The following is a 72,089-nucleotide window of genomic DNA, read 5'->3' as shown; positions in this document are numbered from 1 at the left end:
TTTATTACAAGTAATGGTGGTAGTAGTATGATGTTTAGGAGTGTGAGTAAACTTTGATAGTGTTAACGGTTTGTGTGAGGATGTGTATGTGTGTGAAGTAAACTTCGAGGACGAAGTTCGTTTTAAGGATGGTAGAATGTAACATTCCGTTTTGATGGTTGATCTTGTTTGGTGGGTTGTCTTGGTAATTGAGGATGTTAGTGAGCGTTATGAACTAAGATAGAGTTGGCAACATTTAGGTTGTGGGTATCTGATAGTATTAGGGAGTTAGTATTGGGAGGCTATGCTATAGTTAAGACGATATCGTGAGCCATGTTGTGGAAGGAAGAGTGGTTGGTGGAGTTAGTGTTAGGTGTCCATGTTTTATAGGTTGGGTTGGAACTTCGGGGACGAAGTTCTTTTTAAGGGGGGAATGCTGTAATACTACGGATACCGAGTAGAGCCTACTCGGCCGAGTAGTGTCAAGAGTGTAGTCTGTTTGGGTTCTGCCGAGGAATACTCGGCCGAGTATAGCGAATACTCGACCGAGTAGAGGATACTCGGCCGAGTTTACACTTTACTCGACCGAGTATCCGGTCTGGAGAAGTAATATTTCAGCGGTTTGATGCGGGAGTGTTTAGGGTTATTTAATATTGAAAGTCAGTTTCTAAACGTCATTTACAACCCTAATCATTCTACGATTACCCTAATCACTCCCTAATCACTCTCTAATCCTCCATTGTGTGTGCAATCGTCGTAGTCCTTGCGTTCAATCTTTCTTTCTTTCGTCGGTAAGTCTTTGTCCCTATGTTGTTAATGATTAATTATAGGGTTTGTCTTTATTCATTGAATTGGGGGAAATGGGGTTTTGCAGTTAGTGATTAGAATTATATGATTGTTGTTGTAGGTGACGATGTGGTAATTGTTATGCATTTGTATGGTTGATTGCAGCGTAAGCAGATTGCGAAAAAGGTAGGGTTTCTCCTACTCAGTACTGTTAATTGATTGGGATTGCATATGTTTATAATTGTTGTTATCTGCTGATCATCGGAGGTTGGGTGTTGTGGTGACGGTGTTGGTGTGGTTGTGTTGTGACGGTTGTAGTGCTGTGATAGCTGTGATGCTGTGTGTGTGATTGTGGTGGAGACACTTGCGGGAGTGGCTTCACACCCTAGTTCGCCCTCCGTGGAACCCGTCATGGGAGGGGATGTGCACATTAAGGGACAGGGATTGTTAGTCGCTCGTTGATGAGCTGGACTAGGTGGGGATGGGCTGCGGTCACCCATTGGCGGCGAGGATTACCTGTTGCGATGGGTAATCTGGCAGGGCTACACACTTCGGTGCGTAGTCGGTTACTGTGTGAGATCGGGAGACCGGGGATGGAGGATGATCAGCCGGTTGCATTGTTTGTTTGTCTTATATTGATTGAACGGTACTGACCCCGTTGTTGTTTTGTAAAACCTGCGGTGATCCATTCGGGGATGGTGAGCAGACTTGACAGGTATTGCTTTTGGTGAGCTTGGGCGGTCATGGGGAAGTCGTCACCACCAGTTGTAGTATCACAGTTACGAGTCTTAGTTATTATTTTGTAGTTGTTACCAGTTGAATTCATTTTATCGGTTTTGGTTTTGGTTTTGGTTTTGGTTTTGGTTTTGGTTTTGGTTGTTGTAAACATTAATACTTTACGGTACTTCTAATAAATGTGTTTAGGACGGACGCTTTTGATATATACTAACCTCGGGCAACCGAGATGGTAACAGTCTCTCATGCTAAGGTAGTCCTTGGTAAGGTACCTTGGTATGAGGGGGTGTTACAATACTACTATATGTAATTATACATACTACATAGAATAAAAGGAGTACCTGCCAAAAAAATAAAAAGTCAATCAAACTATAATAATAAAATGTAAAGTGAAACAAGTAATTTAATTCTGTAGAATGATCTACAATTAAATAAGAATATAAAATATATTGTAGCTACGTAAAGTTGTTATAAAGTCAAGTTGAAATGATTAATTCAGTTAGGATTTTATGTGAACCAAATATTTTTGAATTGAGTGTGGAAGCTTAAAGATGAAAATCTTCAAAGTAAAATCTCAAAAGTGTTTAAGGTAGAGAAGTCGAAACATTGTGGTAATAATGCAAGTGATGATAATTGTAGACAAAAATGACAATGTGTATAGGTAGTATAAATGAGGAGGGGGAAGCCAAAAAATCAACTAAGAAAGGATTTAGATGTTAAATTAGTAGAGTAAATTAATTATTTTTGGTAGAATGTGAATATATATATTAATATGAAAAACGTGCCACCATTACATACAAATATTGAGTAACATTCTATATATGGAACCTACACAACTTCATATCAAAAAGTATCAGAATGCCTTAAAATAGCCAGGTAGTCTGATATTTGGACGGCAACTTCCTGCTTTGGAACCGTGCTTGAACAGAAACTTTCACCTCCTTCATCACCTGAGTAGGAGAATGAACAACCATATCAACTCTGCTGAGGTTTCTGGCCCGCCAAATATGGTACAAGACAACCACCACTGCAGCAAAAACCAAGTGCTTCTTGAGCAATGATCTGCATCTCCACTTAACACACCAGTGAAGGATATCCTGGGGAGGAAGTGAGACTCTCAGCCATTGCCTTAATATAGCCCAACACCTAATACTAAAGGCACACTGGTAGAACAAGTGATTGTGATCCTCTGTATGCATTGCACAAAGGTCACAGACCCCATCAATAGGTAAAGCAAATGCCCTCAGCCTATCTTTAGTCAGCAGCCTCTCCTTAGCAAACAGCCAAGCAATGAAGGAATGATTGGGAACATTAAGCCTATTCCATACCACAGGAGCCCAATGTGCTTTAGTCTGAGAACCCTGCAACCATCTATATCCAGCAGCCACAGTAAACTTACCATCACACCACTGGCAAGATTATGCTCCTTCATTGCATTCTAGTTGGACTTGGAGGAAGATTTGTGTTGTTAAGGATGAGAGGAAACTAAAAAATTTATTGACATTTAAATTCTTTTGTACAACATAAATTTTATTTTTATTTTCACTAGTTATATGTAGACCTGGCAAAATGGGTCAGACCCGAATGACCCGACCCGAAAAGGCTGACCCGAGACCCGAAAATGACCCGAACTTGATTGACCTGAATATGACCCGAAACCCGAATTGACCCGACCCGATCCAGACCCAACCCGAACATTGTCTGACCCAATGTTGACCCGACCCGAGGTGACCCAATCCGAAAAGACCCGACTCATAACTGACCTGATCCCAAATGACTTGAAGTGACCCAAAATGACCCGAAACGACTAGTACTAACTCATATTAATACTATATATATCAAAATAAAGTTTCATTGGTTACAATAATCCCTAATAAATGGTTAAATTTGCAAAATAACATTTCTTAATCAAAATAGTATTAGCTTAAGTGCTTAGCCATTAACTCAAAAGCAAACCGACCCAAAATGACCTATACCCGAAAATGACCCGACCCGAAATGACCCGACAACAGGTCACCCGAAATTGACCCGAAACCCGAAAGTGACCCGATCCGACCCAACCCGACCCGAAATATGTGGCAGACCCGAAATGACCCGACCCAAACTAACCCGACCCGTACCCGACCCGAGTGACCCGTTTTGCCAGGTCTAGTTATATGCATGTGACACATCACAATTCAAGATGACTTTTGATAGGAGACATTACTTAGTGAAATGCTTAGTTTTATCTTTTTAAAATATTGTATAGATTTTCCGTGAAAATCACGTGACTTTTCTAGCTCGTCATTAATAATTATTTGCTCACTTAATATTTTTTTTACTTTCTTATAGTGGCTTGATACTTACATCATTCTTTATTGTTTATTTGTTATTGCATCATGTTTATATTATTCTTATTTGTTATCTATAGCCAAATGATATTGTATTTACTCGATATTTAAATGATATTTTTTCTGGTTTATAATTTTATTAAAATGATGATATCATAAAAATAGTAAGTAACATCAACCATATTTATATTTTATGTTTGAAAATAATAATTATATTGAAAAATTAAACTATTTTTCACTCATTTTCATTAACCGTTGTAACATTTAATCAAATAAAAAAAATTAAATGAGATGGATATAATAGATCGAGATAGAAAAACATCGATATTACTGCAATATTCTCACTTCAAAAATTCAAAAATAAAAAAATTTGTTACTATTTGATAGTCAAAGTACGAGCAAAATATAAATTTTATTCAATACATATGTAATATGTTGTTAATCCAAACAAATTAACTACACATTATTAATTAATTAATACATTAAAAAAAATTCCAAAACATTACATTGTTCTTAAGAATGTGTGAGACAAAAAAGTTAAGGGTACAATTTGGTCAAGCTAGAGTTTCATTCACCAAAGTTGGACATTTTTTCACCACAATGGATGATATTCGACCATCGATGATCAATAATCTCAAGTGTCATCATCAACATTCGACAACACCAAAAACGAACAATACGATACAAATGCTTGTTAATTATATATTCTCTTTTCTTCTATTTTTCTCTTATCTCTTCATTTCTCGTCCATTTCATTCCAATTCACCACAAAAGAAAGATAGTTTTTTTTTTCTAAAGTTCAATCAAATGAAAACAAATAGGTAAGCTAGATTTTCATCTACTAATCTTATTTTATAGGTAAAATTTGTTGATGATTTCATAATTATGGAATACGAAAAGTTTGGTATTAAAGAGGAATAAATTGTAATTATGAAATAGAGTAATGTTTGGAAGATGAAAGTTTACATAGGATAAATGATTATAATATATTGATTACTACTTTGTCTTTTTGTATTTTATTTTTAATTTATTTTTTCATTAATTTTTGATCTAGCATATAATTGTAACTACTCAATCTAGCATTTTTATGTTATTGTATAACTTGTATTGCGTCACGTGTCTTTCTATTAGCTACTCAATCTAGGCTTCTTATATTATTGTATAGGTTTCGAAAAAACAATTAATTTAGAATAAATTTTAAAGGATAATTAAACAATAAAAGTGGAATGGAGAAGGTCTCATTTAAATTCACCATGAACACAAAATTACAAATATACTGTAATTACTTTAGTTTACTTACTAAATATATTGCTAAACAATGCAATTTGTGTTTTTTTATAAAACTTTATCATTTACGTGAAATAATTTCATGAACTAAATACATGGTATTACTACCCTTTTAAAATTCTATTATTAGTCTACAATTTTAGTTAAGTATTTACAAAATTTGTATGTAAATTACTTAAATTAAATAATATTTATTTTCCAAATATTTTATATTTTCCTAAGAAAATATTTTATATGATCTTTAAAACTCATTTGTTGATTAATTAGTTCTGTAAAACATCTTCTATATACAACAAATTTATTGTATATTATTGTTTTTTTTTTTATAGTAATAACAATAGTGAATTAATGCCTTTCAAAAAAAAAAAACAATAGTGAATTAGTTACAATACAAAATTTTTTTGTTTTTAACTTCATTTATTCTTTTTTCGTTCTTAATTTCTTATATATTCAGTTTTTCTATTTCGAATACATATAATACTACTCCATATGAAATATCTTGAAATTATTAACTTATAGTTAATGCGTATTTTTTTATTGTAGTTTTTTTTAGTTAATTAAGTTTAAAGCTAATGAAATATGGACGAATTTTTAAAGAAAATAAGTGAATTAAATTAATGCAATATAATAATAAATTGATAATGCATGTCATATTAGTTTGCCAAGTCATATTGTTATTGTGTACGTGGCTTTTTTTTCATCTTATGTGGCATTGTCTATGTGGCATTTTTAGGCTAGCCTTTTAATAATATTTTATAGATTAGCCTTTCTAATTTCATCCCTCAAAGTTAGTATAAGGCTTTGGTAAGTGGAATATTATTATTATTACTACATAGTATGTATTTTCTTATATTATTCTTGTTTAAGTACTACTCGTGCGTATTGTATAGATGGGACATCATTGCAGCATTTGTGGTGAAATCATATCGGAACAAAAATGGGATAACCATAATAAACATTGCGGCAAAACACAAAGCCTTGTTGGTGATGGCGATAGCGTTAGCGATGGTGGCTCTTCAGCTTTTTCCCCTCAAATTTCAGCATTGGCACCAGTTATACAAGCTGCAAGCTCCTCCTCAGCATGATGATCAAGTACAAAAATGAAGTAATTATTACCATCTAATAACTTTAAATAATAACTGCATATATGGCACGGTAATAATATACAAGAAATAATAATAATAATAATAATAATAATAATAATAATAATAATAATAATAATAATAATAATATTATTATTATTATTATTATTATTATTATTATTATTATTATTATTATTATTATTATTATACAAGTATGATTGATGATTTAGTATAAGGTTTTAATTAATACTCCTAGTAGATTATTATTACAGTAATTATTTACGGAGTATTATTGACGATCGACAGGTTAATGTGTTTATATTTGAATAAGGCAGCTGGTTTAAGTTTATAAGCTTGTAGATTTAAGTGATTTAAGTTAACATACACTATTAACATTTCCACACATATATTGTAAATATCCAACTTATGGATTTTATTAATATGTAAATATTAGTTTATATTATCTCATGTGTTGTCATTATTTTTATTCATTCTAATCTTCTTTTTTATACATCTTGTTCATTGCTTCTAGTTAATCATCTTTTTTGGGTACAACTGTAAAACATTACTGGCCTGACTCGTAAAACTCCACCGTAAAACTGATTATAATCAAGATTACCTGTATTTATTTCGAAAACATGAATGTAACAGTAACATCCATCTATTTGAACGGATAGGATGATGGACAAAATACAACGACAAAAAAAAAAAGAGTATGAACACGCTTTGAGCTAATAGGGAAGTTGTTGGTTGAGATTCCTTTACAAGTTGTGGAAAATTGACTAATCCTCTTGAGCAATACACATTCTATAAAAGGGTAGACGATGCTTCCGACTTCACCATAATAATAATATCACCAGCTTTTATACTCGTACTAAAAAAGACATACTATAACTAGAACTGTATAATCATAATCATGTGATCGATAACCTTGGTGCTCAAGAAAACCAATTCAAGTTTCCCTTGACAAACTGTCCTTGAGCAATAATTAATGATTAAAATGAGTTAACATTATATATATCCGCAATTTCGTCACGTCATGGTGCTAGCTCTTTAGTCTGTCGTAAGTCGTAACTGTTATCCTTCTCGTTGTAGTCGAGGCCTTTGCTATCGTTCGAATTGCCCACCATTTGAGCCGGAGAATATAAAGGCTAGAGAATTTTATAAATACATGCCGAAATATTATTTTTAACATATATTTTCTCCCACGGCCTTTGCCATATATAGGTCTTGAATTAATTAACTCGATAAATATCATGATATAGCCTTGATGCTCAAGGTCTTAAGGACATTCTATTAACTACAATATTTTGGGTTGAGAAACTGTGGTTGAGCAAATGAAGAAAATGAGTAACAACATTGGAGCAGAAGGGATGACAACTTTTGCAAAATTCTTTCCATTTTAACAATTGCTGACATACGCTTATTGACTTTGATTGATAGCTGCTGTTAAGCATAAGATAAACGTCCGGAATACTTTTGGGAAACACAATTTGTCATTTGTGACGGACAAATTTGTATCCGTCCCTTTGAAGAGACCTCTCACAAAGGGTCAAGGAGTGAGGGGTTGTGAGAGGTCTCTTTGAAGAGACCGTCACAAGTCACAACTCACCCTTAAACTTGTTGATTTTAATGTTATCGACTCCAAGATCAATTTCTAGTCATTGGAATCGGCAAATACCACATTGTTATATTTCTCTAAATCCGAATGAATATCTTGACGAAAAATCAAACTAAAATAAAAAGAAATCTGAAATCAATAATTTAACTATAATAACGAATCAAAATGATTGTTCTGATTAGAATTGAGATCCTAAATTCAACAAAATTAATACACAATTATACCTTTAACATTATTGCTTCCTTAAGCTTTAGGAACTTGTTCATCCAGAGGCCACATTTCAAGTATTGTCACACAATTCTAAAGTACTATTGTAATAGCTACCGAGTAAATGCCTAAATCCAACAACACCTAAATGGCTGCTTCATAAAAAAGGAAATCATTTTTCTCATCTTCACTACCATCAACATGATTTTTTTCAGTTTCTAACGAGTAGTACGTGAAGGGACCGCGGTACATCACATGTAGCAGCGGAAGACAGAAACGTGATCCTCCTGAGAGCTATTGCATTTAAGAACTTGTAAAATTGAGTAAAAAGACACATACTTTATGTGTAGACAATAAATTGGTCTAACCCCGAAAATACGGAGTCTCTAGTGTATCCACACCGGTAGATAGACTAACGTTCTCAACCCTTGAGACGACCTCAGACTATATGGAGAAACACCTTTCTCATGTTTATAGATATGAGAGACCATTTTTAGAAACTTGGTTCGTTGTTTGTTGCTTAGAAAAACGGTAGATAACCTTGCTATTTATAGGAGGAAAATGCTTGTCCAACAAGCAAAAAATTTAAGGCTATCTTACGTATTATTTCCTTAACCAATAAGGAATACCAAAGCAATAGGCACGTAATCACGTATCATGCAAGATAAGCATGCATCAATAAGACAACGTGGAGGCCTTGAAGACCAATCCAATTTCCGTCTCGATCTCTCATACAACCGTCTTTCCGATATTAACTATATTTCCGTGTTAGCGGACAATATAAAAATATGTCGTTAAGATTATTTAATTAATTATCTCTTAATAAATTAAATAACCGTAAACGTTAAATATCACACCGTAAGTGTGTGACCACATAGGTTCATCGCTAAACCGGTAATAATTAATCTCATTAACTATTAATCGAGGTTGGCGTCTAACAACACTGCCCGACGGCCAGATAGCGTGAATACCAATATTCACTGTACTTCACTGTACTCGAACCTGGTAAAGGATACTGTATTTATTTCCCTCCATCGTTCCAACTCCGGATCGTCCTAAGTTATGGTTTGACTGTCAAACCCCACGAGACGACCACTATGTTACATGTCGATCATTATCGGTCAAGAATGACTTTAAGAAACTTCTTTCTTAAATTATTCGTCTACCCTGGCCAAGGTTTTGATATGACCAATAAGATTAATGACAACATAGAGTTCAAAGTTTCAAACTCATTACCTTGAGCTGACAAATTCCATCTTGATTCACCATTAATTACATAGGTACTTAATTATACCCAATGACCATTCAACTAGCATTTTTACATACTAGGTGTCCAGTATCTAAGTATAGTAAGTAGTCTATTAACTACAATGACGATCTAAGGTCAAAGGATAAAATATACAACTACTCCTTAAGAGAATTTTCACATTGACGGCATAGGTAATAATAACCATTTGGAAAATCTCATTGTTGATCACGTTCAAAAATCATATCTCCATATGCATTATCTATATTATAACTTAATGAATGAGATCCATTAATACTCATCTTATGAGTACCGTTATCAATATATTGGTCTATCTGGATTATCATAGTCCCATTCTGATAATCACACGACCAAGAACACTTTTAGACTAAACTCTGTAATACTCGACTCTCATTATCATAATCTCCATTATGATGTCAAGTATACCAGTTTAATCAAGGACTTATCATCGTATTAATACCTTAATAAGATAATAAGGAAAAAAAGCCATCTAATTATTAATCTCCATTAATAATTACGATGTATGAAATTCGTTCAAAAACGTTTCATAACAATTTCTCTGGGGCATAGTTCCAACAGTACGTACACGATATTATTTCCTTTAGAATTGCGTGACAATACTTGCATGTAAAAAATTTCGAATATTTCAGTGAATTGTCTAAGTGTTTTTAGGATGTTGCATTCGTGTCTGAATTCATCGGATTGGTATTTATAATTCCAGGCCAGATCGGCCGTAAAAATCAGAATTTATGTTTGCTTATTGTCATTGTAAAACTTTAATACAAATAGTATATGATGAATCGCGATTTAGTGATAGACCATGTTCCTCCACAAAAAAATGTTATTGTATGCAAGCATACAAAATGATCTATTATTATTATTATTATTATTTATCATTTATTATTATTAAAGAGGTGATTAATAATGGTAAGAGGTGCCTCGAACAAGCATATATACTTACAATAGATGAAGATAATAACACATACCCTCTTATATGCTATTCTAGACATATTTTTTGTTTTGATGTATTTCTTGGAGGAAGAAATGTTCCTTGGGCAATAAGCTAATGTGCTTATTGGGAAATATATATCCCTTAAACAACATGCCAATCTTCTTATATCAAGTTGGGAATAATTAGAATTCATCGCATTTGGTCCGCCAACACGTGATGATCTTACTATTGTTTTAATTTTTGTATCCCTTATAAACATCTTACTAAACACAATAGTATAGCATTCAAATGGATGTAGTATGACATCCGATTGATGATTGCATTCAATAGGCCTATTTCAAGTATGGCACACAGATACAACAGTAGATGAATGACAAATTGTGTTTAGACATAGTCAACACAATTTGGACCTCCAATCCAAAAAAGTTGCTCAACTTTTTAATATTATTCAAAGAACGCTATGAGAATTGTTATGAAACTTTCATTTTACCCCGATTTTTCTGTTGAGGAACATGGTCTATCACTAAGTCATGACTCGTCATATATAAATGTTTTACTTTTAAAATGAAGGATTATTATATATACTATTTGTATTTAAGTTTTACAATGACAAAATAAGCAAACATGAATTCCGGTTTTCCGGCCAAACTCGCCTGGAATAATGATAAATATCAATCCGAGTTCGGACATGAATGTAACATCCTAGAAACACTTAAGGACAATTGACTGACATATCCGAAATTGTATAAATTGTCAAATTGCCCATCATTTGAGGCAGAGAATATATAAAGCTAGTGAATTTTATAAATACATGCCGAAATATTTTCATCTATTTTCTCTCAGAGCCTTTGCTATCGGTCTTTAATTATTTAACTCGATAAATAACATGATATAGCCTTGATGCTCAAAGTCTCTAGGACATACTCGCATACCATCGCCCACAACATCCAACGTCAACATCCACCTCCTCCAACACCCAGCAACATCCCATACCATCACCCCCAACTATACATATGTATGGCATGACACAAGTGGCGTTGATATAGAAATGAAAACAAGACTTTGTACCGTGTCACCCTCAAAGCAAAACACCATCTTTATATATACTGTATACTGTATAAAAAAATCTTTTTATATACTGTATATTGCATGTACCACTTGACCATTAAGCATAGACAATTCAAGAATATTTACCATACCAAATTAATTGTGGTGTAACATAAAAAATCATTAATGACCCTATGAATCAATAAGACGTTTAAAACAAGGAAAAATGGCAAATTACTACCTATTATATTCAGGAATTTTCAAAATACTACATAATATACTGAATTATTCAAATACTACATATATAGCTACAACTCTCCTCAAATTGCTACCTAATAAGCTAAATGAGGTCATAATTGAAGTTAAATCATGAAAAAGATCAGAAATTAAGTGGTATACCCATTTTACCCATATTTACACACTTAAACTCACCACCATCTCCTAGAAATAAAGTATAAATAAGCTAATGGAAGAAGTAGAGAGAATATTTGTTCAACAAAACAATATAATTAAAGTTTTATGATTAAAATCGAAACATTGACGCGAATAATTTTATATTTATAGTATTTCAAATTTTGAATATTACGCCTCCTGATACATTAAAGGTCTCATATTTTTTTCATGACTAAAAAAAAATATTAGGCGACCATCGTAAGAGCCTCTACCTAATATTTGGAAACAGGGCCTCCAAATCCAGTGGGTCGCCGCTGTTGATCATCATCTAATCTGGTTTATTATTTCTTTTCATGTTGAAAACAGTAATTAGTGTGGAGAATTGATATTTTAGAATGTTAAAATTTTGTAAGTTTAGGATCCCATTATAACTTTGTAAAAGAAAAGATGTAATAGGTATTAGAGCTGCTCATGGGCCGTACCACCCAATAATCCGACCCATCCGGCCCTTATTTTTAGCGGGCTTGGACACAAAAGTTTCTAAAAAATGGGCCGTGGGCTGGACAAGCCCGGCCCAATTAAGTAAATGGGATGGACATGGACACGAGCTTTTCCAAACGGGTCAACCCGCCCGGCCCACTAAAATATAAGATAATAAATTTTCAATTTATTTGTGTTTATTAATTGTTTTATATTATTAATAATGATTTTTTTAATGAAAGAAATTAAAAACATATTTTTATTTAATAAAGTCGAACCTAAACCGTTGTCTTTCTAAATATCTCCATGCTAATTAAATTTCGATTGTCTTTCCAATAGGTGCATATATTCAAAACACCGCTAATTTTCGTGTATTACAAGTTACAATAATATACACATCCAATCTTTACCTCTACCCTTATGTGTATTCATTCACTATCCATATATATTATACACCTAACTTCAAATTTCAAATCAAGGTATGAGATATAAAAAGTTGTTTAAGTTGAAGTTATTCTATACCGAATAAGTAATTAACAGTTAAAGTTTAGTGTTACGGCCCATTAGCCCATGGGCCGCCCGACTTTTGACTAAAGGGCGGGTAAGGGCAAGGATAATTGGCCCATAATTCTGACCCGGCCTGCCCACTATAGTCTTAAAGGGCAACTTTTTTCTTCATGGTCCGGCCCATGTCCGGCCCAAGCCCGCATTTGAACAGCTCTAATATTAGGTATATATTAACGTGACCCGGCACACACAAACACAAGGAAATTGTAGCTAAGGTAGTGCAAGTGAGTGAAGTAACAGATTAAAATTGTACGGTTGTATCTGATTCAATTAAGCAATCGAGCGTGACTTAATGAATGTCTGCCTTTGGTTGATGTACTTCCTACCCTTAAAACTTTTGTGTACAACCCTAACCCTAGTACGTACTAGTCCCTTATTCTATATAAACCCCTCCCTTGTCCTACCTTCCTCACAAGGAACCCCCCAACTCCCTAGAGGTACCTTCCATCTTCCAAGTTCCAAATAATATAATTTTTAAAAAAAAAAAGGCAGATCAGCAAGTAAGAAGCCAAGCTTAACAACTACAAGTATACAACGAAGGGATTCAAGAGATCGAAGAGAACAACAACTTTGCTTATAAGGTAATTAATGTCATCATCATTTTATTTTATATAACCCAAATACGAGTAACTTGTAATTAATTTCATTATAATTAGTTATTACCTACGTTTCTAAATATTAATTAGCCTTTCTAATTTCATCTCTCAAAGTTAGTATAAGGCTTTGGTAAGTGGAATATTATTATTATTACATAGTATGTATTTTCTTATATTATTCTTGTCTAAGTACTACTCGTGCGTATTGTATAGATGGGACATCATTGCAGCATTTGTGGTGAAATCATATCGGAACAAAAATGGGATAACCATAAGAAACATTGCGGCAAAACACAAAGCCTTGTTGGTGATGGCGATAGCGTTAGCGATGGTGGCTCTTCAGCTTCTTCCCCTCAAATTTCAGCAGTGGCACCAGTTATACAAGCTGCAAGCTCCTTCTCAGCATGATGAACAAGTACAAAAATGAATTAATTATTACCATCTAATAACTTTAAATAATAACTGCATATATGGCACGGTAATAATATATAATATATAATATATAATATATAAGAAATAATAATAATAATAATTGTTCCGGGTGTAATTCCAGAGCAAGTATCGTTACCACCCGTGGCTTGTAGAATAATGTCTTGAGTTGAACCCTTCTTGTCTTTATCGTTCCTCTCGGCCTCTCCTGCAACAATGAACGAACTGAGGGCTTGGCTTTGTGCCAAGCGTACTCACTCCGACGCTCAAGTCAGTAAACTTAAAGGATTAAGTTGTGTTACTTGGCTAGGAATGTACTGTAGAGAGATAAGGAAGATATTACCAGATGAATAGTGTATTTAGGTTTAGTTGTAGATTAGTTGGATCCTTTCCTCAATGAAGGTTGAGGAGTATTTATAGGCTTTCACCTTTTGTCACGTAGTGGCCAAGTGGCCAAGTGGCTATCAGGTGGAAAGACCGTTCTACCCTCGGCCGATGGACCTATGGCAGGCCGGCCGAGGGCCTGGATGTGAGTACGCGGATATGTGCCCCGGCTGGCTAGTTGTCGCCGTGACCAGGTGTGACAGCCGATGGGTCGATCGGCTAGGCCCACTAAGTCGTTGACTTCTTTGTGGATATCTTTGACCTTGCTCGGTGTGTTGACTTGGTCGGTGGTGCGAGAATATGCCCCATCAATTTGCCCCAGCCGTAGTCTATGCCGTGGTATGGGCTCCGATGTATCGAGCATATATTCGCACTAAGTAAATTTCGCAAATGTTTCTGTATCGGTGTCTTCTTGTGTATCGGCGGGGCTCTTGTTAGGCCGTACCATATGCCATATCCCCCCTCCACATGGATGCGTAAAGGGTATCCGATGTGGAAAAGAACATGACGCTGGCCGAGACCAGGGCTGAGAGTGCCGGTTGACTTTGATTGCCCCCGGCCGGTGCTTCTTGGCTCGGTTGATCGATAGCCGGCGGAGACTAGATACCTAGGAATTTGTGGGAGATGAACAGTCGAAGAGATGTGAATAGGCGTGTTGAAGACGCTTGGTCACTGTTGCATTGATTGACATTCAACTGTTGCGACGATTGACATCCCGCGGTTGCATGCTTGACACGTGTGTGTTCGTTGATTGGTTGACGCTTCATGGGCTGTGCCCTGATTGGTCCTTCTTTACGGGCTTTTCTCTATAAATAGGGCAGTTATTCCGTGATTTTGGCCTCCATTTTATTTTCAAAAATTTTCTCCGAAATCTTCATCTCTCCAAACTTTCAAGGGTTGTCTTTGTCTTCTTAATCTTCGGAAAATTTGATCCGGCGAGTGTTTTTCTTTTAAGGTAAACAAGCAAACTTTTTATTTTTTCTTGCTAGTAATTTTTGTGAATCATGTCTTTCAACGATCTTTGGACCTAGTGAACCCGTGTCGGGGGCCCTAGGTCTCCTTCTCTGAAGTTGATCCTCAAATTCTCGGAGGAATGGGAGGATTCTGACTCTTTTGGTGATCTTGGTGATGATTTTGGTGATGATGCGGAAAGGTCTCGTCTTAGTGAGGGGAGACGGTACGTCATGGATCACGGCTATGTCTGTAAGATCCACCTTGATCGTGCTTGGTCTTGTAAGCTTGCCCGTTGTTCCGGCGGGAAACTTCTCGAGGATCATTTTTTCTTTGGTAGGGGATACGAAATTGTTATCCCTGAGGAGGGTCAGGCCGTATGCTGCCCTCCGTCGGGCTGTACTGGCGTATACCTGCGGCATTTGGAGTACGGGCTCCGGTTTCATTTGAATGGGTACGTTATGGCCATAATTAGAGCCATGAACGTTGCCGTTGCCCAACCGCACCCCTGGCCATGAGGACCATAATTGGTTTTGTCGGCTTTGTCTTTTTAAGGGAGAGGCTCCGACGGTGGATTTATTCCGCCGGCTTCATCATCTCAAACCGTCACTTTCTGGCCGTGTTGGATGGTACAGTGTACAAACGGAGCAGGGTTATGTCTCTGCCGACAAACCCTCTTCTTGCAAGGACTGGCAAGGTCGGTGGGTGTATGTTAAAGTGCCGGAGGACTATCCATTTGCCCGCTCCTTCCAAAGATCGGGTTAATTTGCGGTGTGAGACTAGGGCGGAGCATGACAGATGGGTCACTCGGAAGCATCTTAAAATGGATGGCGGTGGTCCTTCTTAAGGAGGATGAGAGGCTGGCAATGAGGCTCTTTGAGGTGGACAAGAGTGGGATGCCGAAAAGATGGATTCCCCCGACGCAGATCATTCTTCAAGATGAGCCGCTTTGCTATGTCGGCCTCATACCGGCCCTAGCACGGGGTGAGTGGGGTCGGTGTGAGGCCCACCGCCGCTCTCAATGTTTCTTTATTTTCGAACTTCCGATTCATTTCTTCTACTTGACTCTTGTTTTGTTTTGTTTTTTTTTTTTTTTTTTTTTTTTTTTTGCAGACCACTTTGGACCGGACCTATCTGAGGATCTTCTTCGGAGAATGGGGCTGCACAAAGATAAAACCGTTGCTAACTTGCACCCCAAAGCTCTAGCCCATGACCGCAGGATGTCGCCGAATGACCTTATGGATCGGCGGCTGAAGGTCTTGAGCAAGGAGGAGGCGCAGGCGAGGGTTGTTAGCGGCGTGGTACGTCGGACGCGGAAAACAAGGTCTTCGGCGGCAGCGCGCCGACACCTGTTCCAACCCCCATCCCCTCCCCTAAGAAGGTGAAGATTGTTAATATTCCCGATGAGGGGGATTCTGACGCGGAGGGATCTCCCCTAATCCGTAAGAGGAAAGGGGCAGCTTCTACCGCTGGCAAGGAAGGGCCTTCTTCGGTTAAGAAGGCCAAACATGGTACCTATCTAGCTTGTGGCTTAAATTTAGCCGAACCATTAGGTGTTTCTGATAAGTCGATGTTGATACTGATGTTTTAATTGAATTTCTGCAGACCAGCCGCAGTCGGCTATTGCTCACGTTGGGCAAAGCGGCGGTGGGGTCCTCTCGCACAAAGTTGGTGATCAAGGCACCACCGTCAACCCTTCATCCCGAAGGCTTTTGTCTCCCCCCAGCTAGTGGTCAAATTGTCACCACCGTCCCTTCATCCTGGAAGGCTTCCGTCTCCGAGCTTATAGAGGAGGGCACGAAGCTAATTAGGGAGTCGGCGAGGTGGAATGTGGTTACCGGTGCTCGTCTCATGGAGCAAGAGAAGGCCGTGGCTCGGGCTGTTCATGAGCGCAATGCCACTAAGCAGGTGGCTGCATCGGCGAAGTTGGGTCTCCTTAATGAGCAGAGGCTCAGGGTAGAAGCTGAGAAAGCGCTCTTGGCTGAGAGAGAACTTAGGGAGGTCGGCCGAAAAGGAGGTCCTTGCGAGAGGGCTAAAGCCGAGGGCGGCCGCCGAAGCTCGCTGAACTCGCGAGGAAATGTGAGCTCGCTCGGGCGCGCCGACCTCTACCTCAAGCAGAGGAACGAGTCCGGGACTGTTTAAGGCTCGGGCGGAGGTGGTTCGGGGGCGAGATGCCATCATCAAGCAAAAGGAGGCGGACATCGAGATCGCAAACCGACATGCTTCCCAAACCGTGCGCCAAGTTCCGGATTTGGCCGAAGATGCTGCTAGGGAAGTTATCGGGGAGCTTTTCCATCTTGATGGTTCCTTCCCGTAAGGCGGGTTCGACGCGTTGCTTGATGACAAGCTCGAGGCTAAGGAGAAAGCCGCGGTGGAGGAGGCCAAGGAGGCGGTGAAGGCAAAGATGGAGAGGGAGGCGGCCGCGGAGAAAGCGCTCTCTTCTTGAGAGGGCTCGGGTGGCTAAGGAAGAAGCCGAAGGATGAGGGCGGTGAGGCCGCCGAAGCCAAGGCTGAGGCTGCTAGAATAGCTGCTGGGTTGCCCGCTGAAGAAGATGCGGCTTGATGAGAACAAGTTTACAGCAGATCTGTTTCAGCTCCTCACATGCTACCATGTGTTGCTTGATGAGAACAAGTTTACAGCAGATCTGCTTCGGCTGTCCGGGGGCCAGTTACTCAGCCCTTCCTCCCGTTATCTCTTTGTACGTGAACATAATAGTAGTTTTTTTTTGTACAACCTCGGTAGGTTGCGTTTCGGCTTATCCCCGTGGGGAGGGCCGTCGTCTGCATTCTTTTCACTTGTAACCTTGTAATTTATCTTCTAATAATAATTCGTTTCCTTCGCCTCCGGCCTGGCCGAGGTCTTTATCTCATCTTTGTCAGAGTTGTCTTCCTGTATTCCTAATTGAGCGCCCTTTTTGTTTTCGGATTGGCTTGGCCGGGGCCGTTTTATAGTGCGTATCTCAACTGTGTTTCAACGCTTCCAAGACACTTCGTTTGTTTTTGCGAGTGTAGTGTGCGATGGTCGTTGCTGTCATGGTACCCGCCTGACGAGGGTGATTGCCGCTCTTGTCGGATTGACGGTGTGAGCGGCTGGTTTCTTGACAAAGATCGCCGCTCTTGTCGGTATGACGAGTGTGAGCGGCGTCTGTTTCTTGATAGCGTGTTACGTGGCGTCTACCACTTGGAGTGACTGCGACGGCATCAAACCTCTTGGGGTGGCTAGTGGCGTCTACTACTTGGGGTGACTGCGACGGCGCTGGTTTCTTTGAGAGCTGCCGCTCTTGTCGGTATGACAGCGTGAGCGGCGTACATTTTTTGATAGCGTGTTACGTGGCGTCTACCACTTGGAGGAGCTGCGACGGCATCAAACCTCTTGGGGTGATCTAGTGGCGTCTACTACTTGGGGTGACGTGTGTGGCGCTAATTTCTTGACAGAGAATGCCGCTCTTGTCGGTATGACAGCGTGAGCGGCGTACATTTTTTGATAGCGTGTTACGTGGCGTCTACCACTTGGAGTGACTGCGACGGCATCAAACCTCTTGGGGTGACTGCCGTGGCGTCCACTACTTGGGGTGACTGCGACGGCGCTAATTTCTTGACAGAGAATGCCGCTCTTGTCGGTATGACAGTGTGAGCCGGCGTCTATTTTTTGATAGCGTGTTACGTGGCGTCTACCACTTGGAGTGACTGCGACGGCATCAAACCTCTTGGGGTGATCGCCTAGTGGCGTCCACTACTTGGGGTGACTGCGACGGCGCTAATTTCTTGACAGAGAATGCCGCTCTTGTCGGTATGACAGTGTGAGCCGGCGTCTGTTTTTTGATAGCGTGTTACGTGGCGTCTACCACTTGGAGTGACTGCGACGGCATCAAACCTCTTGGGGTGACTGCCGTGGCGTCCACTACTTGGGGTGACTGTGACGGCGCTAATTTCTTGACAGAGAATGCCGCTCTTGTCGGTATGACAGTGTGAGCCGGCGTCTGTTTCTTGATGGAGACTGCCGCTCTTGTCGGTATGACAGTGTGAGCCGGCGTCTATTTTTTGATAGCGTGTTACGTGGCGTCTACCACTTGGAGTGACTGCGACGGCATCAAACCTCTTGGGGTGACTGCCGTGGCGTCCACTACTTGGGGTGACTGCGACGGCGCTAATTTCTTGACAGAGAATGCCGCTCTTGTCGGTATGACAGTGTGAGCCGGCGTCTGTTTCTTGATGGAGACTGCCGCTCTTGTCGGTATGACAGTGTGAGCCGGCGTCTATTTCTTGGTAAATGACTGATGGGAAAATTTTGCTTTGATGGAAGGCTTGGATGGTTTTTTTTTTTTTTTTCTCACTAGGTAAAAACATGCGTTGGGGTGTCCACAGCTATCTTGGACACCTCCGTAGCTACATAAATTTTACAAGATTACCAATGCCCTATTGGCTCATCACAGGCACATCCCCCCAATCAGCCACTAGTCGTATCCATGAGGTCGCCCCCCTGTTGTAAGGACGGGCTTTTTCCTTTTTCGGACTTCTTCGCCTCTTTGAGGGATTGCATGTTGCAACCTCGGGCAGCTATCTGGACGTTGACCACCTCATCCTTCTCGTCTTTGGAGACGAGCTTATGCGCTTCCCCCCGGTCCGAGACATACATCAGTGTTAGGGCCCGGATGGACATCACTGCGTCAGCCTCGCTCAGGGTGACTCGGCCTATGAGGACGTTGTAGGCGGACGAGCCGTCAATGACGACGAACTCAGCTAGGATGTTTTTAGCCGCGTTCTTCTCGCCGAACGTCACCGGGAGTCTAATTGATCCCAGCGGTACCAGGCCGGCCCCAGAGAAGCTGTATAGGGGGTTGGTGCAGGGGCTTAAGTCCTTGATCTTCAGGCCGAGGCCGAGAAAGCACTCTCTAAACATGATGTTCGTGTATGCACCTGTGTCAATCAGGCACCTCTTGACCAGGTGGTTGGATATGTCCAAATTGACTACAAGCGGGTCGCTGTGAGGGGCGATGACCACTTCGTAGTCCTTTCTTCCGATAGTTATATCGGGGATGCTTGCAGAGGGGATCCTTGAGTTGGGCACAAAGTTGATGGCCTGATATAGCTCGTTTAGGTGCCGCTTGTGTCCATGAGCGGACCCTCCGTTCTCGTTGCCCCCGATGACAACATGAATCACGCCTATCCGCTCGAAGACGGACTTCCTATCTGAATCGCCGGCGTCGGTCTTTTGGCCTTTTGTAACGTACTTGCCGAGGCTTCCTTCCCGGATCGCTCTTCTATGGCATTCTTGGTGGCGGCGATCGTTGGTTAAATGGCCGGTGTGGCCGTGGTACTCACGATCGCTCGTGTCACCGTCACTTTTTGGCTTGGGGGGTCTCTCCCACTTCTGGCCCTCGTTTTTGCTCAGGGCGAAGACTTCGGCGGCTGATACGACGAGAGGGGTTTTTTCACTATACCGCCTCTGGTGGTACGTTCCTGAATTCCACCCGGCGCCTGCCGAGTCTTGCCTCCCGGTCGGATCTCGTCCGACCGTGATCGTTGTTCTCACGGCGTCTCTTGTCGGACCGCGAGCCGTTGTTGTCGCGGCGTCCTTCGTCCCCGTCATCCGCGCTGTGACTCTTCTTTTCGATTGCTCGGCTTCGCGGGGATCTTCCCAGTCTTGTGGTAGTCTTCCACCTTGATGGCTTGGTCGGCCAACTTTTCGGCGGCGTCCAGGCCAGGCCTCCGCTCTTGATGAGCTCGTTTTTAAGGCTCCCCTTGGGAGGCCCTTCATCATGCGAAGGCCGCCACTCGGGATTAATTTCTCGAATCTGCTGGACCTTTCCATCGAACCTCTTCACGTAGCTCTGGAGAGACTCGCCCCCCTCTTGTCGATGGTCGGGAGGTCGGATGTCTCTACGGCCCTTCTCTTATTGCAGAGTCTTGGGCTAGGAAAGCGCCCTTCGGTCGGCGTAATAGTACACCGAGCCATCGGAAGCCCTTTGTACCAGCTCCGAGCCATCCCATGCAAAGTTGTTGGGAAAATTCGGCACTGACCTCATCGGGCTGCTCCCATACCGACATGTAAGACTCGAAGGCCTCAGCGTGGTCGACTGGATCACCATCCCCCTTGTATGACAGAGGTGGCAGCTTGAGCTTATTCGGCACCGGGACTTCTAGGACGTAGGCGTTGAGGGGTCGCCTAACCACGTGTCGAACGACACGCGGCGATCGGCTCCTTGCGTCTCTAACCCGGCTCCTCCCCCATAGCGGGAGGGGCTCCTTCTTCGACTCGGACTTCTTCTCCAACTCTGCTGAGTCGGACTCCTCTGGCTCCTTCGGGGTGAGCCTCGTTCGTGCGGCGGGGACGCTGTCCTCCCACGAGTGCGGGAAGGACTTAGGTCTACCGCGCCCACTTTGGGCTCCCGGCGACTTGGTCGGGTCGCTTCTCCTAGTGCTCCGTTCAAATTTCTGAGTCACATTTTGGGCCCTGGTCTCCCGGACAGTTTCCGCCGCTCTTGTCGATGTGACAGTGTGAGCAGGCGTACTACTAATTAGGTCTAGGAGCATTTTCAGCTTTGCTACGTCAACCACATGTCCCATGACGGTGACTGGTTGGGCAGCGGCGGCGTGTCGGGTATTGATGGCATCCCGAACTCCGGTTGGATTACACCGCCGGTGGAGGGTCTGTATGACTCGGAATTGTTGAAAGTATCATCTTGGTAAAATGCGTTTCGTCGATTCTGTTGCATCTTGTTGTTTCGACATTTTCTTAGCTTTTTGGGTGGGTTTTTGTTGGTTTTTTTTTTTGTTTGGGAATGAATGTGACTAGCTTCTAGTGTCTTCCCCACAGACGGCGCCAATTGTTCCGGGTGTAATTTCAGAGCAAGTATCGTTACCACCCGTGGCTTGTAGAATAATGTCTTGAGTTGAACCCTTCTTGTCTTTATCGTTCCTCTCGGCCTCTCCTGCAACAATGAACGAACTGAGGGCTTGGCTTTGTGCCAAGCGTACTCACTCCGACGCTCAAGTCAGTAAACTTAAAGGATTAAGTTGTGTTACTTGGCTAGGAATGTACTGTAGAGAGATAAGGAAGATATTACCAGATGAATAGTGTATTTAGGTTTAGTTGTAGATTAGTTGGATCCTTTCCTCAATGAAGGTTGAGGAGTATTTATAGGCTTTCACCTTTTGTCACGTAGTGGCCAAGTGGCCAAGTGGCTATCAGGTGGAAAGACCGTTCTACCCTCGGCCGATGGACCTATGGCAGGCCGGCCGAGGGTCCTGGATGTGAGTACGCGGATATGTGCCCCTTGGCTAGTTGTCGGCCGTGACCAGTGTGACAGCCGATGGGTCGCATCGGCTAGGCCCACTAAGTCGTTGACTTGCTGTGGATATCTTTGACTTTGCTCAGTGTGTTGACTTGGTCAGTGGTGCAGAATATGCCCCATCAATAATAATAATTATAATTATAATTATAATTATAATTATAATTATAATTATAATTAATGATTTAGTATAAGGTTTTAATTAATACTCCTAGTAGATTATTATTACAATAATTATTTACGGAGTATTATTGACGGATCGGCGGCTTAATGTGTATATTTGAATAAAGCTGGCTTAAGTTTATAAGCTTGTATGTAGATTTGAGTGATTTAAGTTAACACTATTAACAATTCCATACATACATTGTAAATATCCAACTTATGGATTTTATTAATATATAAATATCAGTTTATATTATCTCATGTGTTGTCCTTATTTTTGCTCATCCTAATCTTCTTTTTTATACATCTTGTTCATTGCTTCTAATTAATCATTTTTTTAACGTACTACAGTACGTACTATAAAAGCTTACCGGCCTGACTCGTAAAACTGATTATAGTCAAGATTACCTGTATTTATTTCGAAAACATGTAACATCTATGTGAAGGGATAGAGTGATGGACAAAATACAAGGATAAAAAAGAGTGGGAAATGCGCTTTGAGGCTTGAGCTAATAGAATAGGGAACGAAGTTGTTGGTTGAGATTCTTTTACAAGTTGTTTTGTATTAACTGACCCTCTTGAGCAATACACATTCTATAAAAGGGTAGACGATGCTTCCGACTTCACCATAATAATAATAATAATAATAATAATAATAATAATAATAATAATAATAATAATAATAATAATAATAATAATAATAATAATAATAATAATAATAATAATAATAATAATAATAATAATAATAATAATAATATCACCAGCTTTTATACTCGTACTAAAAAAGACATTATCTATAACTAGAAGTGTATAATCATAATCACGTGATAACCTTGGTGCTCAAGAAAACCAAGTTTCCCTTGACAAACTGTCCTTAAGCAATAATGATTGTCGTCTGCTGCCATAACAACTACAATCACAATCCAAATATTAATTCATCAAATAGAAAAAATAAAGAAATACCGAGTATGATGAGAAAGAGTCCTGGATATGAGAGAGCACAAATAAGACCATACAACCTGTTGTACAATAGCATTGTACAACAGGGTCATATATTATATATACTATCTAAATCCAATTAAAAAAAAAAGTTTGACGCGCATCTCAATTCTCAAATCTCTTTTAAACGACTCTCAATTCTCACACAACCACTTGAAACCTTTCTCTCATCTCTCTTAAGCGATTCTCAATTCTCAAATCTCAATCGCATCACAACTTAGGGGTTTAGGGTTAGGGTTTTCTATAATCTCTCTTAAACGAATAGTTACCTTCCTCTTTTTTCCTAATTCTCATTCCAAAATAATGGTGAAAGGGAAGCAATTGACATCAGTATCAAGGAGGAAAAAGGCATCTAACAATATTTCAGTGAACGAGATACAATTTACACCATCAAGACGGAAAAATGCATCAAACAATAATTTGAAGTAAATTTCTACACCAATCATACGAACTATTATTAAAAGAATACGAGCTAAGAAATACGAGTACATAAGAATACGAGCTATTAAGATAAGAATATGAGCTAATATAAAAAAAATACGAGCTTAAATCACATAAGAATACGAGCTTAAAAATACGAGCACATAAGAATACGAGCTATTAAGATAAGAATACGAGCTAATGTAAAAAAAATACGAGCTTCAACTATTTTCATGCATTATAAATTTTGGATAAAAACTTTCCTTCAAGATGATGTTCACGAGTCACGTTATATGATTTGTTTTGCATAGTCAGCTAATTATAATAATTTAAGGGTGGATGTGATTGATTAACTAGATGATGGAGGAAAATGAAGAGGAGTTTAGAAAAATATTGAAGCAGTCAGAGAGAGGAGGGCAATTGGATTACGTTAATTTTTTTTTTTTCAAAAACATTTGAAAAAAGACTAAAATAACCCTGGATGTACAATAGCATTGTACATCCAGTTGTATAGTCTTGGAACTGGATGAGAGAGTGAATGGGAATTATAAGTTAGGAGAAGACGGTATTTAACTCTATTTCTTTAAAAAGAACATCTTATACAATACTTACTGATTAGCAATTGTCAATTGGTGTACTGTTCATTAAGTGTCAATTAATGTCTTCTTTTTTATCGCCTAAATTAATCTCGCCTCAAACTAATTTCAACAATGGTGATATGCATGATCGAGTTCATCGGGTCACAAACATTGCAGATTGTTCTTGCCATTGATGTTAACATGCAGTATTAAGCATGATTCTCGTCTAGTCTTGAAGGTCTCATTAATAAGTCGATGTCAGGTCTGGTCATTTTATTCTTCTATTTGGTGATTTGTTATAGTTGTTGTTTATGTGATTGATTTTATGTTGCGTATATTTCGGTTATTTTATGGTGGTCGCGTCGGTGTTGCGCTTCTATTCGATGATTTTACGAATGTTTGATGTTATACCTATGAAGTTGTGGGCGTAAAATTTCTTGTTTTCCATTTGATAATTGCAGCCTTCTTTTTTTGGAGGGGGATAAAATGATGAAGCATGCATCCTTAATGTGGGTGACGGCATTGTCTATTGTTGAATCAATCTCGATTTTTTTGCCTTAATTTTAGCTCATTTTAATTATGTTTTGTTCAATTTTTATTTATTTCAGTCCAGTTAAGTTTAATTCATCTTTTCATAAATTTACACTTAGCTTCATTTTTTTTTTCATTTATTTTACTTTATGTGGGATGATTGTATTTCAAAATGTCTAATTGTCTACTTGGAATTTTTTTTCCTTGAATTCAAGGTATTTTTTGTTTAATCAAATTGGGTCTTATCATATTTTGTGGGGTGGTTTTCTGGTCATTTGCATAGTGATTTAATGTGCCACATAAATCAGGTGCTAACAAGGAAAGCAACAAATCGAGCTACAATAAAAGGGTTTTCAAATACGTATTAATTTTCACAACGTTTTTTGAGTAATATTATAAGTTTAGCAACTTTTTTTAGGATTTGAGGTGAAATTGTGTTTTGATTATGTCTAAACACTATTATTCGGTTTCTTAAAGAGGCTTTAGAGGAGAATTTGGTTTCCTCCGAACAAAGAAGTAAAGTTAAGGTGAGTTTGTCATTCATCTACTGTTGTATCCGTCCGACATATTTTGAAATAGGCCTCTTGAATGCGAAAATCAATCGGATGTCATACAACATTCATTTGAATGCTACATTATTGCGTTTAGTAAAACGTTTAAGGAATACAAAAAACAAAATTAAACAATAGTGAGATCATCATGTGTTGGCGGAGCAAATGTGGTGAATTCTAATTATTCCCAACTTGATATAAGAAGATTGGCATGTTGTTTAAGGGATATATATTTCCCAATAAACACATTACCTTATTGCCTAAGAAACATTTCTTTTTCCAAGAAATACATCCAAACAAAAATAAGTCTAGAATAGCATATAAGAGGGTATGTGTTATTATCTTCATCTATTGTAAATACATGCTTGTTCTAGCCACCTCTTACCATTATTAATCACCTCATATTTGATAATAATAATAATAATAATAATAATAATAATAATAAGGGTTATTTAATATAAATACTCTAAACTATGGCTGATCTTCTCAAAATACTACAAACTTCATTTAATTTCAAAATAAAACCAACTATTAACACCCTCTTCTCGTAATAGACTTGAGTAACCTGCTACCTATTAATCAGGTTATTTTTAAAGGAATTATTCCATTAGCATCACCTTCTTCCGTCTTCACCCTTAACATCACACACGCTCCAAAAACAACATTAACAATCACACATCATTTTATCACCTTCTTCATCATTATTTTAACCACACCCTATAAACCTAACAACCACCACCAATAAACCATCAACACCATCAACAGTGGCCTCAAACGCGCGCGATATCCTTGCTGCCGACAAACTATAATCTTCACCTTGAGCCACTTTTTTTGGTGGTGAAGTGGTCAGATTTAATTGAGGATGGAGTTTTTGATGCGTGGTTGCCATTAATTTGGTGGGCTTGATTTTAGTTGTTGAAATTGTTTTTATTGAAGTTTGATTATTTAATTTTTAGTTTTTCGGTTGATTTTTGATTTATTTAACTTTATTTTGTTGTTGAGCTCATCGATTGATTATTGTTGAGCTGCGTTGATTGATTATTGCGATTGATTTCTTATTTTCGTAGATTGTTCGTCGATTAATTGCGGTTTTTCTGCAAAATATTAAGTTAGCATATAATGTTAATCTTGTTGTTGGGTAGCATTGATTGATTACCGTTTGATTTCGTACATTGTTCGCCGATTTATCGAGGTTTTCTTTGCAAATTAACGAGTTTTTCTTGTTAAATTTCGATGTTTGTTAACTTTGTAGGAGAAAACTATTAAATTACTGCCATTTTTAAGCTAAGCATCGGTTGATTGTTATGTTTGATTTCAGATATTGTGCGTCGATTAATTGAAGTTTTGTTACAAACTAGTGTAATATATGGGTTTTGTAGAGTGAACTATTAAGTTAGTGCCTTGCCTTATTAAGCACATAAAGTCTTTGATGCAAATGTTGTTTTTCTGGGTTTTTTAGATTTTTAGTATGAAGTTAATTAATGAAGATGATAATGGAGGAAAATTTAAGGAGATATGGGGGGAAATTGCATGTATGAAGGTGGAGGACGATGAAGAAAAATTAGAAAGGGGCAAGGATGGACTTAACCTGCTACTTTAGGTTAAAAAACATGCAATTATATTAGAAGATAAAGGGTGTAATAGTTCAGTATATTGGTAGTTAAATTATAGTTTGAAGTATTATGAGAAGCAGCCCAATAGTTTGGAGTATTCTCATTAAATAACCCTAATAATAATAATAATAATAATAATAATAATAATAATAATAATAATAATAATAATAATAATAATAATAATAATAATAATAATAAATAATATATCATTTTGTATGCTTTGCATACAATAACATTTTTTTGTGGAGGAACATGGTCTATCACTAAGACTATGTTCATCAATAACATTTACCATAAGAAGACAAAAAAAATCATCAAAAAGTAATAATAAAATAATGCTTGATGGAAAAAAATCACAACATTGGGTTATTCTGCAACATGGTGCTGCAACACTATGTTGCCTCTTTCCTCACCACATGTCACTTGATTATAGGGTAATGTATTAAGCAATCTATATTAAATAATAAAAATTGAGTGTTACGAAAAAATTGTTACTAGGAAAAATTAAAAGTGAATGTTATTGAGGTGGAATAGTAGCAAAAATGTGAGAATATTACTTTTACATTCATCACACCCAATTTACCAATGTTATTGATGTACAAAGTCTAAGTCATGATTCATTATATACTATTTGTATTAAAGTTTTACAATGACAAAATAAGCAAACATGAATTCCGGTTTTTGTCGGCTGAACTGGCCTGGAATGATAAATATCGATCAGAGTTCGGACATGAATGCAACATCCTAGAAACACTTGGACAATTGAGTGACATATCCGAAATGGGAAAGCTAAAATTGTCATTCATGTACATAATTAAGTAAATCATGTACATGAAAGACCATAATCCTGTTTGAAAAATCTTTAACTATAATAGGTAGTAATTTGCAATTTTTTCTTTCTTCGTAACCTTGGTGGTCAAGAAACCATCACAATTAGCTTTGAGAATCTGTCCATGGCAATTCTATACAATAATATAAAAAGGGTAAGTTGAGCAATTATCTAAAAGACACGTGGCACTCTCAACTATGTTTTGCGTAACACTTTCCTTAAAGAAAAAAGTTGATGCACTGACCAAGTTTTAGCATCCTCAAAAGTCAAACCTTTATTGTATTATTTCCTTTACTCACCTATTTAGTGAAACGCACACCGTCGCTCCTCATACCCAATTTAATATTATCCATCAATGAATTAACGTTACACTTCATTAAACCTTCATTCTCCATTCTAGCCTTTCGCATTCTAGCGTTGGGAATATACTCCTCTTGCATGCTAGTGTTGTATATAAATTAAAGGGATATGGGAAACCGAGTGGTGTGTTGAGATTGAAACAGGTAAATTGTATAGATGTTAAAAAGAGACGCACAATTGGAATCGCCAATACACAAACGGATCGCCGTGATAGCCAGTTTCGATCGTAATCATTCGATCCGTATGTTATTAGCTCCGTAGAATTTCGTTTGTCTTTCCTTTTTATCTCTATTTGTAATTGCTTAGACTTCTCTTTTTAATTGATGATTGTTAATTGTTTTTTTTTCTGAGGAAATGATTGTTAATTGTTAATTACCTTTAAAATAATTGTGCACCCTGAATTGTATTTAGTTTTTTTTAGTTGGATTGTCTTTCAGGTTGTTCCCTGCTGATGTTATTTAAGTTCTTGGAATTACAATTACAATGTTCAATTGGTTGGATAATATGGATATTCCTCCCCATGTTGTTTAATAACCTTTCTTTGAATGTTTGTCTACGAGCTACAACAAAATAATGAGGTTTTAGAAGCTAATCTTCTTATACTCCGTAGAAGGGAGATAAACTCGGCAATTTGTTGGCTACTTGATTACTTTTTGTGCAGTAAGTTAAATTTTCATGACTTTTTATATTCTCTTTGTCTCAATCATTATTTTACTTACATTTAGTTAAAATATTACTAAGAGTACAAAAGGTAAAAAAATGATGGAGACACGGGTGATTTGAAATTACGATCAATGACCTGTAAAGAAGAATAGAATTCAAGGACAAGACTCAACAACATTTATAGTAGTTTACAATGATCCACTGATTATTTTACAACATTGTTTTATAGGTTAGAACTCAGCAAGATTACCTTAATTAAGGCGGAAAAATCTATGTGACGAGTAGTTGAATCACCGGCTAGAGTGATGACGGTGTATGTAAGTTGTAAGTATGTTTAAGATGCTCATTATTCAGCTAACTACTATATTCTCTCGGACTATGGGAGGAATTCTATGCTTATGTGCGATAAACCCAGTTACGTAAAAATACTGATTGATTACTCGAACATTTACACAAGAAAGAGCATCACATGTTTAATGTGCGGTCAATTATTTTTGAGAGACGAATTAAGTTTGTCTTGCAATTTCACTCCTTATTCTAAAACGTTTCAGATATTGTTGTTAAAGTGGCTATCATATTGAAACTGTTTGAAAAATTACTTATCAAAATCCGCTGCAAGTTGAGAATATAAACAACGGAGACTTTCACTTTGGACACTGTCTAATTCTGGTTCATCACATTTGTTGGAGCAAATTGTACAATGAGTTCGACCGAATTGATAGCAAGATTGTACTTAGTTAGACCGATTTGATGGTCGGGTCAAACTGTAATGTTTAGCAAATTCATATCTCAGACTTGCAAGCTCTTGAACAAGTTAATGACCTTACCATACATTTTTGTGAACTGAGCCCGTACTTTATACACATGATTTTTTTTACTACCGTTGTGCGTTGTCAATTGTTAATACTATAGAATACAAATAACATTGAATCATTAATTACTTAACATCCTCAAACATTATCATTTACCAATTACCAAACTACAAAATATGTACTAATGATCACTTATCATACATTCATATTATAGAATATGAAATAAACATTGAATCATTAACATACATCGCATGACATAAACAATTCCATGAATTTCACGGGTAAAAGAACTAGTTGTGTCATTAAAATGGATAATATTGGATCAAGAGATAGAAATGACTTTTATTTACTACTCCGTACAATATATGTGAAAAGTTTTTAAACTATTCATGATACAAGTACCATTTAATTTTTAATCTACTAATTAAGCTCCCAAGGTTATATCAGACTGTGATAACCTCAGGCAAGAATTCAGGAGGCGCACCGGTACTACCGTTGAGAACAATAACGTTCCCGTCTGAGTCGACATCCACGATCACAGAGTCTCCCTCTTTTATTTCACGGGAGAGCATTTTCTCGGCCATGCTGTCCTCCAGAAGTCTCATAATGGCTCTTCTCAAAGGCCGAGCCCCATAGCTCGGGTTGTAACCCTCGTCCACCACTCGGTCTCTGAATCTCTCGGTTACTTGGAGTTCAATCTCTTTGGACTTCAACCTCCCAAAAACTTCTTTCAACATTATATCTGCAATCTCCTTCACCTCTAATTTTGTTAGCTGCCTGAACACAATCATCTCATCCAATCTATTCAAGAACTCGGGTCGGAAGTACTGCTTCAACTCCTCTGTCACCAGGCTCTTTATTCTGTTGTAACTGCTATCCTTCTGGTCGTAGTCGAGGTCGAACCCTATCTTACGCCCACCTTTCTCAATAACGCTGCTTCCGACATTTGATGTCATAATTAGGAGGGTGTTCTTAAAGTCAACCGTTCGGCCTTTGCTATCGGTCAACCTCCCATCTTCGAGTATTTGAAGCATCATGTTGAAAACATCAGGATGGGCCTTCTCGATTTCATCAAAGAGCACCACCGTGTAAGGCCGACGCCTAACGGCTTCTGTTAGTTGACCACCCTCGGTGTAACCCACGTAACCTGGAGGTGACCCAATTAACTTGGAGACGGTGTGTCTCTCCATAAACTCACTCATATCAAGCCGGATCATGGCTTCTTCAGATCCAAAGTAGTAGGCAGCTAAGGCTTTTGCAAGCTCGGATTTGCCAACACCAGTTGGGCCAGAGAATATAAAGCTAGCGATAGGACGGTTGGGATTCTTGAGACCTACACGAGCACGACGAATGGCACGACTAATGGCTTTTACAGCCTCATCTTGACCGATAATTCTGGTATGAAGTGTGTCCTCCATTTTAAGGAGACGGTCAGATTCATCGGCAGACACTTTGTCAACAGGAATGCCAGTCCAAGAAGCGACAATATGCTGAATGTCCACTTCTGTCACGACAGGCCCCACATCACCAGCTTCGGTTTCAGCCTTGCTCATTTCCTTGTTTTTCTCGATCATAGCGGTTATTTGGGCCTTGAGGTCCATTTCTCGGTCACGCAACTCTCCGGCCTGCCCATGACAAGGATAATTACGAAACAAGAAATGAAGACCACAAAGAAAAAGTTCTACATTGCATCATATTAAAAAAAATATAAAGCTTTTAAAAAAGCTGGAGACATAAGAGTACCTTTTCAAAGTCTTGGCCCCGGACAGCGTCATTCTTTTCCTTTGTAATTTGTCGGAGTTCTTTTTCAAGCTCCCTAGCTTCTTCAGGCAGCTGCAGAAAATTAAAACTGTAAGAAAAGAGAGTGACAAATAGATGAACATGAGATGTTGACCACAAACTTGTACCTGTGCATGGCGCAATCTAACCCGAGAACCAGCTTCATCAATAAGATCTATAGCTTTATCAGGCAGGAAACGGTCACTGTAACAAAAGGAACAAAATCAGTACGACGACAGAGACAAGTATATACCATTCTACCCATCTCAAGGAAAAAAAGGTCGGAGAAAATATACAGCTGACCAATTGTTCATCAGAATAACAAGTGAAAGAGCATTTCAAGTAAGTCAAAGCAATTTTAAGTCGCCTTATAAGTACATATTTAATTTGAGGAGCAGACCAAACAAGATTGCCATTCATCATGATTAGAATTACTAGTTACCGATCCACAAATCATGAAACAAGCTACCTAGAGCAATGCATTTCTCATTCGTGTACCCATCAAGCAGTCCTAAACATACCATGCTCGGAAGCACTGTAGAACAGCTTTTAGACAATAACGTTCCAGCACAAGCACTCTCAACTAATATTCACAGAAGAAGTATCCAAGATAGGTTACATCCATATTGGCATCAAGCCATCCACAATGGTAGGGAGATTTTTCCAACTCTTACTATCGCCACATCATTCCACACCGCCAACTAAAAAGCAATCTTCCTAGAAATCTATGCCCAACAATGGAAAACCTCTAAAAATTTCTGAACTCTCACCTTTCTCATTGGCGAAAGGAGAAAATAATTTCTTCGAGGAACTACTACTACACAAGGAGTGGTCATTCAATAGAAGGTTCCAAGAAAAAAACTGCTAAATAAAAGAGTTAAAGACCAATGAAGTTGCATATTAACCACTGTGGAAGTCCTAACAATACTGTACAAAGACTTGTATTCTTTTGATACATTGGATTCCTAACGAGGAAGTTTCTGAAGTTACTCTCTCCAAGCCTCTTTGTTCCGCCCAACTCCCATATCCGTTTTGGACATCTTTTTGTTCCTCCCAGAACATTTCTTTCCTATTCGGGTAAGCTTTTTGGGAGAAAATGACCTTATTGTCTGTAGTCTGTACTAGGCCCAACATAAACCTCGGGTAAAAAAACTGCCCTCCCTTCTCACACCATCAGCCATCCCCAACCACCTTACTTCCTTCCCACACCAGCCATACACCTCAAACCACTAGCCACTCTAACTGGCCCACCGCCATCCTTGCCACCGACCTCAAAATGACCGACCCACCACCTCCTGTAGGCTGTTGCTCCTTTTCCTAGATCTAACCACCTTTTCTTCTCAAACTTAACTCATTAATTTACACACCACGTGGGGCCAGACAGTGATGCGGGACCGGGTTTGAGGGTGGTTGAGACAAAGTGTCTCATGGGCGATCAGAAGTTTCCGTCTCCCGACAGTAGCTTTCATATAAGCTTTGGTGTGCCGGAGGAGATTATTGTGGCGGTGGGTATGTTGGTGGTTGAATGGCGGCAGTGAAGGGGTGAGTGTGTTTTTAAGTTAAAATCGTTTTTTGTTAACGAGGGTTTCTATTAATTGTCTCCACCGGGCCATTTATTAGTGCAATATACTGATTTCTCTTGCGAACCGTCTATGAAGAAAATAGGAGAAACATTTTGGGTTGGAAAGCGTACACAGCAGCCAAATGGCGTGCAACTGAGCCACGCGAAATGGCAACCAAATCAATGAAAGGCAAACCTGATATACTGGTAAGAAAGCCGTGCTGCTGCCTCCAGGGAATCGTCAGTGTAGCGAAGCTTATGATGTATCTCATAACGTTCACGAAGCCCTTTCAGAATTTGTATGGTTTCATCTACTGTTGGTTCCGGCACCTTCACAGGCTGAAACCTTCTCTCTAGAGCAGGATCTTTCTCGATATGTTTCCTGTATTCATCAAGGGTGGTGGCTCCAATGCACTACAAGCAAACACACACAATTAGACACCTTCCTCATGGCTAATGTAAGCATATAAGCAAAAGTAGGGCCCACAAAAATGAACCAACTTCATCTGAAGGGAATTATTTAGCATACCTGTAATTCACCTCTTGCAAGAGCGGGTTTTAAAATGTTGGCAGCATCAATTGCTCCTTCTGCCGCTCCTGCCCCAATCAAAGTGTGTACCTCATCAATAAAAAGGATTATATCATCACTCTGCTTGATTTCCTCCATCAACTTCTTCAGTCTTTCCTCAAACTCTCCACGGTATTTCGTTCCAGCAACCAGAAGACCCATATCGAGGGTTATAACCTGTAATTCAAATTAATACCATGTTTCTATGAGGTTACAAAGTACTGAAAGGTAACCAATGTTCTTCAGCATATGTTAATGTACAGTGTGATACCTTCTTTCCCTCAATTGTTTCAGGAACATCACCAGTTGCTATTCTTTGTGCAAGGCCCTCAGCAATAGCTGTTTTGCCAACTCCTGGCTCACCAATAAGACAAGGGTTGTTCTTTGTTCTTCTGCCAAGAATTTGGGTTACACGCTCAATTTGTGGCTGCCTTCCAACAACAGGATCCAATTTCCCCTTCAAGGATGAAAATAATAGCAATTTAGCCAATGACTGTCAAGTTTTTTAAAATACTCCCTTTGATTCTAAAAGGCATGCCACTTACCACTTTGGCATACACGATCTCTAAGATAACCTCATTTTTTTGGATTTATACAATACTTTTTTTTGTTAGAAATGTAATTTTACGAAAGATGTTTCGATGAGAAAGAAAAATATTTTAGGATCATATTACAGTTAAATATTTTAACGGCGCAAGTAATACTACCTCCATTTTATAGAGTTAACCTTGAAAAGTCAAAGAGGTAAAACTCTTTAAATCCGAAGGTGTACATGTGACCAACTAAAAAATAAAAATTATCACACAAGTGTCTTAACACCCACCTCTTCTGCAAGCTTTGTCAGATTTGTTCCATACTCCTCCAAGGTGGGAGTCTTATTTCCACTGGTGCCTCCACCAACGCCAGCGCCAACAGTTTCTGTGTTCTCACCCACCATACGAATAACCTATCAAACCCAACAAAAACAAACATTTGCTTTTATAGACGAACTTGCATACACAATGAGAATATAGGCTATAAAAAGATTATTTTCCAACCTGTGTTCGAATGTTACTTGGATCAGCTCCCAAGTTCTCTAGAACGCGAGCAGCAACTCCCTCGCCCTCACGAAGAAGTCCCAAAAGCAAGTGTTCAGATCCAATATAGTTGTGTCCTAGAATAACAAAGCAATTATATAAGAATTATGAACCTGCGATAAGTCAATGACACTACTCTAATAAACAACACGAGCTTTAATCCCTGATCTCATATACAGAACATCTTCCTCTATGTAAGCATCATGAAAAACAATGGGTTCATGCACCAACAGAGGGTAACATGAACATAGGAGAACCGGAAGGAAATACGAAAGATGGCATACAAAGGTAGAATTAAATGGCATTTAAGAACTAGAAAAGATGGCACACAAAGGCAAAGGTAAATTTGCATTTAGCCTAACTAGAGTTTTCAGCCACAAAATAAACAATGTGGCCTTTATCAATCATATAAAAATCCATGCGCACAGAAATGATGAGAACAATCTGCTGGATATTCACATTGTCACGAATTAGCAAACACTAATTTACATATCTGAGGCAATGACTTTTTCCACAAACATGTGGCTAAAGAGAAATGATCTCCATTCAAAAATATTCAAAAACACATCGTATCAAACACATTGAAAATAACATTAATTAGTTGAACAGATGATGTTTTCATATTCATCTTTTATTTCGTAGCTCATAATCCCATTGACTTACCAAGTTGCCGAGCTTCCTCCAGTGAAAGTTCCAACACACGCTTCGCACGAGGAGTGAACGGAATCTCAACAGCAACAAAACCACTACCTCTTCCAATTATCTTCTCAACTTCTACACGGGCATCTTTGAGATTAATTCCCATTGACTTTAGAACCTTGGCAGCAATACCTGTGCCTTCCCCAATAAGACCCAACAGAATTTGCTCAGTGCCGACAAAATTATGTCCTAACCGTCTAGCCTCCTCTTGAGCAAGCATGATTACTTTAATAGCTTTCTCAGTGAAACGTTCAAACATTGCTCTAACCACACCCCGGCTGGCTGTCCCTCTTCGTACAGATAAAACCGCCCTCATTTTGGTATAAAAACAATCATTAGTAGATCCTAAGGTATCCAAAGAATTACTACCACGCAACCCCGAGAAACTATTTATTTGATACCCAGGTGCTTGAAGGGTGGCCATCATTTTCACAGCCTTTCTACTCTTTCCTGATCTATGAAATTGTCCATTTCTTTGATAGGCAAATGTAGCAGGGATATTAGTGGATTGAAGTAAAGCCCCGGCCATGAAGAACACGGGTTAATCTGCACTTAAAAGACAAAGACATGGTTAACAAAACTATGAATATTGAAAACCATAATCACAAATGACACATGTGGCAAAATTTTGCAACCAGACCCCAGTAACAAATAATATAAGGAACTTACGACACAGGATCTAATATAAATAGTTCACAGATCATACTATACATATGACTAGACAACTAATCACCATTGATGGATGACTGAGTTAAATTTTTAGCAGAATTAGAGAAAAGAACATGGCTTCTGATGTCCTCCACCGGAAAACATTAAGGCACATAAAACCGCAACAATGGCCAAAAGCCAAAGCCAACCAACAGCAATTTGGGTCTGAGACTCTGAGGATCTCACTAAAAAGGCCCGTGACAGCACGATTTAGACATTAGTTTTACTTTAAAGGCTACAGACCAAAAAATTTGCTTAGTAAGGAATATGAGCAATCTTCACACGAACGTAGCATACAATTTAGACTTTTAGAGCAATCACACACTGCACACAAGCAGAACATAATGAAATACGCAACAAGCAAGCCAATCAAGTTCATGAGCTCAATTAACTCTCCTAATCTACCAACCGAAATGATATATCTTCAACCAAAGCAAAAATTAATATTTCAGTCTAAGAAAGCCGTGGCTGCGAGTCTTCAAATATTTAAATAGCTACCCACCTATTGTAGATTTGTAGATGGGCAAAATGACATTATTTCAGTCACTTAAAGATACTTCGCACAAGTATAAAACAACCTCAATCTCAGAAAATCATATGCCCAGAGTAATAGACAATTAGTCACAAGAACATCCTTCCATTTTCTTTGGGAAAACGAAAAGCACCCTCAAACACCTTAATGTTTATAGAACAAGCCTTGATCCATTCTACTAATCCATCATCAAAACCATAACCAAACACTAATATTCCTGGAACTTATCACAAGTGTTAACAACCATTGATACTCCATTAAAAAAAAAACAAATTATAGAATTAGATCATCTTAAAGTTTGAGATGGCCATTTTATTGGCTAAACAGTCTTTCATTACTATCAATAATGAGCGCTTTTATTTTGGAATAGTCCGTATATTTGAAGTGACAGTCTCACATGGTAGGACGGTTAAAAAAAGTTCCCATGTCCAGCAAAAGTGGAACAAACACAGTCAGTCAACCCCTTGCACTGAAATCAACATTAGAAAGAAATCATTTACTAACAAGTAAAACTGTTAAAAACCCAGAAATTATAATTCAATTCTCAACAAACCCAGATTAAAACACAGAAAACCATCAAAAACCCACATCTTAAATAGAAATCTCAAGCATTTTACAACTTCCAAGCAAAAGATAGCAACTTTATAACTACCCACATAAGAAAAACGACCTTACATGCCAAAAAGAAGAAATCCCAACAAAATAAAACAGTAAGTAAAAAAAAAACTATAAATTACAGCTCAAGCAAGCATAGTAAGAAAAAAAAAGCAAGCAGCTTAAAGAAGGTACTCCTATAAGTAGGTAGGTAAATAGGAGTATATTATAAATATACCTGAGGTAAAATGAAAGAGAAAAGGGTAAATTTGCTTCCAGATGAAAGGAAGGAAAGACAGGAAATGAGTTGTTAGTAAATGGTGTAGAAATGGTGATTGATGAAGTAAGAAAGAGGATAATAAGTTGTGGTGTATATATCTACAGATTTCCCACTTTTGGGCGGTGTGTTGTGTTTTGATTAAATCTACACAAATGTGTTGGAGATAATTATGCTGAGATATTATTTGTGTAATCGGTCAATTTGTAGGTGTATTAGATGAACAGTGTTGACACTCCAATTTTGTCCGGATTCGACCCGAGTAGATTACAATTTAGAAGAGCAGTAAAGCTTAAGCTTATAAATTTTTCAAGTCAATCTAAAATCACAAATTCTCATTATAGACGGGCACTATCCGTCTATATGTATAGACGGATACCATTTTCCCTCACAAATAACCCATTTTGTCATAAAGTGGGAAGCATATGAGGGTGCCCCACCTTGTCCCCCCTACCCATTTTATTGTAGTGTCTTTTTACCCGTCTTCATTGTCGCCCCCACCCGTCTATACCAAGACCTATTGATCTAAAATAAGTCGGTAAGTAGATTATATATATTTGATGTATTATACAAACGGCGGTATAATTTCCGATGATTCTTTGCTTTTTAAAATTGAGTTACCATTGGTGTGGTATGGAGGGAGTATAATATTCTGGATTTAAATGATTCTTTGCTTTTTAAAATTGAGTTTTTAAAAAAGAACTGTCGATTAAAGATTACATAATCTAAAGATGATATTGAAGTGAAATACGAAGTAAAATTCTAAAATCATGATCTTGATCTTTGCGATGTTCACGAGTCTAGTTGCAATGAGTCGAAACAATTAGAGAAAAAGGAACATACATCGGATGTATTACCTCAGATTTTACTTGTTTTTGCCATTTTTCTATTTTTTCTGAGCTTATTACCTCAAACTTTATTTGTTTTTGAGCATATGTGTATATTTTTTGAGCTTAATAAAGTTTATAATTTAGATTTTAATTTTTTTTCCGTCAAAACTCAAATTTATGTAAGTTTTATATGTAATTTTTTTGAGTTTTATTGTAATTTTTTTGAGCTTAATGTTTTACTAAATGAATTCAGAAACTTTATAGTAATACTCATAATTTTTAAAACAAAGCTCAAAAACTTTATTATAATGCTCAGAAAGTATAAACTGGTGGTAGTACATCGGATGTATAATCCACTTACTTAAACAATTATGATCAAAATGGTTTTAGTTAACAACGGGTTTATCTCTTTTTTAAAGGTTTTTCCTCCTTAATATAGAACAATAAAATGTTAAAAAGCTGCTTCAAATTGAAAATTTGTATTTTACACATGTACCATTGAAGTGTTGACCTAGTCATAAGTTCCACCGAACCTAGCATATTAACCGGTGCACATAAAAATTACTCCGTATAATGACAAGCATTTTTATAATTAACATAATCCCAACTTAGTAATGCACGTACTTTAAAAAAAAATTCTTGATAAAGAGTAATTCACTTATCATTAATCACATAATACTCGAATAGTTTTGAACTCAAATACATATTATACTCGAATAGTTTTACACATAAAAGGATGAAGTGTTAGCCTTGTGTAAAACAATTTTATACTAATATCATTATAAAACGAATTAAAATACTACCATATTAGTAGATATAAATGGTTACTAAAATCTTGGTCTACGATAAAATAGTGTAAAACCATATAACACAAGTAGTATTTGCGCACAGATAACCTCGGCTTAAAGTGGACAACTTCGCAAAATTTGAAAACTCTTGTTAATATCATGCCAATGGAAACACGTCATATATAAACCGTCTTTGGTAGCTATCAACTATTCCTTGATGTAGTTTATAATCGGTCCGGATTCTCTCCATTTTCTCAAAAGAAATAGACCTCTATTTCTTATAAGCGATCGGGATTAAATCTTGTGATGATTCAATACTTGTAACCGTTTTATAAAAATAAAGTTTTAATGGATGAAAAGAGAAAATATATTAAAATATGAGTGTATTAGAAATAAAATGGAGATAAAAAAATAGAGAGAATCCAAATTCGTTTATAACTTGTACAAGTACACCTTCTTAAGCTTTGTTCAATTTTGCCATCTTTTATTTATTTTTTTGTTTTTTTGGTTGCATTTGAACTATGCTTACTTTTTTCGTTTGTTTTTTAGACAATGACTACGCCATCCTTTTCACGAATTGGCTAGGAACATCTCGATGGCTTTCTTGTGGACTTCCGTGATTAGATTTTTCACCATAATAATGGATTAATTTAAACAAGCGATCATGAATTGATGTCCTAGATATTTCATTAGAACAATGTTAAGTTTGAATTTCATCTGCGATTTATATTTGAAATACCGAATCTTACAGTATTTTTCACTTTATATTATCACGATGAGGTTGGAAGGTAAGTATTTTTCGATTCTCAATTTGAAGTCCATCAAATTTCAATTACGATGTTGTCAAGGTGGACAATTAATCAATATCGCTTAATATAACAAATGTTGTACTCCCTTCATACCACACCAATGATAATATTGACTTTTTCACACTTGTTGAGACACGTTTTGCAACGTAAATATCTTTTGTTACACATTATTAAAAATTATAAAAATTTGATATTCTTATAGCATTTATGACGATAAATCAAACAAGATCTCACATGAGTATATTTTGTCTTATAAATTAAGAATAATATCGAAGATTCCCTACGACCATGAATAGTGGCAAAACGGTCAATGTTACCATTGGTTTGGTATGAAGGGAGTATGATATTTTGAGCTAATGAAAGGTAAATTCCAAACTATTTACGGATGAGTGAGTTTTACTATTGTATAACGACCCGACTATTCATCATATTCTCAATTAATTTTAGGATGAACCTATCTTGAACTTATCAATTACTCCCTCCTATTCACTATATCCTTCCCCTTTTCTTTTTGCATAAGAAATAAGATAGTGAATTTGGACCACGCAAAACACACTACCCCACATGCAATTAATTTTGGACCACACAAATTAATCCAAAAAAGGAAATAAGGAAGAAAACCCGAATAATACAAATAAAAAAATAGGGAAGAATATAGTAAATAGGAGAGAGTATATCATTTCTCCTCCATTTGTGGAGCCTTGATAACAAAATGTCTAATGTAATTATTATTTGTAAGGGTTGATCATGGGTAAGGCCTGACTATCATGGCTCAAACCTAGCCTATGTAGGTAGGTGGGCTAAGAGGCTCCTTCAAATTTGGCCCAAACCCGGACTAGATAGACGAAAATTAAGTTTTTATAGACTTTTGATTGTCTTGTGCGGGCCAGAGGGGGTGATTCGGGGATGGCGCAAGCGGGGGAGAGGGTAAGGCTAGGCTAGTTTGCACCTTTATCAAGGTCTAGTTACGTTGTGCTTATTTGTGTTCGGTTGAGATTGTTTCAATCCCAAAAAATAAAACTTTTATTAAGATTGAACAACGTTATCAAAATAAATTTATAAAACCGTTTCAACTAGGAATGACAATGGAATCTAGAGCCTAACCAAATCCGTAAAACCCTACCCTAATGTATAGGATATGAATCCTAAAATTTTGGACCCTTTGAATATGGTTGGCATATGGGTCCAGTCGTTTAAAAACAGGTTTGGATATTTACCCAATCAAACCCATATCCTACCCTAAACACATTTTTATTACTCCGTATTAAAAAGAAAAGAAAAAGTTGTGGGACTTTTTTTTTTTTTTTTTTTGTCAGAGTGAAAAAGGAAGGCTTATAGCATTCCCAAAATTACATAACGAAACAAGCTACTTGACTAAATAACGCTAGAAGCCCGAGTAGCAAATCTAGCGATATAAAGCCAAAACTAAAGACTACTTTAAACATTAGAGGAGGATAATGTCGGAAAGAAAAGTCAGGTTGATGGAGTACGAAATAGAAGTTGCAGTCATCGTTGTCAACATCTTGCACACATCTAGCATCTTCAGAATGTCGCCGATACATGTGAGTTGCGGAGAGCTAGGCAAAGACCAGGTGTACTTACGCCACAAGAGCGTAGAAAGGAAAGGTGGATTGTAGACCATTGAAACAGCCTACATCCGGTGGAGACTGAACTCCTACTACACCTTGGTGAAGGAACTCTACAGTCACACATATGCCAACAAACCAAAACATACAGCGAGCACAAAGACCATATCAAAAGACGCCCGTCAACCAATCTTCTGTCCATTTTTGCTACCAAGCATCGTCTTGTAACGAATCCAACCCAGACAGGACATAAATCATCCACTAGAGTCTCATAATTGAAACTTATTATGACTAAAAGCAAATTAACTAAAAGAGACAACCCATGGATAAGAGGACAGGACACCTCAAACATCCATGAATGAACCACTAAGATAAACCTATAGGAGGTTATTATTTGAAAAAATAAAAAGCAAACGAAACCAAGAAGAAACATTATACGGAGATAAAGACCACCGCGTCCAGACCAACCAACAACATTGCCAGACCCCGACTTCACCCTACCCCGCACATCTCAAACAAAGAAAGCCCCATCAAACATGCAGACACACAAACAGAACCACCACCACCACCAATCCACCAGGAACCTAACTCAAACCAACAACATCAAGACACAGCAAGCCGAAAAGGAAAAAGGCCCCGACTACCACCAGGAAGACCAGAAAAGGACCCACCACCATAAACATCCACACGAAGAAAACAAGATCTCCAAAAGCTTAAGTTCCAAAGACCCGAACCACAACTGTCATAACACATGCATGCAACACCCGATTCACCAACAACACCTCCCAGGACCACCGCTTAACATGCAAACAAACCAAACAACGGAACGACACTGACATCAACAAGTGAAAAATGAAACGGGACGATAGGTGGGGGGAATGGGGGGATCACCATATCAAACCCAAATCACAACCACAACGACAAACAGGACGCATCGGACACAGACAAAACACTAAACCAAAGGTGGGGGGAATGGGGGGATCACCTCTGGGTTGGAAAAAAGAAACGGCGACAGGACAAGGTAACGGAGGGACGGGAACGACAAGGGGGAAACACCCCAGAAACATGCAAGGACACGGATGACAAGACAGACGGAGGGAAAGGAAACAGAGAAGGAGATCCATAAAGAAACCGAACCACGGCAGCCCCGCCTCCGGCAAGTAAAACCGGAGAGAACAAACTGGGGAGAAGATCAAAATAAGATAGGGTGAGAGCCAAATCGAGGTCCCTGGCAGCCGACAGCCCCACCCAGCAATGAAGAAGGCAGAAAAGGAACCGCGGTGGAAGGGAACGGTGGAAGAACAAGATGCATAATGGGGAATTTCAAGGGACGAGATGTGAAGTATCGCCGGAGATAGGCTTTGGGAAGAACCCATCTCCGGCGATAGGGAAAGGGAAGAAGAAGGGGGCAATGTGTGGAGGGTGGAGGCGGCGGAACAAGGAGGATGGGTTAAGGGTGTTTTATTTGTTTTAAGAGAGATGGAAGAGAAAAGTTAGAGAGAGATAATGTTGTTGTTGTCAAGTTGTGTAGTACACAGTTGTGGGACTTGAGATTACTAAGAGTGACTATTTTATTTCATTTTGTCCAACATATAGAGATGAACACCGTCATTATGCAAAAGTTGTAAAATATTTTGTAAGACTTGGTTTTCTTTGTTTTCTAGGAGTATATCAAGTTACACCATCTAGTTAGCCATTTTAGTATTACTTTGGCTGATTGGCATTTGACAATACCACACTAACGTATTCTCCACGAGTGATATGTTTTTTTTTTTCAATGGGATGGAATTTGGACACACATTGTTACCCAAATTCGTAGGGTATAAATATGGATCTAGCTATTTTGGACTCATCGGATATAGGTAAGATATAGACCTGTCAAACGGGTCGTGCAGGTCGGGTCCCAGGTCGGGTCAAAATACGGGTCGGGTTATATACGGGTCAACTCAGATACGGGCCGGGTTATACGGATTACGGATCGGGTTAGGATCAGAATACGGGTCAAGAAGTAATTTTTAACGTCTTTTTTAAACGATTTTTTTAATTTAATTTTTTTTTAAAAAAAGTAAAATATATTTAAAATTATTATTTTAATCATATTCATTTTATACAATAATTATATTGATATAATTATTAAAATAAAGTTTTTTTAATAATTATTTTATTATTAAATATTATAAGAGTTATATAAAATTGACTTTTTGGTTGAATTTTTAATTTTGAGTAATAAAAAATAATTTTTTAACTATATTTTCAAATATAAATATTAATATTTTTAATAAAATTCATGATTTTCCCTTGACCCAACGGGTCGACCCGTTCGGGTTAGGTCTCGACCCTAAAATAACGGGTCATTTCGGGTTCGGGTCCAACGGGTCGCGGGTCGAAAAAACCGAGTTTGTAACCCTAAAAAACGAGCCGGGCGGGTCGAGTTTTCGGGTCGGGTCGAATTTTGACAGGTCTAGTAAGATATGAGTCCAGCATTAGTAGTATACTAGTATGATATAGGTGTGATCATTAGGACCCTACTAGACTCAGCCCCATTGTAGTCTCAAGACTCTCAACCATGCCAATGTAAGTATGTAACTCCTCCTTAGGGGAAAAAAAACTTTAGCAATCTCTTTAAAAAACTAGGCCATGCCAATGTCCTGGCCTTTGAACTCCAGAAACAATATCAGCCTTACAATAACCTTTCCCAGAGATTTCATTTGACATACACAGAAGCCATAATGTTCCTTCCAACAAAAACCTAAACCAAAAATTCACAATAGCCCACTGCCCCCTATTTTACATATCTTGTTCTCAATTTTCCAAAGTCCATGCTCAATTCCTTCTCTTCTACTTCTTCCAATTCACGATTCCTTGCATTTGTGCTCATTCATAAAATATTTGTTTATCGATTAAGTTTAATTGGTTTATTTGTTTGTCGATTAACGAGTTAAAATATTGTCGAGAGACGATCTTGTTTATCGATTACGTGTTTGGGATGGAAAAGGTGTTTGTGAACGATAATTAGTAATTTGTCAACATGAATAACAACCACCAAACCTAGTACCCAAACACAAAAGCCATGATGTTCTTTCCAACAAAAACCCAAACCAAAAACTCATCATAGCCCATTACTCACTCCATTTTCACCCATCTTGTTTTTCAATTTTCTAAAGTCTATGCTCAACACCTCCATCTTCTTCTTCTTCCTCCAATTTTTGATTCCATTTTTCCATCACCTTGTATGTCTCACTTAATCACTCCATAAACTATGCAAACTCACAAACAAAAACACAAACACCATTTAACTTAACTAGATTAAATGGGGTATCAATATCACTTGATGTTGTTTCCCCTTAGAAAACATTCAACACTAAAAAGAGCATTCTTTCTCTCTATATCATCCTACAATTTCACCACATTTAATCCTTCAAATGTGAACACCATTGAAGAGATTTCAAACCTTTTAAAGCACAGTAATTGGACCATTTTAATGGAGTCTTCAGATATTAAAATGAAGCTAAACCCGGATGTAATCCAATCTGTTCTTCATCAAAATCAGTTTTTTGATCCAATTCGGCTATTGGGTTTCTTCAATTGGTCCCATTCTCAATTGGGTATTCGTCATAATTTGATTTCTTTCTCGATTTTAGCAGTTTTGCTTTGTAATGCTAATTGTTTTCGTCGCGTAAATGGGGTTATAGAATGTATGATTGAGACTAATCATCCACCTTCTGTGATTTTTGATGCAATTGATAAATGTGTTAGGGAATATAGTAGGTGTGATTCTTCTAGTTTCGAGGTTTTTGATATATTGATTAATGGTTATAAGAAGATTGGTTTGTTAAATGAAGCTGTTTGTGTGTTCTTGTGTGCTAAAGATTGTGTTTTTTTGCCTAGTTTAGTGTGCTGTAATTCATTGTTATCTGATTTGTTGAAGAAGAATATGATGGAGTTGTTTTGGAGGGTTTTCGACAAAATGTCCAAGGTAAATTTGGGTGCTGATGTTTACACTTACACAAATTTGATTAGTGCTTTATGTAAAGAGGGGAAGGTTAAGGAAGGTAGGATGATGCTTTCGGAAATGCGACAAAAGGGGTGTAATCCTAGTTTAGTTACTTATAATGTTCTTATTAATGGTTTTTGTAGAGCCGGGGTCATGGATGAAGCTTTGATGCTTAAAGAGTCCATGGCCGAGAATAATCTAGTTCCCGATAGTTATACTTACTCGATACTCATTGATGGATTTTGTAAGGATAGGAGGCCTCATGATGCGAAAGTGCTTTTGGAGGAAATGGTTGGGAGGGGTTTGAAGCCTAATCATGTTACGTATACGTCTTTGATAGATGGATTCATGAGGGTGGGTAATGTAGCGGAAGCTTTTAGGATTAAGGATGAGATAACCGCTTGTGGAGTGAAGCTAAATTTTGCAACATATGCTGCGATAATTAATGGCATGTGTAGGAGTGGCGATTTGGAGAAGGGAAAAGATCTTTTGGAGGAGATGCTTGGGTTAGGATTGAGCCCTAATTCTCAGACTTATAGCTATTTGATTGAGGGATACTGTAGGAGGAATAATATGGACAAGGCTTATGAGTTGCTTGATGAGATGAAAAGAAGGAATTTGTCTCCTACAATATTTACGTTCAATTCAATCATCAGTGCTCTTTGTCATGCTAGAAATCTTGAAAGTGCATATAAAGTTTTAGGAGAAATGATAGGATGTAATGTTCAACCAAACGTGCTTACCTACACGACATTAATCAAAGGGTATATTAATGGGGGTAAGTTGGGGGAGGCAACTGATATATTCGCAGAAATGAAAGAACGTGGCATTGTTCCTGATGTCTTTTGCTACAACTCTCTCATAATGGGTCTTTGTAAGGCCGGACAAATGGAGGGCGCACAAACTTATATGGATGAGATGGTGGGGAGAGGATTAAAATTAGATGCATTTACTTATGGGGCTTTTATTCACGGATACTGTAATGCTGGAGACATGAGTACTGCCACACGATACCTAGATGAGATGTCAAGCTTTGGTATCACTCCAAACGATTTTATATTTGCCGCTTTTATTGATGGACACTGCAAGAAAGGAAATATGGATGGGGTCTTCTCAACGTTTGAAAATATGCTTAGTCAGGAAATCCTCCCTAAACTTCTTGCCTATAGCGTGCTCATTCACGGTCTTTCCAAAAACGGAAAGATGCAAGAAGCAGTACAGGCATTCTTGGAACTAAAGGCCAAAGGTCTCGTTCCTGATGTATATATCTACAGTTCTCTCGTCTCTGGATATTCCAAGCTAGGAGATATGACAAAGGCTCTAGAAATTGTAGAAGAGATGAAGGAGGAAGGCGTTCAGCCAAATATTGTAACTTTTAATAGTTTGATTAATGGACTATGCAAATCTGGGGAAGTCGAGAAGGCACAACAACTTTTTAATCAGATAACTGCAATGGGACACGCTCCGAACAATGTGACGTATGCTACTATCATAGATGGATATTGCAAATCTAACAGCATAAAGGAGGCATTTAGGTTGTTTGATGAAATGATATCAAAAGGTCTCATGTGTGATAGCTTTGTCTATAATTCCCTTATCGATGGATGCTCCAGAGAAGGAAATTTGGAGAAGGCGCTGTCTTTATTTCAGGAAATGCTGCATAAGGGGCTTGCTTCGGTACACACGTATAATATTTTAATTGATGGGTATTGCAAATCAAATAACTTCATTGAAGCAAATAAGCTCTTCCAAGATATGATTAACATAAAAATTTCACCCAGTAATGTAACTTTTACGATTTTGATTGATCATCACTGCAAAATGGTAATGATGGAAGATGCGGAAGGTCTCTTGTTGGAGATGCAAAACAGGAATTTAAAGCCCACTATCATTACTTATGCCTCACTCTTGGATGGATACAACAGAGTGGGTAATGGATTGAAGATGGTGTCTCTTTACAACGACTTGTTGACTAAGGGATTTGAACCTGATGAGGATATTTATTCACTTATGGCGGACATGTATTGTAGAGAAGAAAATTGGATGGCCGTGCTTCAAATGTTTGATGAAATATCTCTAAAGGGACTGTCCTTGAAGCCAAATGTATCTAATACTTTACTAGAAACCCTATGCCAGAAAGACCACTTTGCTGAAGTACTTAGTTTACTTGACGATATGGGAGAGGAAGGTCTCATGCTTAGTTTGAGTACTTGCACCAGCTTAGTGCATGGTTTTCGCCATTCTAGACATCCAGAGAAAACGGAACGAATTCTTGAGACTATGATGAAATTTCAATGGGTTCCGAGCACCCCTGGTTTGAGCGAGGTTCATGATATCAAGTTTGATCAGAGTTTACAGTGTTCTGAAAGCCTTTCAGTTCCCAAGCCATTAAGTGCCGTGACTGCTGTCTGCCAGGTTTAAGATTGATCGTAAACAAAACAGCTTAATACTTTCTTGCTTCCCGCAGGCATACTTCGAAGTTCAGAAGAATCGGTAAAGCAAATGTGAGTTAGCTTTCTCCACCTCAAGGCCTTTTATCATTCATCTCTGTTTTCTCAACTTAGTTATATTGGATTATACCTTATACTGTGCGTTCTATTGCCTTTTATTACTGTCTGCTGTCTAGACATACTTCTAAGTTCTAACTCAGAGTTGGCCCTGAATTGGACTTTCTAAAATTTATATCTTGTTAACATATTTGTTGAGTGGTAAATATTAAATCATGTAATGCGGAAAAATGGATTGTCGAATTTTAATTTGTGTTCATATAGTGATGGCAGAAGAATCTTTATTCTTTGGCTTTGAAATTTGATGGAATAAACCGGAATGACTCTTGTATCATGGTATCAATGCATTTTACTACGCAATTTTCATTATGAGTCATCCTGAAACAACCTCTTAATGTTTTGACACGTGGATAAAGCTGTGTGCCTGTGTAGAACTGTAGATTCCCCTTGCCCTGCTACAACTGGAAGCCATTGAGGCATTTGGGTAATGACAGATTTTAAAAAAGCTAGTCGTGGTAGGAGGTGATCTTAGATAATCTTGTAAGTAGTTCTATACCCTTACGACCCCTTGATATTAGGTTACGGAGTAATGAATGGAGAGAATAGTAACAAGGATTTGTTCATTTATATATTTGAAAAGAATCCATCGACAAGTGATGTATGCTGTATGTTGTTGTTCTTTTCCCTGGGTTGCTAACACCATCACTGAAGGGGTAATAGATTAATGGGTTATCATGGGAATGAATAAATAATAAAAACAAAGGATTGCCAATTTTAACCATTGCTTTCATTTCTTACGGACCCTTTCTCACCATAATTTCCCACAATATCCAGAACAGTATGCTTTTTCAATACCCATAGCTAGAGTGCTGGAACTTTCCTGGTGTTCAACTTTGAATTTTCCTTTAGAAAAACTAGAATTTTCTGTCTTGAGATTTTGCAACATTGACCGTCGTGGAGTAGTTAATCACACTAGTTAGGTAGCTGAGTAAGCAATTTTGATTTCAAGATAATCATTGCTTTTTGGTTATGGTCTTTGGCATTACAAAGCGTCTTGAGGACCAGTAATGAGCTAAGTCTGTAGAAGATGTGGATACTGCTGATTTTATAAAGCTTTGATAGATTTGTATTTGATTATCTTTCTTATTTCATATATATTTAGGAAATTCATCGCAAGCAAACATGGAGAAAGTAGTATCCTTGATTATTGTGTAACGGGCGCAGAAACAAAACCATGTCACTGTTGATTCTGAAAAGAGTTTCAAAGTTTTGCTACGGAGATATTGCTTTGAGGATGTATCTGGAACTTGTGCAAAAGAGGAGATTGATGGTCATTTGGGATTTGCTTTTGCGTAAGTCAGTTTAACTCTCTTACCCTTCTGATACACTTAAACTGAGTTTGAGGAGAAAATAATGATACACACTATTGTCTCGATTTCATCTCCAATGGGGCCGAAGACTCGCAATTCTTTTGTTCAGGATTATGATGAAATAAAACAAAAGACCTCTCTAATCTATTTGCATCTTTTTACTTGTGAAGTGGCAGGCTAACCCGTTATTCGATGCAATTTTTATAACGGGTCTTCTGGAAACACCCCTGCGATGTTGTTGACATAGGGCAAGATTGCATACATCCGACCTCCCCCACCTGCCTCTGGCCGGAGCCTGTGCAGCATTGGGGTAATATCGCTGTTGTACTTCTCATTTTTTCTCATTCCAAAAATATGGTCATGACCTATTCTGTTGTTTGGCTGAATACAAGATACATCACACACCCACCTGGATGAGTAACGACCATTATCAGTACACGCAATATTGACAGTAACCAACCATAAAAACAATAATCATAATAAGGTGGTGGTAAAATGGAATGCCAGAGATGGGAGCGTATTGGACGTTAGATATAAATTTTAAAGGAGCAGGACTCGTGTTTCAACTCTGTGTCCATGCTTTTGCAGGTGTTCTTTCTTGCTTGTGATGAACGGGAAAAGTAGTTCAAAATACCACCAGTTCACTTCTCTTTGATGAAAAGACCAAGATATTATACATTGGGAGATCATCAAAGAGGTAAAATCTACTAGGAATGGATATGCCATGTTCTTAAGCAGTCTTAATGTTTAAAAGGCAATGATGAAGTCAATCGCTAAAAGACTAAGAAATATTATGTTTCACCTCTTTCAGGGTCAAAATGTCAGAGGACATGCAAATACGATGGGGACTTGTGGTGAAGGATGTTCTGATTCCTGAAAGTCTAGGAAATGCTACTCTTGTAACACAAGGAGTTTGTCACAGGTAAGCATTTTTTTTTGTAGGTCGTTTGCTAGCTATGCATGCCCTCGGTCCAGTCGACAGTCTTGAGTAAGAGTCCTTGACATTGTGTGACCCTCAAACTAACTTTGGAACGATATAAATGGGATGAAACTTGAAATTAGTACTCCGTAACATATAAGTACAGAGGGTAGAAACGGTTACATTAATATGCAAGACATTCTATACCCAACTCATAGTACTAACCCTCGTGGAATTTTACGCAATGGTAAGTATAGTCAGCATACCTAGATCTATAGATTTAGTAAAAACCCAACGGAGTCCCATTAGATATGATGTATAACGATATTCTTTGTCGTTTCAGAAGGCAATCTTCAGGAGAATCATCTGTTTCCAAGTGCACTGCAGAGCTTTAGAACTGGTGAACCAAGGAATTTACGTGTGAAACCACTCCTTATGGTCTTCGGATGCTAAAAGTACTTGCAGATGAACATAAGTTGGATTCTAACATTGAAAGTGTTGATTTTCAGCAACTGCATGTTTTTTATTGCGAAGTTCGCTGATATTCTTTAACAAAATATGACAAGTTGTGTACACTAATTTTTATATGAGACAGTCTCGTAATGAGACCTTCCCCATTGTCTATTTTTTTTCGGAAAAGGGGAGAAGTTGGTTTCACAACTTCCATAAAGACCTGGAAATACAATTCACCAATGTCTCTGAATTCTGAAAGCCCCAGTCCCCTACAGTAAAGTTGCTCCATGTTGGCTATTAATTCCTGCAAAGTGCTCGTTTTTCCAAACGTTTTGAGGGGAAGAATATTCAACTTTGTGTTTGCTAACTCAAATACTCCGTAGTAATTTACAGGCACCAAAAACAGATTTAACTCGTTTTACACACTTCATTTATAACATGAATAACAAGTACATCCTCTACCCTCTCTCTTAGATATACCATATACCGTCCATTTTTCATTATTTAACTATTTAAGTATTATCTTTCCATTTTTTCTGTAGTTTTCATCATTTCGGAACAATTATCGGAACTATTACTTCCCCCTGTGTAAATTCATTATTACTTGCAATGAAATATTTTAAGTTGGAGGGATACATATGAAATAACCTTCTTATAAGTTTTCCCAAAAAACTCGCCCGAGCCATAGCCGGGTCTGTGTCCCTAAATCCTAAGAGACTAATTGTCAATTTGATAGGCTGAATTGGGGTTTATCTATTTTGTTAATTTGTCAAATAAAGCCAATGTAGAACAGTACTAAATTACCAAAATGATCAAGATTAGGAATAGAAGTTAGGAATTAATTAGGAAGGCTTAACCTAAAGAACACAAATAGGACGCTACCTAACCTAACCCACAAAGCAATACTAAACTTGCAAATTTACAAGCCACAACGTACAATGCAATCAAACCACATGGAGTACACTAATAAGTAATTAAGATGCCTAACCTCTCACCTCTATTTAGCAATGCATTTTATCTCGTTTATTTTATATAAAGCGGTTTTATATAATATACAATGGATACAATTTTCAAGTAATCTTGATCCATATTAATGAAAAGTAATTACGTATTAGCTCATTTTACATATATTAACGTAAGGTCGTCTTATACAAATATTTGTGAATAACTTGTTGTGACTAATATTTTAGCTACCTGTTTTTGTCAGGTATTGGACAAATGTCATTTCAGGTTTACAACTAACCAAAACAAGTTTAAGCTAATTGAAATAAAAATTACTCGAATTAGTTCAATCTCGATCCATCATATTTTCCAACTAATAAGTAATTAAGATGCCTAACCTCTCACCTCTATTTAGCAACGCATTTCATCTCGTTTAATTTACAGTTTATTTTATATAAAGTGGTTTTACATATATGTGTGAGGCCGATATAATTTTCAAGTAATCTTTATTTATATTAATGAAAAATAGGTATAAACTAACCTATTTTACATGTGCTTATATAAGGCCACATATATTTTTGAATAAGTTATTGTGACAGCTATTTTAGCTAACTGTATTTGTCAAAGTATTGGACAAATGTCATTCCAAGTTTCCAGCTAACCAAAACAAATTTAAGCTAATTAGAATAAAAATTATTGGAATTAGTTTTTTAATCTAAGTGTTAGTTTACCATGTTCAAGTACCACTTTTATCCTCGTTAATTTACTTAATTAGCAAATACTCCAATAATATAATAATAAACAGGTTTTTTATGTCATTAGGCTAAATATCAATTATTTTTATAGGGCATTTGATTCAATAGCATGGAATAAAATGGATTGGAATATGAATTCATAACGGTATGGGTTCTAAATCCAATCCCTCATAAACTTGTTTGGTTCATCTTAAAATTGTACAAGTAGAAGATAGGAATGGAGTTTGATACCAGGGGGAAGTTGGGTATGAGATTCTAGGGGTTGGAATGAAGTTAGAATCTATTGGGTATCTAACTCCATTCCAAAAGACTCCAACCAAACATTGGAATGGAGCAAATTCATTCCAATCCATTCCAAGAGAGTCAACCAAATTGCCAAATATTTTAAAGTTAACTAACTACTTGCTAATCGACTTGTATTTCTATTATTATTTTTAAAATTTAACCGCCATTTCTATATCAATCACATTTCAATCTTTATCACATTTCAATTTGTATCAGATGAATGATCAATCATATTTCAAATTTTCCGATGAATGATCAATCACATTTCCATCTTGAATGATCAATCACATTTTAAATTTTCCAATAAATGATAAATCACATTTCAATCTTTATCAAATTGAACCGTCCTCAGATCATTACTCGTGTTTGGACTTTCTCATCATCGGGACATATCGGGTTACTCTAATTAGTTCAATCTCGATTCATCATATTTTTAGTACAAAATTATCGAGTCTTCAAAATCTCTCAATAAAATGTATAGTGATACAACCTAATTTCATTTGGTTTTATGCTCATGATCATGTAGATAAAACCGACAAAGAATTGATTTAGCTTAACAAAGAAAATACAAGTTTGTTTTCCCTCAATGCAAAATGATTGAAATTTGGAGAAGTATTCAAAGAATCCTGACATCTTTAGATCTCTACTCGACTTAAATTGAACTAAGCTAATTTGTTCCCTTAATTCAAAGGAAAGTTCTTGGGCAAAAATGACAATGATTCCCCCACTAATACATACTTTTTGAACCTTTTGCCATTTTAGTAATTATCCCACAAACTTCCAAAAAGTAAAAATAAAATTTAGAAAAGAGGCATGTGAATTGTGACATGATAATAATGATGACACCAACAAATTACTACTTCGTATCAAACTTACACAAACTACTAACATCTACTGTACGCTAGCATCGAAATTAAAATGTACCTTGTACTATTTTTGCAAATTTCATCTTAATTATTCATCACAAAATCTCATTATAGACGGTACATATCCGTCAATAACTAAAGACGGGTCAAATACAATACCATATTCCTAATAGGACAAGCAACAAGTGGGGTGGTGAGGGCCAAAAATATCACCACTTTCAAGCTATTTGACCCGTCTTTAATTATAGACTATTGCAAGACTAGCGGATTATTCATATACTTCCATAATAGTACAAACAAGGTAAGATGGTCCAAAATCTATATTATGTCATTATTATTCTTACTAGTTTAGATCCCGCGCAATGAATGTGCGGTACATATAACATTTTTAGTTTTACTATATTAATGACAGTATGAAAAACTAATCAAAAAAATTGAGTAATATTATAAAATGTGTATTTTAATGAATTTTTTAAAACTTGGAACTAATTAATTTATGTTATACATTTTCTCAATTTCATCTTATTTATTCATATGGCTTCCATAATAGTACAAACAAGGTAAGATGGTCCAAAATCTATATAAAGTCATTATTACTATCTTATTATTATTTTTGTGTGGCATAGTTCTACTCCATAAAATGATTATGGGAGCCCATTTCTTATTGTTGACAAAAAATTGTTTATCTTTGCATTGTGACACCTGCCCCATTGTCTTCATTGTGACTTGTGGGTGTAGTAGGGACGATTGATTTCTTACTTGCAAGTCCTAACATTTGGACTCATGACAAAAGGTTACGTCTATGTCTTTCATAGTACTTTTGTACGAGTATGTATTTTGTTTTGGAAGAACACCAAGTCACCAACATCAACCGGACCAATCACGGACGGTTATTAGCATATACTCGTACTTCGTAGTAGAATATTTTTTCTAAAATAATGCTCGATAATAGATAAATTACCAAAATGGGAATCGATTGAGAACCTTTATCGAAAAAGCTTACTAGTAATATAATTGTTGCTCACCTAGTAAATAAATGTTTAAAAAAGATTGTTGTGGCAGAGCTGCTGAGTAGTCTCTTTGTCCCTTGAGATTACTATATTTGTTGACAGAATTAGTTAATATTTTGGCTCTTATTAAGAACATTTACGCCAGCAATCTATTGATGTACTATTATCTCCATAATAATGAAATTTAATCTCCTCATAGAGTGGACGTAGCTTGTAATTTGGCCAGTAAACCCATAAGTTTCTGGGTTAGTAAGGGCATTTGTCCTTACCATTACTTGTTGTCCCTGTTGAAAATTTTCGCCTTTTAACCGTAAATCCCGACTCTGGCACCGGATATTATCTGCAATTTTGCACGGTATTGTTGTAAATTATAGTGATGTTATTAATACTAAAAAAGGAAAATCAAGGTTTGAGTCCTAATCCCATAGCTGGGTACGAGTATTAAGGTCTTAATTTAGTTTAAGATAATGTTTGCTATTTGACTATTTTTGCATAGATGCAATATTTTGAAGCCTGAAGTGGACTTGTGGAGCATGATCATATTTTTATACACAATCCTTATCTAACAAATTCTTGACATCACAGCACCTCAACACATAATCGCAACAGAGAAAAAGGAACATACATCGGATGTACTACATCAATCTTTTTATTTTTTGAGCATATATGTATTTTTTTTGAGCTTATTACCTCAAATTTTATTTGTTTTTGAGCATATATGTATTTTTTTTAGCATAATAAAGTTTAGAAGTTAGATTTTAATATTTTTTCTGTCAAAACTCAAATTTAACTAAACTTATATATGTAATATTTTTGAGTTTTATTGTAATTTTTTAGAGCTTAATATTTAAGTGAATATACTCAGAAACTTTAAAACAAAACTCAAAAACTTTATTATAATGCTCATAAACTATAGAAATGGAGGTAGTACCTCAGATGTATAATCCTCTTACCGCATCACAACATATAAATTATTGGTAATCGGATTCTAGTCAAAATTATAAGTATAAGCTGTCATGATTTTGCCAACTAAATTAACTGACATTTACATTACTTATGAATATATAATCGACTTAATTTTACAAGCAAATTTGATTATAATTACATTAGACGTAATGTTCAGGCCACATTTCGCCTTTCATCTTCGATTTAGCATATGTAATTTGTAATTAAGTAAAGAAAAATGTAGTAGCAAAATCTTATCTTTATTAACAATTAGTCTTGCTGAAAACGAGTCAGAGCAAGTGACGAATAATGCCACTCACAAAACGGATAGGGGGGACAAGGTGGGGCACCCCCATGTGCTTCCCTCTCTCCTCTATTTGGGTCATTTATGAGGGAAAATGGTATCCGTCACTCCAAAGTGACGGATACGTGCCGTCACAAATGAGATTTTGTGCTTTATTAATTTAGAAGACAATACTCAATCCAGAGCGTGTCACATCATTAATTCCACCTTTTTTTTTGGAAATACATGTTATGGTGGGAGCCGTTAGTGTGCAATGTATTTATTTCTTCAGAATTCCGGCTATACAAACATGCGACAAATTGCGTCTTAGAACAAATACTATGAAATAATTTTACACATTTCGAATAAATGAAATTAATGGCATATAAGCGAATTGAATTACAAATCGGAATAAATGAAACTAATTACAAATAAATAAATTACATAATTTTTAAAAAATAAATAATAATAAAATTACATAATTACGAGAAGGAATTACATTTAATAACGGGATTGAATCCCCCCTACTACTAAGAGAATAAAAACTTTTAGTAGTTTTCCCGCCTAAGAAAATAACTCTCAAAACTATATATGGTAACAATATTACATTTATATTTACCTCTTTTACAAGAAACAATTATTATCTCTAATTTATTAGTATACAATCATTTTCATAAATGTTATCCTTCATCAGTTACACTCTAAAATTACGCAAATCTTCTTTTTATAGTATTATCCTTCATCAGTTAGACTCTAAATATGGTTTTCTAAATAACGTAACAAATTTTTATGTATTTTCTTTATTACAAATAAAAAATAAAAATAAAAAATATTAGTTAATTATTTGTAAACTGTCTTTTAAATGCGTAGTATCTTTGTTTTTTTGTTTTTCGTTATAAGGTAATACGCATTTTAATTAGATCTTACATCACTTAATTTTATTTTATGTCATATCCTATAGATATAACATTATAGTGTTATTTTTAACAGTAAAGTAAAAACAGTTTCAGACAAAAATAACTTAAAACTTTCGTTTTCTACCCCTTACTAAGATTATATTTAGTACTCCGTACATTATAACATTAAACTCCAAGTATAGTTAATTTATACAATTAATTTAATAAGAAAATTTCTTTATAAAACAAATCTAAAAAATACCGTGCTGTAGCACGGGAACTCTACTAGTTACATATAATGCGAATAAATTACATGCATAATTTTTAAAAACTAGATAGTACGATATATATTTTTTTAAAAAAAATATCCTTTGTTATTTCCTCTTAAACCGTTGCATGTAAACACGCATTTGTAACAAGTTTAAACATTAATTATGTAGATCGCTGATTTAGAGCAACTAAATAAGTACAATAGAAATACAAAAAAAAAAGAAAAAACATCCAAAAACATTAATACCGGCCCAAATACATACCCGTACAATTTTACACGGGTTTAAAACTAATTAAGAATAGTTAAGGGTTTATATTTGACCTCGATTTCAAAACATTTGTCCCTCAATGCTTTACTCAATATGGTCACAACTCACAATTCACAAAGTAGTACTCCGTATACTCTTTGTTGTACCTAAATTTTAAAATACCGACTAATGAAATCCTCTAACAAACCGTATTTAAATGGGATGATCTTATCTATATTAATACAAAAGACAATACTCAATTCTCAGCGCGCCACGTCATTAATGTAGCTTTTTTTTTTTTTTTTTGAAATTCATGTTATGGTGGGACCCGTGAGTGTGCAATGTATTTATTTCTTCAGATTTCCGTCTTTTCAAACATGCGATAAATTCCGTCTTACACAAATTCTATGAAATAATATTATGAAAAAATTCTACGAATTAATATTATGAAATAATTTTATACATTCCGTGTAAATAAAATTAATAACATATACGCAGATTGAATTACAAATGCGAGTAAATGAAATTGAATTACATAATTTTTAAAACAAAATTACATAATTATAAAATTACATAATTTCAAGAAGTAATTGCATTTATATACGGGATCGAACATAAAACGCAAATGAATTACATACATAATTTTTTAAAACTACATGGTACAATAATTTTGTTAAAAAAATAAATCTTGACGGAGTATTTACTTGGAGTATAAAATATTCATGTATTTCGGTTAATATTATTGTACCATGCAGCAACAACATCCCAACATAATTTTTTAAAAGTACATGGTACAAAAATTTTTGTTTAAAAAAATCAATTATGACGGAGTATTTACTTGGAATATAAAACTCAGCAACTTAACTATCAGCCGCGCACACCGAAAATGGTAGGTGACAATGATAGGCAACCAAGTTAATTTAGTCTTCAACTAGAATTTAAAGCAAATTTTAATTTTTTTTAACTGTAAAAAAACAAATAAATTTTAATTTAATTTACAAGTGATTAAAAATATTTTAATAAAATTTTTATAATAAATAATTCGCAATTGTTGTAATAAATATTTTTTTTTAATAATAACAACACGATAAGTTAACAGTCGAAAAACTTTAAAATATGTTCTTTTTAGAAAAAACAATCCTCTCAGATCTGTATAGAAAGTCGTTCATCATCGAGGATTTATATACTTGGAGCAAAAATTCTGGCAATTTTACTATCAGTCTCGCACTCCGAATTCGGAAGATGACAATGATAGGCTACCGAGTAATTTCTACTTCTACAAGTACGAATGGTAGGCAACGTTAATATCGTCATGATAAATTATGTAGATCGTAGATTTAGACCAACTAGATAAGTACAATAGAAATGCAAAAACAAATATACATCCAAAAACATTAATACTGGCCCAAATACATACCCGTGCAATTTTGCACGGGTTTAAAACTAGTTATTGTCTAATAGACTAAATTTTTCTAAATTATTAAGATTGTCAAACTTCTAATAGCTCATTAAATAAGAGCTTAAACACAATTCTTAGCTAATACACAATACATTAATTGAAGATCAAACAAACTAATAAATAAAAGATAATGATACGGCGTCATCGGGTGGCGCCTAATCTTAACGCCACCCTCTCTCATGCACCCTTAATTATTAGGGTCCCCACTTAATATTAACGGGTACACTCATTATTATGAGGGTCCCCACTTATTACATGTGAGAGGGTGACATCAAAATTGAGCGCCACCGAATGGTGCTAACACATTTTCCATAAATAATATGAACATAAACAAGGTTCACATGTACAAACTTTGTATTTATATACTTGCCCCCAATGTTCTATTCGACCAGAGCATTGCTTAACAAAAGGATAATGTATTATGTAACCACTCTATCTTATACTATTATTATATTACTTTGGTTTGACTTTATTTGTATTGTATATTTGTATCACAAATTCTCATTGAAGACATGACATATCCGTCACAAGCTGAAGACGGATACCATTTTACCTCACAATGTACCCACTTTTTCTCTCTCTGCAATACTATTCATGTGGTCCCCTTTCTCCACTAACCCATTTTGTTACCATTTTATCTCACAAAATATCCGTCACAAATGGTAACCCGTCACAAGGGAGACCAATTGTATTTGTATTTGATTCCATAAATTTTTGTCATGGGAATTATGACGTTTTCTACACAAATTCTCATTATAGACGGGCATTATCCGTCTATACGTATAGACGGATACAATTTTCCCTCATAAAATACTCATTTGTCATAAAGTAGGAAGCACATGGGAATGCCCCACCTTATCTCTCCTACCCATTTTATTAGAGGTCTTTACCCGTCTGTTCGCCCCACCCGTCTATACCAAGACCTATTGCTTTTTCTAAGGGTACCTTGAAAATATTTGTTTTAGATACTCCCTCCTATTCCAGATAACCGTCTCATTGTCCATTTCCGTCTAGTGGGGTAACTGTCCCATTGTCTATTTTTGGTAAGTGTTGTGTGGTCAAAATTCAATTCCATTTCCGTCTATTCACATAACTGTCCCATTGTCCGTTTTGTGTGGTCTAAACTCACTTTCTTAATTTTTGTGCCATTTTTACAATGGGACGGTTATGTAGAATAAGAGGGAGTACAATTTAACGGGTCACATTATACGTAAATACGATCTCATTAAATTTATAGGAAAACCAACTACAAATTGACGTGAAAATGATATTAAAAGTAATAAAATAATAAGTTTATGTATAATATGAAGGAATACTAATAAAAATGGTCATGATTTGTAATAAAGGGGTACATTTATTATGAAAATATGTACAAAATGAAATAATCAATTTTGAGAGACATCCAATAATAAAAAGGTTATAAAACAACACATAAATAGGTACTCACAAGTTTTTGTGTATACATAATAACTATTCAAATAAATAAATGACTAATGGATTACATAATACATACTCACTCCATTCAACTCCATTTTACATATTTGCTTTATTATGTTTGTCAACGCGACTTTTACGCGGTAAATATATTTAGGTACGTATTTGCAAAAATTATAAAAGTTAGATATTTTTAATGTACTTTTAAAGACGAATCAAATAAGATCCACATGAATATATTTTAACTTATGTATCGGGAGGAAATTGAAGTTGAATGTCCGCTTGTAAATAGTGTGCAAAAGAGAAACATGCAAAGTAAAGTTGAATAGAGGGAGTAGTGTATAAGACAAAAAAAAAAGAATGACTAGAAGTCTAGAACCTACATATTAGCAGCGCAAAATCTTATTTCAGACGGGCACTTTTCCCGTCTGAAATAAGACCGACAAAATGTTGCTATTTTTTAATAAAATGTAAGCAGTGAATCTACAAAATGTTATCATTAAAGGTGTCACTTTTTACCCTGAAAATAGTGGAAAAATTAATGGTAACATGTTATTAGAAAAATACAAACATTTTACTATCAAATGATAACATATTGTCCGTCTTATTTCAGACCAAAAGCAATAGTCTGAAGCAAGACGCACTGAGCTAGCCGAAACCATTGGTTGTGGGATTTGGAATGGAATGGAATGAATTTTTTAGTCATTTTAGTGTTTGGTTGTGGTATTTTGGAATGGAGTTAAAATTCTGATGAATTCTCATTCCACCCCAACCCCTTGAAATCCCATACCCAGCTTTTTATCATGGATTCAAACTTCATTCTTTCATGTTTATTTTTCTAATGAACCAAACATGTTTTGGAAGGTATGGAATTGGAACCTCATACTCCTATGGTTTTTCATTCCAATCCATTTCATTTCTAAATAGTGAACCAAACGACCCTTTATATTCTTATTCATGTAGATAAGATAATATTTAATCCGTTTTAATTTTAAAACGATACGAGGTTCTTAAAGAAAATCTAAAACACAAAAAGTAACGAATGGCAGATTAATGGTGAAATTAATTAGGACAGCCAATCTCTGTGGTAGCGTTTGTTCCCCGAAGGCCCACTTTGCGTATGCGGTACGTCTTCCAATACACGAGGGTATATAGCATGATACTTGTATTTTTACCTATGATCCTATTCACAAATTCTTAAGGGAAGATATTCGTTGATAGTTATAAAAACATATTAAATATTCACCCAGTTTAAACATAAAATAAGCAACAAGTTGTATGATAGGGCCAAAAAATGTCACTACTTTAAGCATATTTGATCCGTCTTTCACTTTACACGGATATATCCGTCTATAGTAAGATTAATTGGCTCCTATTTTTACTTGGGATCCCATTCATTCTTTACTTTTTTTTTTTTTTTTTTTTTTTTTTAAAAAAAATTTAAGATCAAACTTTATTAAAGAAAGTTTGAACTTGAATTATTGATTTATGATTACTATGCCTATTTTTAGAAGTCAAAACAATAACAATTTTAATGTTAACCGACTTGAATACATACGGAGTATTAGCCAAACAGTCAGCTTCATTTCCATGAGTTGATCAACAGATATCGAACACCTAACCTCACAATAAGGAATAAACTGAGCAACCGCAACCACCGTCAGTAGGGTAACCAAATGCACATTGTGTGACACATTTATCGCACTTGGATAATTGGATTATTCTATTAGAATCTATATTAACATTAATCTAGAGGAGATCAATAATGTTATTGCTTCAGTTTTTTTGCCCGCTTTTTAATAATAGAAATCGTTTTAACCTTTTAGTAATAATGATCCTGACCGAATTAAATTGGACTTAGCTATTGACCCCATAAAATCAACCCAATCCTATCTGATACTAGACCTGTACTCGGGGCGGGCTGGCAGGGGGCGGGCCGGGCTCTCCTGGTCAGACCCGGGCCAGGCCGGGGGGAAGGGCGGGCTTGGCCGGGCCGGGTTGGGATATGCTTGACCCGGGCCAGGGCCCGAGGCAGGCCAAGGGCGGGCCGGGCTGACAGGCCTTACTAATTTATTTATTTATTTTTATTATTTTTGCTAAAATGGCGGGCCAAGGGCGGGCCGGGCTAGAATTTTAAGACCCGGGTCAGGCCAGAGCCAACGGCGGGCCAAGGCCGGGCCGGGCCAGGTCAGGCCAGGTTACATAAAATGACTGGCCAAGGCGGGGCGGGTTCGGGGCGGGGCGGGCCAGCTCTACCTGATACTGATTCTCAAAATTCAAAACACAAATTCTTATTTAAGCGGATATATTCGCCTTAAGTTTTAAACGGGTCAGGTAGTTAGAGTAAAACAAAATCAGGATAATGCATAACAGCAAACAACACAAATATGATAATATTTAACCCGTTTTAATATTAAGGCGAATATATCCGCTTTAAGGAAGATTATCGTACTGACAATACGGAGTTTCTCAAGTGTCTAAGCTAAAAAATAATTCACTTTAAAAAACAATACCATAAATGATGATATGGAGTTTGGCATCTGATCCATTTTGGTTTATTTCCTTCTTACGTCGGCAGTATTGAAAAACTTGGCTTTAAAGTACCAAAAGGTATATTCTCTTAATTTTGAGGGAAAACAAAAACTAAAGTGAGCCTTTTTTTTTTTTTTTTGGGTAAGAAAACTAGGTTGATTCTCTAGGATATGACTAACCTATCTCATCCTTTCGAATGAGGGAGAAAAGTTGAAGCCACCGGCTATCAAACCACCTCGAAAGAGTTGGACATGAATGTCCAATAGAAGCCATGAAGTCAGCAACTTTGTTGGCTTCACGAAAGCAATGTTTAATTATCACTTCATCGAAAAAATGAAGGTCTAATTTCACATCCTTGATAATACTATAAATTTCCCAAGAAATCTGCCAAGTACCTCGAATCGAGTTAATAACACATAAATTATCACCCTCCACAATTAACTTTGAAATTCTTAAGTATTTAGCTGCTAAAATGTCTTCTTTTAAAGCGAGAGCTTCCGCAACAAGGATACTATTGGATCCGCACTTTTTTGCTCCCAACAAAACGACTTTACCATTATGATCTCTTATAGAATAACCTAAAGCAGCTTTATTACCTTCTATTCTCGATCCGTCAAAATTTAGCTTTAGGAAACCGTTTCCAGGTTTTTCCCACCAAATTTCTTCCTTACTAGAGTTGTTTCTAGCTGACTCTTCTATCTCGGGATTGTTGAGATCCTTAAATCTAGTCACATTTCAAGTCTTAGTGCTATTATTACATAAAGTAATAAGAACCTTGTACAATTTCCCCACGTTTACAATTTTTACAAATACTACATTCATCTCAATTATCAGCTCATTTTCCATAAAATGGAGTTATCCATTTTAATATTAAAAGATCCCAAATAGGAAGTATCATTTTATGTACTCCCTCCAATTTCATATGTTGTTCTATTTTTTTTTTTTGGTCCAATAATTAAGGGAATCAATTTGGACCACACAATATACATGACCTCACATGTTGTTGATTTTTTACCACATAAACTTGTCCAAAAAAGAAAAGAGGGAACAACAATGAAATTGGATGGAAAGGGAAAGAGAACAACATATGAAATTGAGGGGAGTATATAAAATAAATATTTTTTTCTATGCAATATGCTTTTGTCTTATTATTGATCACGCATTGACAAATTTAAACCGTCTTAAGCTTAAACGAATATCAATGTCTTAAATGAGAATTTGCCCTCAATTATATTGTCCTACCCACTATTTTGGGTGGAATTGTATAAAAGCTACTAAGAAAAAGGCGAATGACTATGGGTTTGTAGTGTAATAAAAAGTCTTTCTTGTAACAAGTCAAGTAGTAGTCACGTGGGTAGATAAAACAACAATTAAAGTGCATAGAGAATTACAAATGATTTATTTTATTAAGCCATGTGAGTTGTACTTGACCGCTCACAAATGAAAATTTGTGATCCTCATAATGTAAACACTTGTTAAAATTAGAAAGATGACAATTATTTGAGGATAAATTTTTGAAGGAAGAGAGAGAGATACTAAATTTGGGATGAAGCGAGTACCATTTTAAAATATAACTTAATGACTGGTTTTATCTGAATTTGACATATTTTTAACAAATTGCGTAGGAAATGTAGGGTAAATTTGAAATTAATTTTTGAGACGGGTTCAAACTCACGTTAGAAATTTTTACGAGTTCATATATTTTACTTCCTATATTTCCGAATAAGTGTTAGTTTAAATTTTGTTTTTCAACTATTAATTTTACTACTCTTAATTTGCCTCTTCCAGTCATCTATCTAAGTCATTTGAATTTAATTAGCGGTGGATTTGAAATAAACAATAATAAAAGAGGCTTAGGTTTAAACTATTAATTTCTTGTCTTGAGTAAATACTTAAAACTCAATCACTAAGTTAAGAGGCAAAATTAGGGATGTCATTGAGGCGGGTCTCGCCTCGCATCTGCCCCAAGTGGGCCGGCTGCGGGTATCAAAAGTGTCATCCGTTGTGGGCCAGGTGCGGGTATCATATAACATGAGACCCACCTCGCCCGCCCCGCCTCGCATGTCCTCGCCCCGCTCCGCTTATACCCCCCTTGACCCGCATATCTAGCTAAATATATATAATAACTATACTATTAAAAAAATAAAAAAATCATATATTATATTAAAGCAACAGACTATTTATGTTGGAGCTTGTGTCCTCCAGTTAGTGCGGATAACGTCATTGCACATACACTTGTACGGACAAGTGGGAGCTTGTTGGGGTTGGTGTCCTTAACAGTTAGTGCAAGGACTTATAAATCTCTAAAAGGATCAAAGGGCATACTTTTGGTATTATTATCAGTTGATCCACGTTTATCAATAACGGTTGGCTTGCTAGATAAGTTTGACGTTATTGTCATACAGATGGCGGTGATCAACTGGTCCCTAAAAGTCACACCTATAGGATACGTTTGAGTGATGTGACGGTATGAAAATACAGTCATGTAGATGCCAAATTTGACTAACCAGTTAGTCTGAGTTATTTGACTAATAATTGGTCAAAATGTGATGTTGAGATCTTTTATTTAATACGGATTAAATATCATGGGCTAAAAGCGAATTAACCGATTAATTCGTAAGATTAAATATAAGCGTTTTATATTTAATTAAATGTATATTGAATATAATTATACAATACTGTTTTGTCGGACATGTATTAATAATTCAACTAACCCGTATTATTAGTTGATGCCTTAATTTCCGATAACCGATGACGATTTATAATAAACCGCGTCGTATACACTTAGCGCATTATGGACCGGACCACGAGTCAAGAACAAGGAGAAGATGAAAGCCCATATTCCCTTGTCCACTCGGTTTTGGCCGATTTAGAGAAGTGATAAGGAGAGCTTTCTCCTTCACTTTAACCTAATTCATTTGACTAAAAATTTTAGGGTTTTTGAGAATAGCTTGCTTCTCAAAGATTCAGATCTCTCATCTAAGAAAAACTCACAATACAATTCTCTCAATATTGCAAGGCAATTAGAGAATTCTCTTCTAGCACAAGGGCATAATCTCAGACGGTCTTGGGTGTTTCAATTAGGAGGAAATCTCTGTTGATTTCTGTTCTTTACGCCGCACTACAAAGGACCCGAGGTTGATTTCTAATCTTTATCGTTTCCTTGTTATTTTCGTTTTATGACTATAAATTACATATGAAATTTGCGTTATAATCCTACAATTAAAGGGTAGTATACGGATATTAACCCACAATTTAATCGCCACGTGCCAACACCTATTCATACGCCACGTGTCATTTGCTGAATTTCTGATACAGTTTCCTAAACTGAAGCCTAGATATTCAGGATATATTTAATCAACTAGATATGATATATTTAAGAGTTATTTTATGAGAATAATCCAAACTATACCTCGTCTTCTCACATTAATCCAAACAATATTTTAACTCAGAATAATCTGAACTATGCCCTTATTTTTCTTACAATGCACCAAGCAACCGGCTACTTGTTTGTCGGGTCATACTTATTTTAAAAAATCAAAAATTATTAAAAATAATAATTAAAACAATAATAGCATAGATACCATAACTAAAACTAGGGTCGTTGAAACTATTACTATAACCGTAAATCACTACAAGAAAAAACTATTCGGGCGACTACAAAGGACGACTGAAAATAGTCGCCAAAGGCAATTAGGCGACCGAGAGCAGTCGCCCAATACAAGTCGCCTAAAGGAAATCGGGCGACTGAAAGCAGTCGGCAAATTTGACGACTGAATAAATAGTCGCCTAATCCACAAAATGGCGACTAATATCCGTCGCCAAAATGGCGACTGAAGGGGCTAATAGTCGCCAAATTGGCGACTGACATCTGTCTCTAATTGTTTTTGTCAGTCGCCAATTTGGCGACTATTCTCCCCTTCAGTCGCCATTTTGGCGACGGAAATCAGTCGCCATCTGTCGCCAATACGCCAGAGTGGATCAGAAGCACTCTGTTTTGGCGATTGATATCCGTCGCCATAAATACATTTCAGTCGCCAAAATAGCTGGGCATATGTAAAAGAAATCGTGTTTTGTACCCTATCAAATCATCATCAAACCTGCATACAGAAGCTAAACCAGCAAGTTCGACAACATACACCACATGAACAACACGCACATCTCATATATTGAAAATGAGAATGTATTCATGTTTACATAACTACCGATATAAAATCCGAGGTTCATTAACCTAATCAAACCAAGTTTTTAGCATTTGGGGAAGGGAGAGCTAAATCAACTACATTGAAAGCCCATACCGGCTCCACTACCGCCCCCTCACCCAAACGGATCATTAGGGTAGAAAAAGAGACAAGGACTGGGGTTGCAAGTGGAGAAAAAGGATTACATGGCACCAATTTTTTCCTTCATTAACCGCATCCTCATCTCTTGTGGCATTTGCTCTTCTTTCTTCTTCTAGTTGAGCTTGTAGTTGACTTATAATTCCCGGCTCATATGTGTTATTCGGCATTGAAAGCGACCTTCTACTTGGTTCTTTGTAGAGCACCCCTTTGGCGGCTCCGGTTCCGTACACCATACCTTTCTTGAAGCCTTTAACCAAGTCAAACCATATCTCATTATCCGGCTTTTGGGAGTTGGCCTCTTTCTCACGCAAATATGCATCATATCAATACAAAAGCTGTTATTAGAATATTCTAAAAAATTATTATACAAAATAAATGAAACAAAAATATTGTCCAAGTTAATAATAATAAACGTTTGAAACTTACATATAATTTCTTGTCTTTCGACTTAATCCAAACCCTTGTACCATGGTCGGTGAGTTTGGAATGCGTGTCTCGAAAGAGTTCCGGTGCCGTGACTATCTTATCCTTCTTCTTCTTTCCCTTCTAAATAATCAAAACATGCTTATAAGAAACTTTGAATAAATATTCTTAAGTTAGTAAGCATAAAAGAAGGTTTTAATTAAAAAAATATAAGGATAAATATTAATATGTAAACTTACACTCAAAACACAATCCAAGAACGATCGTGATCCCCCGTAATGAGTAGGCTCAGCCACTCCTCCTTTCTTTCCTCCCCTTTTGTTTATTGATGCTTGGGTTGACTTAGCCTTGAACCCGGGTAATTCACGTTGCTTCATGAGATCCTCATATGCTCCACCTATGCTACAATTTAAAATCGTGTTATTAGAAAATATAAAATCGTATTAAATTATATAAAAAATTAAATACATGTAACAAAACTAATTAAATACCTTTCATATGATCCGACTCTTTTTTTCTCTTGGCAACTTTATAGATGTTGTCCCGATATCGTTTGGTACCGATATCGTTGCACCTTTGACGGACAACATACTCTAATCCATCCGGTCAAGCAAAAGATTTCTACAAAAAAAATAAAGTATCAAGTCTTTGTAAAAAAAAATAGCATCACGACTTACACAAATAAAGTATCAAGTATTAGTTAAAAAAGTAGTAAATATTGGAATTGAATCAATTAAATTATATAAAAGAAAACATACCCGAAAGATATTGAACCATTGCTCTTTTTGTTCAGCAGTAGCCTCGGTCCAACAAGTAGGAACATGACCTGTCATCTTCTCCGTTGTATTAGCAGTAACTCCTCGTACAACTGTTTGATCCTTAAACCTGAAATACAATATATTAAAAAGTAGAAATATGCATTTATTATTTAAAAAATGAATAATTATAAAATAACAAAGAATAACACTTACCATAATCCCGTCGGATCAAGTATCATCCTCCTGTCCTCGGTGTACTGGATCTCGTATCCCGGGTCTGACTCCTCATTCTCAGGCTCAGCCTCCGTCGTCTGCTCAACCTCCGTCGTCTCCTCCTCCTCCTCCTCACGTTCAGATGTCGACGTACTAAGGCGTCTACTATTACCGCCTCGCAGTCTACCTCGACCTCCTGCCATCTACAATCACACAAATAAAATTATTAGAAAGTGTTAAAAACATAAAAAATATTAATAACATAAAAGTAACATGTACATAACTACAACATATTATAGAACTATACCAAATTAATCATCATCCTCATAGTCTTCTTCACCATCCTCATCGGCATCACCATCATCATCATCAGTGGCGGATCCAGAAAATAAATTTTATGGGGTCCCTTTTGTATTTATTATACATTGGAAAAAAAAAATTTAAAACGATTTTTTATTTATAAATATGAGAACTTGCAAAGCTTATAAAAGGGGAAAATGAAAATAAACTTAAACAAAAAGAAAAAAATTTGTTGGAAATATTAATGGATCAAAAATCACTTGAGAAGGATTTTTTTAACTGAATTTTAAAATATTGTTGTTAAAATCACAAATCAATTTTATACTCCCTCCGTTTTTGTATATAGGGCGTATTTGTTTTTGAAGGTGACCCTTTGACTTTAAATTCCTTTGTCTCGACCAAATTTAAATACCGGATTATAGGAGTTACGGACTGTTTGTTACGGACTATGAAATGTAAATACCGGATTATAGGAGTTACGGACTTGCGGAGTACTACATTCATATTAAGATTTCTATCATACCAATGCATAACCTGTAGTTAATTCTATTTGGTGCAAGTTGCTTCTAACTAGTCTGACACTCGTATTTGTTTATTCGTTTTTTTTAGTCTTGCTTTTATGAGGTGAGTGAGTGAGTAGTGTCATCAAAATTTTGAGGTGTCCCACATATAAATTGACGGGGTCCTTTCAGAAAAAGCTAAAATGCTATGTCAGATTTTTTTGAGGTTTGAGGTGTCCTAGGACCCCATACTCTATAAGGTAGATCCGCCACTGATCATCATCATCATTATCGTCATAACTACCACCATCATCATCTTCCACATCCGCATCCTCCTCCCCCTCCCCCTCTCATCCCTCTTTCAGCTAAATATTAACCTCATAATGTTCCTCCTCTTCCAACTCTTCACCCTCTTAATTATCATTCTCGTAAATGATTTCATCAGTTGGAGACAAAATTTTTCCATTTGATACTATTTCTTCTTGAAAAAAAGTTGTATCACTTTGTGATCGTGCCTTTGTCTTAAAGATTGTACACCATGCCTTTTGATTTCTATCATTTCTCGTGCTTGGATAAGATGCGAAATACACGTGGTGAGCCTGATGTGCTAGTATAAATGGATCATACTTAGAGTATGTTCGAGTAAGATTCACTTCTACAAGTTTGTAACGTTCATGTACTCTCATTCCAGCCACGAAATTATCCTTCTAGTCACACTTGAATAAGACGGTTTTATAAGCACGGTCACGGCCATTATAACATATCTCAAATATATCCTCTATTATACCATAATACTCATTATCATCAAGAGAAGAACTAGTAACTCCATAATTGCATCTAGCCTTAATTTTACCGTGGTTGAATGTTTGGAAATTAAATCCATTAACTAAATATCGGTTCCACGTTCTAACCATTCTTGAAAGATCAAAGGCCAAACTTCTTATCAAATCATCTTGGATATTCAACTCAATAACATGGTTCAGAAACCATGTTGGAAATTTCTCTTCATGTTATCCCAAACTTCATCCGTGCTCACATTAGGATGTTCTTTGATGAAATCGTTCACAAACTCCGTTTCATATGACTCCAACATCTCACAATTAGATAGAACGTAAAGGTGGGCACAATGATACTCCTTATCATCCAAATATCTTGTTTCCCCATTTGATGAACAACCTTCACCATCATGAGTTTAAAAAAACTCGGGTAAACTTGTGTCAATTTCACCCGCTTTTATCAACATTCAAGTTTCTTGCTTTGGTTTCTATATGGTTTTCAAAGTAAAGAGAACAAAAATTTGCAATCTCTTCCGTTAAATAGGCATTGCACATAGAACCTTCCACTCTAACTTTGTTACCAACTTTTTTCTTCACATGATTAAGAAACCTATACAAGAGTTAATATTAAATTACTTAATTACATAGTATAATAGTAATTATTATCATTTCAAATAAAATTAAACTAGCTAGAACTCTTACCTTTCAAATGGATACATCCATCTAAATTGGACGGGTCCTCCAACTTTGGCTTCATAGGGTAAATGAACCGATAGTGCTCCATGGACTTTAAAAATGATGGAGGAAGGATCATTTCAAGCTTACACAATATTTGTGATATTTTCTCTTCGAGGCGAATCATGTCATCAACCCATATTGAGGAGGAATATAAATCTCGGAAAAATTGACTAATTTTAACAATTGGATTCCACACGGTAGTCGGGAGGAGGTGTTTCAAAACAACGGGTAATAATCGTTCCATAAAGACATGACAATCATGACTTTTCAAGCCATGCAACTTGAGCTTCTTAAGATCAACACATCGACTAAAATTTAATGCATATCCATCAGGAAACTTCAACTTTTGTAACCACTCATACAATACCTTCCTTTGAGCTTTGTCAAGAGTAAAAATGGATTTTGGCTTAGACCCGTCTTTGCGAATGTGCAATTTGGGACGATCACAAAATTTCTTTATATCTTTTCTTGCACCAATAGTATCAGAAGTCTTTCCATCTACATCCATAATCGTGTGAATCAGTAGCTCAAAGAAGTTCTTTTCTATGTGCATTACATTCAAATTGTGCCTAATTAACATTGTTTTACAATACAGGAGGTCCCAAAAAATACTTCTTTTAAACCGACCGTTCTTTTTCTTTTTCAATTCTTTAAACTCTGCTTCGGTACCATCAATAGTAGATGGCAAATCACATACCATCTCCCATATCTCATCACCCGGTAGTCGATCTGGATCATCATCAAGCATCTCTTTACCTTTTTTGAAAGCTTTTTTGTTCCTCCTAAGTAGATTTCTCTCTGATAAGAAGCATCTATGGCAATCAAACCAACTCATTTTCTTGGAATTCGGAAGCCAAAATGCTTTGCTCTCGCCCATGTAACAAGGACATGCTTTTTGTCCCGCGGTAGACCATCCAGATAACTTACCATAGGCGGGGAAATCATTTATTGTCCATAAAAGTGAAGCTTTAAGTGGAAATTTTGCTTTTTGGACACATCATATGTTTCCACCCCAACTTCCCACAAATGTTTCAACTCTTCCACCAACGGTTGTAAATAAACATCCAATTTACCTTTTGGATTTTTAGGCCTAGGAATAAGTAGTGTCAAGAAGATAAATTGTCTTTTCATACATAAACAAGGTGGTAAGTTGTATGGTGT

The 72,089-nt window shown here is 36.6% G+C and overlaps 3 protein-coding genes across 5 annotated transcripts; 1 reads left to right on the top strand and 2 right to left on the bottom strand.

The window, feature by feature from the left end:
* Positions 1-2,363: 2,363 nt before the first annotated feature.
* Positions 2,364-3,851, bottom strand: LOC141642752 (uncharacterized). The gene is made up of 2 exons (XM_074451674.1): positions 3,847-3,851; positions 2,364-2,871 (listed from the first exon to the last, which is right to left on the bottom strand). The coding sequence occupies exons 1-2, from the start codon at positions 3,849-3,851 to the stop codon at positions 2,364-2,366; spliced, it is 513 nt and encodes a 170-aa protein (XP_074307775.1).
* Positions 3,852-30,175: 26,324 nt separating this feature from the next.
* On the bottom strand, positions 30,176-37,967 carry LOC141601938 (ATP-dependent Clp protease ATP-binding subunit ClpA homolog CD4B, chloroplastic-like). Of its 2 annotated transcripts, none has more exons than XM_074422248.1 (10): positions 37,658-37,967; positions 35,550-36,131; positions 34,848-34,963; positions 34,634-34,756; positions 34,082-34,267; positions 33,772-33,987; positions 33,439-33,656; positions 31,810-31,885; positions 31,646-31,735; positions 30,176-31,527 (listed from the first exon to the last, which is right to left on the bottom strand). In XM_074422248.1, exons 2-10 carry the CDS (start codon positions 36,112-36,114, stop codon positions 30,346-30,348), a joined length of 2,772 nt encoding a protein of 923 aa, XP_074278349.1. In that variant the 5' UTR covers positions 36,115-36,131; positions 37,658-37,967; the 3' UTR covers positions 30,176-30,345. The 2 variants fall into 2 exon arrangements, with proteins under 2 accessions (XP_074278349.1, XP_074278350.1); XM_074422249.1 differs by having other exon boundaries at positions 35,550-36,136; positions 37,658-37,849.
* Positions 37,968-44,817: 6,850 nt separating this feature from the next.
* Positions 44,818-51,198, top strand: LOC141601930 (uncharacterized). 2 transcript variants are annotated; one of them, XM_074422240.1, is made up of 6 exons: positions 44,818-48,207; positions 49,373-49,562; positions 49,751-49,890; positions 50,169-50,277; positions 50,392-50,502; positions 50,846-51,198. In XM_074422240.1, exon 1 carries the CDS (start codon positions 45,020-45,022, stop codon positions 48,122-48,124), a length of 3,105 nt encoding a protein of 1,034 aa, XP_074278341.1. In that variant the 5' UTR covers positions 44,818-45,019; the 3' UTR covers positions 48,125-48,207; positions 49,373-49,562; positions 49,751-49,890; positions 50,169-50,277; positions 50,392-50,502; positions 50,846-51,198. The 2 variants fall into 2 exon arrangements, with proteins under 2 accessions (XP_074278341.1, XP_074278338.1); XM_074422237.1 differs by having other exon boundaries at positions 50,843-51,198.
* Positions 51,199-72,089: the final 20,891 nt, after the last annotated feature.

The sequence above is a fragment of the Silene latifolia genome, chromosome 1, assembly GCF_048544455.1.
Source record: "Silene latifolia isolate original U9 population chromosome 1, ASM4854445v1, whole genome shotgun sequence".
Taxonomy (NCBI): Eukaryota; Viridiplantae; Streptophyta; class Magnoliopsida; order Caryophyllales; family Caryophyllaceae; genus Silene; species Silene latifolia.
Note: the sequence above shows the minus strand (reverse complement) of the source record. Positions and strands in the feature narration are given on the sequence as shown.

Bases quoted from the DNA above. Each gene is read 5' to 3' on its own strand.
- LOC141601930 (XM_074422240.1), top strand. From the start codon at position 45,020: ATGGGGTATCAATATCACTTGATGTTGTTTCCCCTTAGAAAACATTCA.
- LOC141601938 (XM_074422248.1), bottom strand. From the start codon at position 36,114: ATGGCCGGGGCTTTACTTCAATCCACTAATATCCCTGCTACATTTGCC. The intron at 31,736-31,809 runs GTACAAGTTTGT...AATTTTCTGCAG, and splicing joins TTAGATTGCGCCATGCACAG to CTGCCTGAAGAAGCTAGGGA. The intron at 31,528-31,645 runs GTACTCTTATGT...TGTCATGGGCAG, and splicing joins GGGGCCAAGACTTTGAAAAG to GCCGGAGAGTTGCGTGACCG.